This window comes from Henckelia pumila, chromosome 4, assembly GCF_033568475.1.
Source record: "Henckelia pumila isolate YLH828 chromosome 4, ASM3356847v2, whole genome shotgun sequence".
NCBI lineage: Eukaryota > Viridiplantae > Streptophyta > Magnoliopsida > Lamiales > Gesneriaceae > Henckelia > Henckelia pumila.
Window position 1 is genome coordinate 29,716,832 of NC_133123.1, and position 71,488 is coordinate 29,788,319.

Consider the following 71,488-nt stretch of genomic DNA (forward strand, 5'->3'; position numbering starts at 1 on the left):
AGAAATAATTTACCCATATTATGTAATGTGATCATAGGAAATAATATATTTCTAAATTTGCAATTTTAGTTTTATTTGTTATCGAATTTCATTTTGATTCCGCTATTTTGTTTTGGAAATTTTAGTCAAAATTTTTCGATTGACACGGACAGAAACCAAGTGATTATATGACACTAATGTGTTTTAGTGTCACAACAAAACTACAATAAAAAATGACTAAAATTTTTAAAAATAAAAATTACAAGACTACATTTGAAATGTGATAACATAGATGACCAAATTCAAAGTGATAAAATTATAAACCAAAGGCTGTGATTTTATTTTTAATAGAAAATTTCAAATTAAATATTACATATTTAAATAAAATTTTGCATTCTTCGAGTTACGTGTAAAAAATTTGAGACAGTACAATTGTACAAATGTTTATCACGTTTCCCCTTTCCACAGCCGACACACAAAAAAAGAAAAAAAAAAAAAAAAGAAGAAGAAGAAGAAGAAGAAGAAAAAGTAGATAAAGGAAAATTATTGGACCTGATGAATCCTGGGTAAAGTCCAGCCAAAGCAATTCCCTGACTTGCGTTTCAATGCCCCCACCATGTGGATATTAAATCAATCGCTTCAATTGTAATTAATATGCTCCATCACTTTGTTTCATTTTATTTGCAAATTTGTTACTTTAATTTGTGCTATTTCCACTAATACATGATTGTCTTAATTTGAACGTAAGGATTTGAAATGTATGTGTGAATTTCAAATGATCAGCTAGCTAAGTTGAAGACTGGATTTGAAATTGAAGCAAACAATATATATCTTTGGTAAAACGGGATTTCAATTTATTCGTTCTAATTTTGAGTCAAATTGAGATAATAAATTCGAGACGTGAATTTGAAAACAAAACGTTAATCAATCTAAAATGCAACTAAGGTTGTGCTTAGATGAAGAATTTCAAATCTATTGATTTTAAATATAGTAAAATTTAGTTTTGTTGTTTAAAGAAGTAACACCATACATTTTAAATTTATTTCTTTTATATTTATATAGTATTTTATGTTAAATAAGATGCATTTCAAATCTACTTTGTGTCATTTGAAATTCATTCTACTTTATATACCTAATGTGTAAATAAGTAATACTTGGATGAGTAAAATTGTTCGCAATTTCACACCATTTTATGTGAGAGTGTTGGTGATCGAGATGCTAATATAGTAATATGTTTGGAGTCAGGTTGACATGCACTATCCTAAAAAATATGAACAAAATAGCAAAACAATGGACTAATATTGCAATATATATATATATATATATATATATATATATATATATATATATATATTGCAGTGTAGATTATAGCTAGAATACCAAATTACAAACATTTAATGCTGAATGTTGGAATTTTGAGTTTGTTTTTTTCTTTAATCATTATTTTATAAAAAAAAAATAGAAAATGTTGTATCAAATTCCACATTTTTATGAAACTTTCGAGGTTCCGTTATACCTTCGAAGGGAAAAAAAATGTAGTATATTTCTGTCATTCAATATAATATTAAAATTTAACTTTAGAATAATAAATTATAGGTAAAATATTTTTTTTTTGTTCCACTAAATTTGTAAAGTTTGGAATGCGTACATTAGTTTTAAATTTTTGACTATTTTGATTTAATTACTTATGTGATACTGAAAAATATTAACATGATATAAAAAAATACTGACATAACATTAAAATTATTGACATATCAGATTTCACATCATTGAGTGACACAAAATGGGGAAAAATTCAAAGTACTTAATGTACCAAAAACAAAAATTTTAAAATTTAATCGACTAAAACACAAAAAAATGACTAAGTTAATGGATAGAAAAAATCAATTTTCTTAAATTATACCCCACAATCAATAAAGTTTAACCACATTCTACATGACTACATGCTTATGCCAATTGCCACCCACCTGCACAACTTCTTCGATATATGTAAATAGATACGTTAGTCGAACAATATAATTAAATCAAATATACACATTCGCACACATGATCAACATCAATCATAGTAATAATGATGATGATATAAAAAGAAAATGTTGTATATACAATGAGTGTTACAACTTGGATTACAAAATGTATTTGAAAATTATCATTATATATTCTTCATAATAAACTTACAATGAAGATGATGAAAGCTACATTACTCCTTGTTTTGGCGTTACGTAATCGTCGCCCCCAAAGCCGCCAACGCCATCGGCAGGTCAGTGCATGCATGGGAGACCTGTTGCCGACGATTCATGATGGAGTCAGAAATAAGCTGAAGGTTCTCGAACCAACCACTCTCAAAGTATCGTGGGAGTGAGTGAATTAATTAATTAATGCATGTGCGGCCATAAATTTCATTTGCTGCAAGAAAACGAATAGATTCATCTTTGAAGCAGGTACCATGTACATGAGCAGACTTAATCATTTTAATTGACACGCAATGACTGCATATTTTTCACCAACAAATTTTTTTTAAAGCAAATACTAATTAATATTTTACAAAATTTGGTGAATTTTCTGACAATTATAAAGTAGTTTTGATTAAAACTTAACATATAAGACCAAAATGACAAACAGATAAATATATAAGTAAAAAAAAACAAAATCGAGTTTGGTTGTAAGGGTTTTAATCGGCCAATTCGGTTTGATTTTCGGTTTTTACTTCGGTTTTTCTGGTTTTCGGTTTCAGAATTATATAATCCGATATTTCAACCGTTTTTTTGTGTTCGGTTTTCTACTAAATTGGTCCGGTTATTTCGGTTGGTTAATTCGATTTTGATATAATTATTTTAATTAATATTATAAATATATTTTAAAATATAATATGTTATCTTTTAAATATTTTCTTTGTAAAACTTTTAAATTCAAAGTTTAAATGACTTAAATAAACAACAATAAACTAAAAATTATTCTTTAATTATTTACTAGATATCATCTCATAAAATATATAATCTATATTTATACCTAATTACCTATACCTATATAAAAAAGTGAATAAAAGGTCAAAGTTTTACCATTGTGAAATAACAACCTTGTCCTTTATTTACACTATAAGTAAAATCATATAATATCTATATAAAAGAGTGAATAAAATGTCAAAGTTTTACCATTGTAAAATAACAACCTTATCCTTTATTTACACTATAAGTAAAATCATATAAAAATATATAAGGTTATAAAAGTAAAAACAACACTTTAGTTATAGGACATAAACGTAAATCAATATTATATTATATGTAAAATAGATTATTATGATAAGGTCAAAATTGACAAATTGTGTGCATATTAGATAAGGATTCAGTTTTTAAAAAGATTGAAATACTTAAATACTTTGTTTATTTATTTTTTTGTAGATAAAGTGATCAATATTTATATGTAAAATCGATTATCATGATAAGATCAAAATTGAAAAAATGTGTGCATATTATATAAAAATTCAGTTTTCAAAAAAATTGAAATATCAAAATACTTTGTTTTTAATTTTATTGTAGATAAAGTGAATATATTTTTTCCACAAATATTTTTTAAAAAAATTCACAAAAATCTTAATTAAATACTATTCAGTTTCTTAAAATATTGAAATACCAAATTCTTGATTTTTATTTGTTTGTATACTGAATAAACATATATTTTTTTAAAAAAATCTTATATATTTTAATTCGTGTAAGGACCTATTGAAGTAAAAAATTATATCATGAGTTCATATTTAAATATATACAAATATTAGATTTGGAAAAGTTATTAATATATATATATATATATATATATGTTAATTAAATAATATAAAGATGTTGAAATAAATCAATTCAAATATAGTCAAGTTTTAATATAAAATAATAAATAAAAAAAATACATCAACACACCCATATCACATATATAAAAGTTGAAATTAAAAATTTAATTAATTTTCCTTCACAGAAAAACTAAAACCATTTAAAAAAATTATGAGATGATCTTGCAATTAAAAATATCATATTTCTAATCTTTTATAAAGTCACGTGAAATACCAAAATATTTTGAAGTACTTGAAATACTTATTAGTTGCAATGTTAAAGATTATATTGATTATTATGATAAGATCAAAATTGACAAAGTGTGTGCAAATTAAATAAGGATTCAGTTTCCAAAAAGATTAAAATACTTATATACTTTGTTTTTTTTATTTTTCTTGTAGATAAAGTGATCAATATTTATATTATATGTAAAATCGATTATTATGATAAGTTCAAAATTGAAAAAGTATGTGCATATTACATAAAATTCAGTTTTCAAAAAAATTGAAATATCAAAAAAATTTGTTTTTTATTTTTTCGTAGATAAAGTGATTATATTTTTTCCAAAAATATTTTTAAAAAAAATTCACAAAATCTTAATTAATTACTATTCAGTTTATTAAAATATTGAAACGATAATTCTTGATTTGTATTTGTTTGTATACTGAATAAACATATTTTTTTTTAAAAAATCTTATTTATTTTAATTCGTGTAAGGACCTATTGAGATAAAGCAGGAAAAATAAATTTTTTGGTCCATTAACTTGTCCATGTTTTGGTTTTGGTCCATTAACTTTTTTGATGCGAGTTTTGGTACACTAACTTTGCATTTTCAGTGTTTTTTGGTCCAACTGCATACGTGTCAACTTCTGATTGGTCCACAATGATGACGTGGACTAATAAGAAGCTGACACATATGTAGTTGGACCAAAAAACATTGAAATGCAAAATTAGTGTACCAAAACCCACATCGTAAGAGTTAATGGACCAAAACCCAAATGAGGTAAAGTTACTAAACTAAAAAAACTTATTTTCCCGATAAAGAATTATATCATAAGTTCATATTTAAATATATACAAATATTAGGTTTGGAAAAGTTATTAATATATATATATATATATATATATATATATATATATATATATATATATTATATATATATATATATATGTGTGTGTGTGTGTTAATTAAATAATATACAGATGTTGAAATAAATCAATTCAAATATAGTCAAATTTTAATATAAAATAATAAATAAAAAAATACATCAACACACACATATCACATATATAAAAGTTGAAATTAAAATTTTAACTAATTTTCCTTCACATAAAAGCTAAAACCATTTAAAAAAAAGGGAAAATTGCTTTTTTGGTCCTGTATGTTTGTCACTTTGCGATTTTGGTCCTTTATATTTTCAGATTGCAGTTTTAGTCCGCTATCTTTATTTTTTTGGCAATTTTAGTCCTTTTTCCGATGTGGCGCTGACGTGGCACCAATTCAATGCTGATGTGGAGCTGACGTGTACAGTGCCACGTCAGCATTTTCAAAGAAAAAGGACCGAAATTGCCAAAAATCGAAACATACAGGACTAAAACTGAAATGTTATGGTGACTTGGATATAGGACATAAACGTAAATCAATATTATATTATATGTAAAATAGATTATTATGATAAGGTCAAAATTGACAAATTGTGTGCATATTAGATAAGGATTCAGTTTTTAAAAAGATTGAAATACTTAAATACTTTGTTTATTTATTTTTTTGTAGATAAAGTGATCAATATTTATATGTAAAATCGATTATCATGATAAGATCAAAATTGAAAAAATGTGTGCATATTATATAAAAATTCAGTTTTCAAAAAAATTGAAATATCAAAATACTTTGTTTTTAATTTTATTGTAGATAAAGTGAATATATTTTTTCCACAAATATTTTTTAAAAAAATTCACAAAAATCTTAATTAAATACTATTCAGTTTCTTAAAATATTGAAATACCAAATTCTTGATTTTTATTTGTTTGTATACTGAATAAACATATATTTTTTTAAAAAAATCTTATATATTTTAATTCGTGTAAGGACCTATTGAAGTAAAAAATTATATCATGAGTTCATATTTAAATATATACAAATATTAGATTTGGAAAAGTTATTAATATATATATATATAATATATATATATATGTTAATTAAATAATATAAAGATGTTGAAATAAATCAATTCAAATATAGTCAAGTTTTAATATAAAATAATAAATAAAAAAAATACATCAACACACCCATATCACATATATAAAAGTTGAAATTAAAAATTTAATTAATTTTCCTTCACAGAAAAACTAAAACCATTTAAAAAAATTATGAGATGATCTTGCAATTAAAAATATCATATTTCTAATCTTTTATAAAGTCACGTGAAATACCAAAATATTTTGAAGTACTTGAAATACTTATTAGTTGCAATGTTAAAGATTATATTGATTATTATGATAAGATCAAAATTGACAAAGTGTGTGCAAATTAAATAAGGATTCAGTTTCCAAAAAGATTAAAATACTTATATACTTTGTTTTTTTTATTTTTCTTGTAGATAAAGTGATCAATATTTATATTATATGTAAAATCGATTATTATGATAAGTTCAAAATTGAAAAAGTATGTGCATATTACATAAAATTCAGTTTTCAAAAAAATTGAAATATCAAAAAAATTTGTTTTTTATTTTTTCGTAGATAAAGTGATTATATTTTTTCCAAAAATATTTTTAAAAAAAATTCACAAAATCTTAATTAATTACTATTCAGTTTATTAAAATATTGAAACGATAATTCTTGATTTGTATTTGTTTGTATACTGAATAAACATATTTTTTTTTAAAAAATCTTATTTATTTTAATTCGTGTAAGGACCTATTGAGATAAAGCAGGAAAAATAAATTTTTTGGTCCATTAACTTGTCCATGTTTTGGTTTTGGTCCATTAACTTTTTTGATGCGAGTTTTGGTACACTAACTTTGCATTTTCAGTGTTTTTTGGTCCAACTGCATACGTGTCAACTTCTGATTGGTCCACAATGATGACGTGGACTAATAAGAAGCTGACACATATGTAGTTGGACCAAAAAACATTGAAATGCAAAATTAGTGTACCAAAACCCACATCGTAAGAGTTAATGGACCAAAACCCAAATGAGGTAAAGTTACTAAACTAAAAAAACTTATTTTCCCGATAAAGAATTATATCATAAGTTCATATTTAAATATATACAAATATTAGGTTTGGAAAAGTTATTAATATATATATATATATATATATATGTGTGTGTGTGTTAATTAAATAATATACAGATGTTGAAATAAATCAATTCAAATATAGTCAAATTTTAATATAAAATAATAAATAAAAAAATACATCAACACACACATATCACATATATAAAAGTTGAAATTAAAATTTTAACTAATTTTCCTTCACATAAAAGCTAAAACCATTTAAAAAAAAGGGAAAATTGCTTTTTTGGTCCTGTATGTTTGTCACTTTGCGATTTTGGTCCTTTATATTTTCAGATTGCAGTTTTAGTCCGCTATCTTTATTTTTTTGGCAATTTTAGTCCTTTTTCCGATGTGGCGCTGACGTGGCACCAATTCAATGCTGATGTGGAGCTGACGTGTACAGTGCCACGTCAGCATTTTCAAAGAAAAAGGACCGAAATTGCCAAAAATCGAAACATACAGGACTAAAACTGAAATGTGAAAACATAAAGGACCAAAATCGCAAAGTGACAAACATACAGGACTAAATTTGCAATTTTCCCTAAAAAAAATTCTAATCTGATCTTGCAATTAAAAATATCATATTTCTAATATTTTATAAAGTATTATTTATAAAGTCCCGTGAAATACCAACATATTTTTTTATGTATTTGAAATACATATTAGTTGCAATGTTAAAGATTATATTGATTCCATAACTAAACATGTAATAGTTTTCTTTCAAATAATATATATATTACCAATTACTATAAAATATACTTTATTTAAAGAACGATAACACTTCAATAAAGTGATGATAATGGATCGGATCTAAACTTAGCCTTGTATTAAACTCGTCCCGGAGAAACGAGTTTAGACTCGCCCAAACGTGTTCACCAACAAGTCCAAATGAGTCTTCGCGTTTGGCCAGACCCATCATATAAATTATTGTTAATAAAGATGATAAGAATATTGATTTTTTCATAGAGAAAAAAATAATGCATGATAAATGAAAAAAATTGTGAAATAGATAAAAATTCATTATATAGAGGAAAATATTTATTAATAATTTAAATTAAGGTTTAGAATGCATTATATATGTTATTATTTTTATTACATAAATTAATATTTGTAAAACAAGTAATTAACACATAAATTAGAACATTATAAAATGAATATTTTATTTAAGTTGATTAACATATCTTACTTATTAGTAAATACATAATAAATCGATTCAGAGCAACATAGAAAGAAAATAAAACAAATGCATGGTACCAAAAATATCATACTTGCTCAATATTAATCAACCAAATAATTAAAATTCGAGTTAATAATTGCATAAGAATCAATATCAATATCGTGCCAAAATAAAACTATATTAAAATTTAAACATTATATCTGTATGCTAATATGAGTTATTGATAATGTATTATTTTAAAATGTTATAATGATGACTGTAAATTGAAACTGTAAACTTTTGGTAAAGTGACAAGCGATCGGTCATACAATTATATCAAAGCTAAGAATCAAACCATGACGCTTGATTGATGTGCGGTTTAAAAGATTTGAGTTGCATTATTACCGCAAGTGATAACTTTTGGTAAAACAGCAAACTCTCGGTCCTCTATATTATTACAAAACTATTAATAAAATATTCTTTATTTATAGGACAACATCACTTCAAAATAATACAAAATTTTAAAGGCACTAAATTAAAAAAGAATATACATTTATTCTCAAAATAGATAAGACGGTTGAAATACAAGATGAAATGTTAACATTTTTAATCAAAAACATTCAAAATTCGAATAAAAATTTAGCAAAAAAAATATTGCAATAGTGGATTTCGAACAACTTAACATTAAGTTTAAAATTAAAAAAAAACGTCCAATAACACATTGATTATTAACGATATTGACTTACAAGTAATAGAAGATAATAACACAAGAATGGAGGTTGGAAACAATGAAATTATTTATACTTTGCAAAGAATTTTTTTAGCATAATCCAACAAAAGAATCAAAGAATAAAAATATAAATATAAAAATAATTGATAGAGAAAACATCACAAAAGTTATTATCGAAGATGATGAGAAAATTAATTTTTTTATAAATGGACTGCAAACGAAAAATCGTGAAAGAAGAAAAAATTGTTATGTAAACAAGAAAAGACGTTGTAATTTAATTTAAAATTTAGAATGCATTATTTGTATTATTATTATTTTCTCAAAACCAGTAGTTGTAAAATAATTTTTCAAAACTATGTATTATTTGATATATTTTTTTCTTAAATTTTATTTATTAAATATGTCACGACATCAAATTATATATTTTTCTCTTTTTAAAAAAAATATATTTTTTTCTTAATGTCTAATTTATACAAAATTATAGTATTTGTTACAACTATTATTTGCAACAAAGTCTATAAATTCAATTAGACTTGTAACATATGAAATCTTTCAACAAAGATTCTTCTCACCCATTTTATAATACATGTTGTAAATATCATATTACATTGAATTATATCATGAAAATTATTAATTAACTGCATATTTATCTCTTCTAATCTCAACTCATTTATTTAATAACGTTTATACACGCGTTGTGTGTACGTATGTCTTAATGTTTTATCGCTTGTTTTTATATATACTAGTATTCTTATACACGTGTTGTGTGTTTTTACAGTTGAAATGATTATTTAAACATGATAATTTTTTGATATAATTTTCAATTAATAAATTTTTAACATTATTATTTTTATTAAAAGTGATATAGTCATTTAAAATCTAGAATATATAGATATATTTTTTTAAAAAAATTAAATAATTTAAAAGATTTTGAAAAGTGAATAATGTAATTACATCAAGTATTTTATTATTAGACATGGAACTAAAATTTAACTATTCAAACATATATATAGGGTTGGGATACCGAACAAAAATACCGACTTTTCGGCTTACCGTACCGAAATTTTTTCGACATATAGATATTTTTTTGGTATATCGAATTTGTTTTTGGTATCTGCACGGTATTAATATGAATTTTTTTCATATCAAAATTCTGAAATTTTGATATCGGTGCTAGTATGAATTATCACAACCAAGACCAGATATTAACCAATTAGAAGATTTATAAAACTTATGTAAATCAATTTACGGTACATTTTTACCGTTTTCTCGATATAAAATTCTCAAATAATAAAATAAAAAATTTGGCCCCTAACGGGGTCCAAAATCTTGTTATAACTTGCAATAGGCTCGGATCACGTTAACAAATTAAACGACCATCAAAACTTTCCAATATTTTGAAAACCTGGAAACTCACCACCAGAACACCATGAGATACAAAACTACACAAGAAACTACAAATTTAGGGAAGAAAACATGCTTTGAGTCATCAGAATTCGGCAAGAAGGGGTAAGAATCCGGCGGGGGTAAGGTGCACTCGTCGCCGTTGAAGTACACTTTCCGGGGAAACCCCCACCCCTGCTTCAAGGTAAAACTTTCCTTATCCTTCTGAAGAAGTACTTCTGACTGCACATTTCCAAATGGCCCAGCTTCCATCAGCAACTCATTGAAGAATTTCATGCCATAGAACATCCCTGTATCATCTGCATGCATATGATCATCAAATTAATTATAGCACCACATATCATTATATATGAAGTTTGTTTGCCTTACAAATCAAGAAACTTACTGATGGAGCCATAGGGGACAAGGGGCTTGTAATCGAAGCTAAAAACTTGAGTGACGTTATTGAGATTCGGGTGCTGGACGACTAGAGTCCACTGCGTGTAGTTCATCCGGTAGTTAAAATTAGTTATCGCGACCTTTGCACGCCAGTAGTCTTTGTAGTTGGCCTTAACGTGCCAATGAACCCGAATCGGGCACATGTGGTGCGTGCATTGGAGCAGAGGCGTGTTGTCTTTTCTTGGAGTGTTTATCCCCACAACACTCAGAAGTTTCGAATCACTCCTGTTACAAATACCAGAACGTTGAAAATATGATACTTGGATGATTAATTTTAGAAGTTTTGGCCCAAAAAAGTGACAATATATATCTTATTCTTACTTGACACATTTGTTTTTGTTTTCGCAGCCACAAGCACAAGAAGGGCAGGAAGTGATTGTCTCATTGTAGAAAGACGAGAATGAGACACAGCAGCTGGGGTGCTTCCGCGCCAGAAACTGAGAATACGTGCATGTTACATTCCATGTCACTGCCCACAGAAAGCGTTGGATCAAAACACGAAATTATATCAGTCGAGAAAACAGGGCATTTAGACTTACTGAGGGCCTGAGTTTTTCTTCGACGATCCGGGGTGAGAAATGTCGTCGGAGGCACATTCTTGGCAGGGCCACAAGTATATCCAGGTAAAGGGCCTAGCAGAGTGAAGTTTTTAGGAAGTTTAACCGTCTTGTTTGAAGTTCCGGCTTGGCCAACACTGACTTGAAACGCCGAAACTGCAGCCTGTGGATCTTGGCCCCAGGCAGCCAGGACTCCACCCTTGCAGCAGTTGCTGAATTGCTGGTTGTAAGGCGCGGCAGGAAGCAAGTCTACGGCGGTCGGGGTTCTCTTGCAGCAATGAGGGATATTGCCTTTGAACTTGGAGCAGTCCCCTTGTTCGGTAGCTTGTGCACCCTTCATATCCCATATTACTTCTTTCTTTGCCCAAGTCCACCCAATGGTCCACCCAGGGCTCATAATGTGCCGATACATTTGGAAATTGTTCACCGTTACGGCGGCCTGAGAAGCACCCAAAATGTAGTCCATTTTACATTTCATATCATTAAGTCTATAATATTTGGCTGGGGTGATGTAAGGTAACTGGAAATCCAAAAGATTTTTTCAAATGAAGGGGAAAAACTTTATCTTTACTACATCTTTGGTAGAAACATGTTGCTATATCATGATTCAATCATTGCAACTAGAGTTGATGGATGTTGTTACTTATATGTTGGGACAAAAGTGCTTACCACATAGCCATCTGATGTCCAAGACATTACATCCCATTTGATTGTTATGTTCCCATTTGGATCCAAAGGATCATAGGCATCTGCAAGAACATAAAAACTTCCAAATGATCATTGAGCAAACATAGTTAGATTCGAACTTCATTTGGAGAGATTGACAGAACACTTACCTATGTAAGAAAACAGCAAACCAAAGAGCAGAGCTACGATAAGGAGTCTCATGTTCTCTTCTATGTTAAAAGGCCTAAATTTCTAATCTGATAGCTCTATGTTTCCCATAAATGTAAGAAACAAGTGTGTGAACTTGAAGGTTTTTGGAGTATTTTGATGTTCAACGACTGGCAGTTGGGCGCACAGTCCCTTTTTCAAACTGCCTAAATAACTAATGCAACGGAATTCCTGTATCTTGAAGCAAGGATTTAACCTAAAAACCAGCAATATTTTTTAAAAAAGGATTCAAAAAAGTCTAAAATTTGTTGAATTACTAATTTTTCATTTTCTGGTTATTTAAATGTTGAGGAAACATTAATAAGTAAATTAATTATAATAGCGCCTTCTAATTCATTTTTAACGTGGTTTTATAACTTTATGTCCGTGATTCTTGATCTTACAGTCCAATATTAGTTGATTGATTTTTGAACCACTAATTGCCTAATTGGTGCAACAAGAGGGTGTTTAATTGGTGCATAAATCAAAATGTGTTGCACTGTTTAAAATGTTTCAATTTTATCATCCACATTTATTATATTTCTCGTTGAAGTAATATGCATTTATCAATTCTATGAAATTTAAATTTTGTTTCATAGTTTTGCATCCTTTCACCTTTTAGGTTTCATTGTCAAGCGATTTTTTTTAAAATTCAGTTGTCTGTCAATATAATATAATGAAAAACATTAATATTTTTTTTTTTAATAAAAAAACATTAAGTTTAAAATCCAAACGATCATACATTAAAAGCTTTACATTATCATCTTTGTAAACTCTTGGGTGAGGGACATTTGTGCACACGGAGACGCCAATGTTCATGAGTTAAAGCTAAGCAAAAATATGAAAATGTTTTCTTCTATTTCGATTTTGAGTAAAGAGTAAATGTTGGTATTTTGTTTCCTGAACGACCAAGTAAAACTGTTTTTGGTAAAACTTCAACATCAGCACTCATGGCGACATCATAAGTCTCCTTTTTCTATAATTTCATGTGTTGATGGTGGCAAAATACATGCCAAATCATGATATATATATATATATATATATATATATACACTAGTAAACAGCACGTGCGATGCACGTGGTGACATTTTGTTTATATAATATATTTATTTATTATTTTTTATAATTATTGAGATTTTCACAGCCTCATAATAAAAATCAAAAAAACTTTAATTATTAATTATGAAAATCAACTGAAATGATCATTTTTTTTTTCACTTTTAGTCATGTTAATGGCGAATTTTTATTTTCAATCCTGTAACTTGAATGTTTTCATTTTTAGTCATATTACGATGCATTTTCATTTTTAATCATGTCACTTGTATATTATTTTTATTCTGATCATTTAACTCGCATGTTTTTTTTATTCTGTTGTGGTATATATATTTTTATTTATAGTCATGTAACTTGTATATTATTTTTATTTTTTGTCATTTAACTTGTATTATATCCCTATATATTTTTATATGACCTTACTTATAGCATAAATAAAATGACAAATTTTTTATTTTACAATGATAAAACTTTACACTTTTATTCACACTTTTAGATAGGTAATAGATAATAGATAGATAGATTTCACAATGATAAAATTTTATCTTTTTTATTCATATTTCTAGGTAATAGATTTAATTTATATATACTCCTACATTAATTTCGTAAATATATGTTTTTAACTCTAACTTTTAATATTATTACCGTAAATTTTAGTTTTGTTCTTTTCAAGATTTATATTCTTATATTTTTTTAATTCTAACTTTTTATATTAATACCGTAAATTTTAGTTTTTTCTTTGTTCTTTTCAAAATTTATATATCTATTTGATTAACTGACACTCAATTAAGACACAAACTAAAATTTAAGTTATTTTTACATATTTTTATATTGCCTAATATTACATAAGGTGTAAAATAAATAAAAACAAATTATGAAAAATTAAAAAATGGTTATTTTCAGAAAATAATAATTAAAAAATAAATTATGTAATAATATTAATGGACGCATTAGTTGCAATTTAATAAATGTGTATAATGTATTTATGGATATTAATATTTACATATAATATAATATAATATAAATATTTATTTATTTTTATTTCTTAACTAAAATGTTGTTTTTACTTTTATATCTCTATATATTTTTATATGACCTTACTTATAATGTAAATAAAATTGCAAAGTTGTTATTTCACAATGGTAAAACTTTATCGTTTAATTATTTTAGATTGAAATAATACACAATCTAATAAAATAAATATTTATTATCTTTAATAATTTTAATAAATATAAATTTTTATTTCCAACATCTAATCATTTTTATGTTAATCGAAATAATACACAATCTAATAAAATAAATATTTATAATATTTAATTATTTTAATGAAAAATACATAGATGAAATGAAAAAAAAATCCTATAATACCACATGAAATTTATGTATAACAATTTTTGTGATAATATGACACAATTAATAGTAGAAAGAGAGTAAAGTAGAAGTTATAGACTAATGAAAAAATTAAAAATGTGGAAAAAAAATTAAAAGAAAATAGGCTAATGAAAAAATTAATTAAAAAACTCTTAATTATTCTCATTATTAATTTAAATAAAATAATTTATATTTAATTTTTAATAGTATTGCTGCTCAAATTTCATATAATAATATATGAAATTTATGTATAACAATTTTTTTGATAATTTGACACAATTAATAGTAGAAAGAGAGTAAATTGGAAGTTATAAAATTAAATAGACTCCATTTAAATGGAAGTTATATGTGATAAATTATTACACATAATTGTTTTGTGTATTTTTTCATCTTTGTCCCTTTTTTTTTGTCATTTTACTTATATTACCCTCATTATTATCTAATTTATATAGAACAAAAAGGTAAACATGCATATAGACAATGAAAAAACTTTACTTCTACATTCATACTTTTATAGTAAAATAATTTTTTTGAAAATACAATATAATTTTTACTATAATCATTTTAAATGAAAGTTATATGTGAGAAATTATTACATGACCTAGTTGTTTTGTGTATTTTTCCATCTTTGTCCTTTTTTTTTTGTCATTTTACTTATATAACTTCATTATTATTTAATTTATACAGAACAAAAGGGTAAACATGTATATAGACAATGAACAAATTTTACCCCAACATTCATACTTTTATAGTAAAATAAATTTTTTGAAAATACTATATAATTTTTACTTTAATTATTTATTTATTTTGCAAAACTTTTTATTAATATATATACTATTTGAAACAAATTTGGATTTTTGAATTTTTTTTTCTATTTATTTAAAATATTTTAGTCTAACTATTACACAACATAAGAAATTTGAGCAGCAATACTGTTAAAAATTAAATATAAATTATATTGTTGGGTTGTGAAACACAAGCAATCTTGATTTTGATGATAACAAAACTTGTTATTGTGTTTCTAACATATTTAATCAAGTGTTGTAGTTAGTAGATCAAAGTTGGAAAGTTTGAGCTGGAACTAAAAGTTATTCAAGCTAGCGATGTTCAGTAAATTGATCATATCTCATAGCTCGGTGATCCAAAAGACTTGTGGCCAAAACGGTTGGAAAGCTTACTCAAATATCCGCAAGTCATATCTCAGGCCAGATGAGTTAATTCGGACGTTATCAAGGCGAAATGGTGGTCGCAACATCGAGCTGGATGCAAAGCAGATCGAAGTTACAGCAACCAGATCAAACAGACCAGTCCTGATATTTTGGCCATAACTTACAGCTCGCTTATCTAAACGGGATGATTAAGTATGCGTTACGAAGCTAAGACAATGATCTATAAATCATATTTAATAAGATCAATCTGAATCGGAGCTTAAGAATCAGATAAAGCACGATGAAGTTTCGAGATCTGCACAGAAATTCTGCAGAACAGAATTTTTGACATAGCTTAGTATTTCGAGTATATCTCTCACATACGAACTCAAAATCGAGCGATTCTTGATTCCGTGGAAAGCCAAGATAAAGAGCTACAACTGTTATGTTCATCACCTTGCCCATAAATCAGTGAATCAAGAGCTATAAGCAAGTGAAAAGATCAGATCGAATCATGAACGAAGCAGATCAATTGGAATGATGCAGATCAACTAAGAGACTAGATCAACTATGAACCAGAAAAGATCAAAGCTCAACCAGATCAAAGTCGGACCAGACCAGATCAAAGCATGACCAGACCAGATGAGTTTGACCAGATCGATTCGGTCAGACCTGTCCGATGAACAGTAAAATCAGCTCAACTTCAAAAAATGGACAGCAACTCAAATATGACCGTTGCAACTTCAAAAAGTGTCCAAAAACATCCCAAACGGTCATATTATTGAATCTAACGTTCAAATCATTCTTGGAGCTTGTAAATACAACACTTTGAAGATTAAACACAAGCTTGGGCATGAGATTCAAAGCGTGGGCAGTCTACATGAAGAAAACAAGCTAGAATGAGAGCAAGCCCAAGGTGTGAGGAACTAGAAGAAGAGATGAGTTTTTCCAACGTTAAATCCTCTACACCAAACCCACTTTATAGAACACTATTCCATGTTCAATATCTTTTTATGTGAGTTGAAGAGAGCTCACTCACACACATACGAGAGACATGCTTTGCAAGATTAGTTGAGTGAGAGTCTTATCACAAAGACGTTAAAGATTGTGTTTGTAGTCTTGGCATAAAGACGTAAAACATTATGTGGATTGTGAGGTTGAGGCCTACGATCGAGAGTAGCTAGGAGTTCTCGTTTAGGCATTGGATAAGTCCTAAATTGGATTGGGTTTGTACAAATGAGTTTGTATAAATCAAAGTCTTCTAGTGGATCCTTCCGAGGTGGAAGAAGGGGTGACGTAGGAGATTGATCTTCGAACATCCACAAACAAATTCGTGTCTATTTGTTTATCGCATTTACATTATTATTGCCACTGTTTTAAGATGCATTGTTGAAGCATTTTATGTGTTCTTCATACACCAAAATATTGCATACAAAGTGTTTAATAAAATGTTTCAACCAAACTGTTTTTATTATTTGAACTTGCTTTATTTCAAATGATTTATAAAATATTTATTGGGTTTCTACGAAGGATTATTTCGAGTGTATTCCGCTTGGTTTGAAAACCAAACTCGATATAATTCATCGGTGCTCGGTTTATTTTTGAACATTTCAAGAACGAGCTATTGTAGCTCTAAAATATTTTTAAGTGTGTATTCACCCCCCTCTACACACGTATTTTCGATCCTAACATATTTTTATTTAATTTAATAGTGAGATTAATTAAGTGTTTTTTTAATTAATTTGTTCATTAGCCTATTTTATTTATTTTTTCTCATTTTAAATTTGTTCATTAACCTATAACTTTCACTTTACTCATTATTATATAATTCATGTAGAACAAAAAGGTAAATATGTATATAGACAATGAAAAAATGTTACTCCTACATTCATACTTTTATAGTAAAAAATGAATTTTTTGAAAATACTATATAATTTTTACTATAATCATTTATTTATTTTATCCGATTTTTTATTAATATACTATTTGAAACAAATTTGGATTTTTGGATTTTTTTCTATTTGTTTAAAATATTTTATCAGAATTTGTTAAAATGCTATATAATTTTTACCATAAATATTTATTTATTTTTCAAAACATTTTAATATAATTTTTCGGTTACAATAATCTATTCTTTGATCGAATATTATTACAAAATTTTATATTGAAATATTGAAAATACATGGATGCAATGGAAAAAAAATCATATAATAACATATGAAATTTATGTATAACAAATTTTGTGACAATTTGACACAATTAATAGTAGAAAGTGAGTAAAGTGGATGTTATAGGCTAATGAATAAATTTAAAATTAATGTGAAAAAAATTAAAAGAAAATATTACAATGATTTTATTTGTAAGAAAACTGAAGGGAATGATCGATATCTTCAGCTTCCTCAAATGTTTGTATTTATAACTGAAGTTCTACTTGTTTTACCGATAAACTTCAGGGAATCTTACAGCTGTCTTGAATTCTTTATGTCATTATTAATGACATCTTTTGCTAGTTGGAGAGTCACATGCCCGATGACATCTTTTGCTAGTGGAGGAGTCACATGCTTGACTTTTTCTTTTGGATTTATTCTCCTCACATGCCTTTTTTTATTGTTTTCGGTGCATCTTTTGTTTTTGCAGTTGGCCCCTAGGAAAACGCATTTTTGGTGGTACCTGTCCACCTTTGCTTGTCTCGGAAAAATCTTTTCGATCCGTTCGGGGTCTGAAGGTTTTTTCGAATTCTGGCTCCTTCTGGTTTGGACATTCTGGGCAGATATTCTCTGACCATCTTCCGATATGATGTTACAAATTTTCGACGAGTTTCTTTACTCCCCGCAAGCTTGTTGTTCCACAAAAAGTTCCTCTTCTTTTCGAAGAGTTCTTCCGCAAAAGCCGTAGTTTTTCCTGTCATTGTGTTTAACAAGAATGATCCGTTCACAAAATTCTGATAAAATTTGAACGGAAACTTGACCTTGTCCATCTCGGTGAGACAAACCCAAATACCCCATGCCCTTCTGGTTGAGATTTCATTTTCTCCAAAAGTGGACACCAATGTTATTTCTTCAGATATATGATCCTTGATAAATCTTTGATTATTCATGTCAAGTCTCCTTAGCTTGATGAAATGAAAGGGCTCGTGTGATCCTTTTCCTGTTGGTTCTGGAGCTGCACTAAAAAAGTATAACTCGAGCACATCTCCTCTGGACAAATGATCATTATTTGCCCATGTTTTTTGGACTGCTTTCTGAATCCATTTTGGTAGTTGTGATATTTCCTGAAAGCCTGGTGAAGTTGTATAAACTGAGGCTAAAACCCCAAATTCATACCATAGCTTTACATCCTTATGATTGACATTGTTTTTTTTAGCCAAATCCTTGTATATATTCCTGCAACACCAACTCTGCATGTGATCGGGTTGATTTCGCTTCTTGTACTTAATTTCTCCCATCTTTGTTGATAAACCTGAAATGGAGAAATGACAGCTGGATTAGTATCAATCTTAGATTTTCCCTTGTCTGTGTTGGGCCTAAGATTTTTTTCTTTCTCTTTTACCCCAGAGGCGGATGGTTGACTTGATGAGTTATCCTCATCAATTGTTGCTTTATCTAGATCATCAAAAACTGATGATAGATTAGCGCTGGTTTCTTGAGTATTAGAATCCTCAACATATTGTTTTACAATCGGTGGTTGTATTTCTTGTTTTTGTAAAACTAATGATTTTAACATTTCTTGTTTGTGAGAAACCAGTGGTTTTTCTATGACACACATAATTGGCCCTTGAATAGCAGCTCATAATTGAGTTTGAGCTTGCATACATCCTGTGATTCCATTGGATACTTTGATCCAATCAGCTTGTTGTAACCTGTCCGTCATATCAGCACTTATGACGAAGCTGGTTGAACTCGGTTTGAAGCAACTCAAGGTGTTCCCTGAGATGCCTCTGTATTTTCATGATGGAATCTACGTTAAGCATTAATGTTTGCATGTCAATAAATTTCATGGAGTTATTAAAAGTCACATTTTGAATAATACTAAACTTTTGTAGAGTTTTTAAAAATCAAAATTAAATACCACTTGATTTTTTAAAATTCTATAAAAGTTTATTTTGAATACCACTAAATTTAAAATCTTGATTGTCCACATGGTGGCCGGTGGGGCATTGCAAAGCAAGTAATTGGTACTCGATGATTATTCATCGATAGGGAAACAACACTAGAAAGCCAAATTAAATCCAATTTTTATTTTTTATTATTTTTTTTTGTGTCGGTAGGGGAAACTCATTTGTTAGTGCTAAATTTAATTCTATACGTTTTACTTTAATAACTTTTATTTGTTAATTCTTTCCATTTTAAATCATTCTACAAATTTGTTGATTCATTGCACATTTTTATTTCATTTCAAATTCTAATCTTATTAATTAAAAAATATTTCATAATAGGATTTAAATTTTTTAAAATTTATAAGAAAATAATTTTAAAAAATGATAAAGAAGAATAATCAAATAAACTCACCAGTTATTTCATTTATTTATAAAGAACATTAATTTTACTAACGTGAATTATAAAAGTTGGCCATTAAAAATGTATTAATTTTCTTATTAGGAAATTACTTATTTATGCAAATTTGTGAATTACATTATTAGTTTATATAATGACTACTGAATAACTCTTGGGTTACAAATAAATTTTAATAAAAAATTATAGCAAATTCAGAAGTTTGACAAACCCCAACTGCCCAACAAAAGAATCAATGATACAAGTAAGAAATTTGAAAAATTCAAATTGTAAAATGTCATATATTAGTTTGTTTATCGTAAGTGAAACATTAATTATTTTATTTTATTTAAGTATAGTGTAAGACTGTTTCAAATATTTTAAGGCTCTTTTTAGCTCTCAGTTTTGTTTTTGGAAGATTCATTCCAATTTCCAATAGGCCAGCTTCCGTTAAATATAATCTTTGGTGCAATTCATAATATACAATTAATACTCTAACATATGTTTTTTTTTTTTGAAACTATACGCCAACATATGTTAAAGAATTATGACCATGAATTTTTATTGATAGTAATTATTTATGGTAGATTGAAAGTAATTAACTCACATGCATGTCCCTTATTAGTTTTGGATCAAAAACAATATAAATAGCTAGGCTTCTACATGCCGGGAGATGCTATGATGCACCGGGTGATCTTCACCCGGTGCAGCATCTGCCCTTGATTGGGCACCCGGGCCCACTTGCACCGGGTGAAGATCACCCGGTGTAGCATAGCCCGAGCCCTGCATGCCACTGAATTAACTACATCAATAAAAGAAAACAGGAGCATATACAAAGTATCAAGTACTGATCTCGCTAGCTATATACCTCTCCATTGTGATATCATAATCAAGTGAATCGTTGGGGATCCAATCCATCTCGTCTCCTATGGCTCATGATCATCTCGTTCTTGTCGCAAAAGCGAATCCACCTCTTGCCAGTCCAAGTATTCCTCTCCTTCCAAGAGCTTAATCGCACGATGCATCGTTGGTCGGACATCAGGTTTCCTTAGTGTGCATAACAACCCAACTTTGATGCATCTAAGAACCTCTTCTTCTACCATAGAACTTAACACATGGCCTCCAAGTGAGTCATCCACCACTTCCAATGCTCTGTCTTCTCTCCAGAGCATCCTAGTCTGAACACGAATAATCACCATACATTTGTCGATATACGTACAGCCATAAACAAACGTTTGAATTCATTGCACACACCTGAGATACAATGGGAACAATATGCTTGACGTAATCGAAGCATCTCTTGCCACTCACAATATCTAGAACCACAACTCCGAAGCTATACACATCCGTCTTCATCGAAAACTTGCCGAGTGTATGGCACTCCGGGGCGATATAACATCTGTTGAAATGTTATAAAAATGAGAAATTATTTATAAATAAAAAGGGACCGAACAGGAAAATGGATCTCTCGCTTATACCTTGTCCCAACTGTAGTTATGGTTTTGGACTCATTGCGATATTCTTCCAAAGTTTTTGCAAAACCAAAACCTGATATTTTAGGATTCATATTGATGTCCAGTAAAATATTTGTTCCTGTCAGATCTCCGTGTATTATACTCATTCCTGAATCTTGATGAAGATAAGCAACTCCTCTGGCAATCCCCATTATAATTTTGAAACGTTGTGGCCATTGAACGCAGTGAAATTTCCCATCTTTAACGTGTAAGATCAGTTGGTAAATCTCAGTGCTGATTACGAATAAAAGTGCAAAAAAAAACGAAAGAGAAGGGCACTGACCGAATATCATGCCACCTACACTGTTGTTTTCCATGAATTCATGTACAAGTAACATACTTTCTTCGTCAATGCAGTACCCCAGAAGTTTAATGATGTTTCGGTGGTGCCGAAGTCTATGATCCATAAAAATCTCATTAATGAACAGCCTGGCATCAGAAACTCTTCTAACAGCCACTGTATGTTTCGTAAACGCAGCCTATGCAAAAACAGAGTTTAGGTAGATGTGTGGAGATATTTTTAGTCCATCTTCAAGTCATTTCTTTTTTTAAGTTTGGTGAAAATCAATAAAATGCATGGTCAATCTCAAGAAACTCACCTTATAAACAGCGGTATGCTTTGCACTTCGTCCAACCTTATGTGAATATGAGTAAACATCGATTGCTAATGTAAACATTCCCCAGTCAAATTCGGGCAAGTTTATGCCTAAACTATAAATTTCTGCAAGATAATATAGTTCAATGTAAGCACATTATGAAAATGTGTCAAGTTTGACGTTCATAACTGATTGAGTGTTCTTGAGCTTGAACGCATTCGGGCTCAGGTACGTGGTGTGTGTTTTTATTTCATTGTTAGTACCTGATAATACTCTGTCTTCATTTCTCCTCAAATTTGTTTTCCATAAGCCATCCCAAGGCCGAATCCTTGACAGCTTGTTAGATGGGGCTTTCCTTCCTTCTTTTATCCAACATGGAGGAATCTCATAATCACTTCCCCTGTAAGTTTGTTCTGTTGGGGGAGATGTAGAAGGTTCCAAGATGGAGGGAGCCAATATTGCTTGCTCACCAACAGATAAGTTAATTTCATCATAACACGAACACGGAGCATCAATCGTTATATCCTTCAGTAGGGGCGGTTCTAGGATATCTTGCTGCTCAAGGGCATGCTCAAGTTGTAGCACAACTTGAGTCATCGTTGGCCTTTTCTTTGGTTCTTCATCTACGCATCTCTCAGCAATCTCTACAAACGCTTTCAGGCTATTTGGTGAAATTTCTTTTCTCAGATTAGAATCCACAATCAGTTCAACTTCTCCTTCTCTAATTTTGCCTCGAGCCCAGTTGGTCAGAATTTGCTCATCCTCAGGAACCTGTTGATCAATTACTGGTCTTCCACACAATACTTCCAGCAACACCACACCAAAGGCGTATGTGTCACTTTTCCTAGTTAGTTTACCCGTGCTAGTATAGTTTGGATCGAGGTACCCAAACGTTCCCTTTACTTTAGTGCTTACATGGCTTTGTGAGTTTCTTAAGTTTTCATGTTTTACCAAGCCGAAATCTGAAACCTTAGCCGTAAAATTTTCATCCAGCATGATGTTTGAAACCTTGAAATCGCGATGTATGATTCCGTGCCCTGTGTGAAGATAGTCGAGTCCTCGACCAGCCCCAATGCAGATGTTAAGACGTTGCTTCCATGTAAGAGAACCACAGCTAATACCTTTTTTGACAAGTTTGTAAAGGTGATCCCCCAGTGTTCCACGGGCCAAGTACTCATAAACCAGAATCATTTCCCTTTGCTCGGTGCAATAACCAATCAAAGAGACTATATTATTATGTCGCAGCTCCGAAAGTGTTTCAATCTCGGCCAAAAACTCGTGTGCCCCTTGCCTCGAATCAAACTTTAGCCGCTTAACTGCAACAATCTCTTTCCCATTATCAATGAGGCCTTTAAAGACATTACCAAAACCACCTTTACCCACCACAAGATTATGACTAAATTTTTTGGTGGCTAATTGTATCTCAGATAGTGTAAAACGACGACAGAAACGTTGAGCCCTGGCCGATGGTTTGATTTCCTCCTCTGTGCATCTGTCTTCCCAAATTTCTCGAAGCTTGTAAACAATTACGTCTGCTAGAACAATAATACTCATTAAAAAAGTGACAACGGCATATTTTTTACCAAGAACTCGGCTTAAAATTTGGACAGTGCTGGATGGTGAATCCAATGCAAGAGGCGACGGATTTGGACTGGCAAGACTATTGTCATGGTTGCTCAGCTTTAGCATTTCAAATCCAGTGAAAGGACCATATCCATCTACGGACTCACCGTACGACTGCAAAGAAACTAAAATATTGTGTTTGCGCTCCTTCAACATGACTATGTAGTCTTTGCACACGATGGCATTATCGGTATCTTTTTCACTAGCCAAGTCTATATTATTGTAAGCAGTCACCTCATCAATCAGGACTTGGAAACTCTCAGAGCCTGTAACTTGCACGAACTTAAGCCCTAAATTTGAGAAATAAAGCCTAATCAAATATCTAAATCCCACATCCACTGGTATTTCCCAGGTAATATTGTTGATCTGGTTGGCTTTTACTCTATGAACAGTTCCCCACAGCCCAAAAATATCAGCAATATCATCACCCGATGAAACAGAACCAGACCGTTTGAGGTTCACTCGACGGACCATTTCAAGGGCGGTGCTATTATCTACATAGATATGTTGAGACTTACGTCCGATCACTTGGGCACCAATAATATCTCCATAAGCATGAAAATAAGAATGGCCTGAAGGTACTGTGAAAATCTCAATACCATTCAAGAAAGCATAAGTATCATCCCCGGAGAGACTAGTTGCAGGAGTAAAAACTATATGCAATGGTTGATTTTCTTCCACATTTATACAAAACTCTTTAATTACAGAAGTCAAGCCAAAAGTTAGGGAAGCACTAAAGTTGGTGAGCAGGGTGAAAGGGGCAGCCTCCACAGTAAACAAGTCCTTGTACTTTTGAAAACCTTTATATGGAGCCGGATTGAAATGAAGGCGGATAAATTTCTCACCTGGGCTGACAAGAAATACGTAGGAGAATCCTGAAGGAGATACTCTAGCAGAAACAGAAACAGAGCCCCGCTTAACACTTGAGATGGTAGACTTGCCCTTGATTTGTACAGAGGAAGCAAGCATTGGGTCTGTATCTTCCAGCCATTGCCTGCCACTGTGTGCCGCCCAAGTCCCGACAAGCCCGCAAGCAATTGAAACGTCGTCGGGGAGGTAAGCTGGATCATGGAAACAAACAGCGAATTTGATGAAATAGTATACATAAAGCATGAAGGAGATTGAAGAAAGTGGGAAAAAATGGTGTTTCATTTTGAATTGAATTGAATTGTAATTCAGAATCAAAGAATAATCTTGGAATGAAGTATCAACTTTGCGCCTCTTTCTCCACAAAAAAAAAAAATTAAAAATTAAGCGGTGGACTTCCGCGTTATTTCCCGTCAATGATTAATGTAAGGTTACCTTACTATTTGACTTTCTTTTTTTTTTTTTGAAACCATACTATTTGACTTTTGAAAACTAGTTTTAATAGTAAATTATTAGGTATGAAGAATATCATATTATTAATTATATCTTTCTCAGTGAAGGAATTTTCCGACAGATTCAAGTTTCATCCGACGGTGGTGCATCATCTCTGCCGTAAGTGTGCGGATTGTCGTTCTCTACAAGTTTGTTCAAGGTGGACACAATTAAGGACGGATTCATTTGTTGCTCCACCCGAGTGGTAGCTCGGGTAAGCCAGTTTTTTTTTTCCTTTTTTTATACATTAAATTCAGTCCAAATTTTTTATAGTCCCGTGAACAATTTTAAAAATAAAAAGATACAATCTCAACATATAAAAAATTGAGAGCTTATAAAATTTTTGTTTGGAGAGAAATAAAAATATGGCTCTGTTATTGGACACAATTCATGTAAAATCACAAATGTATAATTTATATGACCTAAAAAACAAGCAAAAAAGTTAAAACATTATTATAAATTCATAATAATACACTTATTTTATAAGTTGTTAATCATATTTTTCTCCAATATATAACAGCAATGTGAGTTACAATTACATGTACTATATTTTAATTAATTAAATAAATAATATAAGCATTTAATAATACTTTATATAAAAAAATTTTTTGAGGGGAACTCATGTTGCCTTGACTATATATACGGGGTTCACTCTGTGTATTGAATTGGGCCTCCACTTTTGAGCATAAAAATAGGCCTACGTCAGAAAATATATATAAAAAAAAACACATCAAATTTTTTATTTTGGATAAAAGATGGATACATGTAACATCAATGTAAATAAAGAGCGATTACATTTGAAAAAAGCGCAGTAGCGAGCTAACCCAACCTATTAATCGACCACACATAGAAGCAGTGTGTACATACGCTATCAAGTCGCTGATCTTTCTTAAATTTAGATAAATTTATACAATCTAAATTTTCAATAAAATTTTTAATCTACAACGAATATTTTTTGAATAATTCAAGTAATTACTTGCGTGTTCATCCGTTTACGTATCTCTCACAGGATCTCGATCCGGCCGCCTGCAGAAAAAAAAATAGAAATATATAAGAAAACAATAACGAAGAAGAAGACTTCGCTTAATTACTCTAGAATGGTTTAAAATGACCATAAAATAAACAAGATATAAAAGGAAAACAACAAGCAAGGCACCTTGTATTGGTTTTGTTCAAGTCAAAACAGCCCATAGTAACTGTAACACTTGCCCATACTATATTTCATAATATTTAGAATAGTCTAGTCCATATTTTGTAGCCAATTTTCGATACTCCGCAAGTATAAATATCGGGAAATTAAATGTGTAGCCACACTGTTCTAAAACAAATTGATTCCAATCTTACAAGACAAATAATTTTACTTATTATACACACGACACGACACGTTTAGGAGATATCGAATGGGGCGTTGGATGAAACCCGAGGTATATTTATGAATTTTGTGTGTGTATATATGTAATATGTGTGTGCATCGATTTTTATGTTATCTATATATTACGGTATGTTAAGCGAGATTGTGTTATAAAAACCATTTCGGTACACAAAATATGTTATATGAATTATAAGTTATTGAATAGATACGTGCAACAGATATATAGTTTAATCATAAATTATACTATATTTGGATTACAAAAAAAAAACATTAGTTTTACTCATATGTACGTAATATTTTACCTTCAAATTTAGGATACAAAATTTTATCTTTTAATAACACCTATTAAAATGATTATGTAAATTTTTTTTTTTATGAATTATATGTTATTCAAGAATATTTACAGTAACTATTGTGAAAAAATCAATATTAAAGGTTTACCCTCTGATGGCTGCCATGGCCTTTGTTACTGGGATGTGCTATCTCAACTTACAAGAAATTTACTCCTTAATCCCGATGTCAGGTACAAATTAAATTTTTTGTTCATTTTATTATTATTATTATTATTATTATTATTATTATTATTATTATTATTATTGCTGATTCAAATATTAAATATTTCCGACCCAAAAAATAGTAAGTGGAATATTACATGCATCCTAAAATGACCAAAATCAAAACACCCACATTGTTGGCAGAATAAACAAAGTTGATCGCAAAACACCCACATAAGTTCCTCCGTACACGGCCGCCTGAGGTCATGCCGACTATCAACCGCTTCTTCTCCGATGGGAACTGAATGAACTTGTAAAAATCATCAACTTTTTCAATTCCCAGCTTATATTTACAACTTTTAAAATAAAACCCAGCTTGCTCGTGGTTAGTCATGTTTCGAAAGTCGAAAAAGTTGCTATTTTTACTTCCAATGTAACCATGTTCATTTTCTAGGACAAAGTAAAGATCTTGGTTTACCTAGTGTATTTTAGCTTATATAAGTGAAAAATAAATATATACGAGTCATAAATACAATAAACAGTAAAATGAGTACTCTATTATTCTTCTTTATATATAATCTATCACATTTAAATTTAGACATTATTTTATTTAATTTAGCATTCTACTGCATACGTTGATAATTAATTATGTATATTATGAAAAATTAGAATAATATAATAAAATTTAATATTGCAAAATAAACATATTAAATATATATTAATTATTATCTGCCATTTAGACACATATATTCTATAATATGTGAATGACTGTCACAATTTCGAGAAATTTTGGACCCTTATTTATAGTGATTTTGTGTACTTTAGTAAGGCCCAATTAGATTGTTGGACTTTCTATAATACATTATATATATGTGTGGACAATTATAATTTTAGTCTTATGCTTGCTTTATTATATTATTATTCGGTTTCTGCGTTGTGAAATTTCGGTTTAACTCATATATTTTTCAATCTCTGATAATATAATTAGTCATTTTTTTAGAGGAGTACACATCAAATGTCGTCATGTCATCACCACATTGTTGTATCTCATCAAAGCTATGTCAGGAAATGACAAATTACTTAGCAAAAGAATAATAAATAATAAATTAAAATTAAAATTTGACAACATAAAGAATTAAAATAATAATGAATTTCCTGAATAAATTTGGAGGGTATAATTGTATAAATGAAGTTCTGTTGTATAGTTTTTAAGATCTCCGATCTTGAGTAATTAAACCTCTAATCTCTTAACATATTAATTCCAACATGACTCCTTTAATGATCGTGGATGGGTCCAAAGATGGAACTTTATCATCAATTATTAATTACTATTATTTAGTTGTGCCTTTTAGTTTGTACTAAAGTGGCATCATTTAACTAACTTTATAATGTAAACGTTTCAACTAAAAGCGTACGGTGAGGCTTTCACATTATAAATCAATGACAATAATAATTATATGCAGATTTAACCTGCACATTTCGAAGTAATAACGACAGTCAACAAGCCTGATTTGTAGGGTATAAATTCAATTAAATAAGTAATTGAAATGACCAATCATTTTCTTATAAATTTGGAAATTTTTGTAAGCCAATATTTATTGGCAACACAGCATATACAAAAAAGAAATTAGGTGTTATTACTACAGTAATAATAATATATAATAATTAATAAGCGCGCCAAAATAAATAGTTGATCAAAATTTTATATATTTTTAATTATATTTGTGGGAAGCATGTGATTAGGTGAATTTTGTGGCATCTAACACATGCTTTCAGATCCTGAATTAATGTAATAAAAGAACCATAAAGAATTGTAAAATAAATTCTCAAAGAAATCCAAACAACTCTTTTCTTTAGTTTATTATATTGTAGTATATATATATAATACAAATAAAATTGTATATGGGTTTATGTTTAGTTAAAATAAAGAATAAGAGGATCATCATGATCTTTCCCTATCTTTGCATGCATGATTTCTTTATGACCAATGTGCAATGATGTGTTGAAGAAAAATTAATACCAATTAGTGTTTAATTAAAAGAATGTTATTGATTGGAAAAGTATGATGCAAATGCCAACAAATCAATTTAATGTCCTTTATAATGTCATATCCTTTGTCTTACGATTGTATTGCATCTAATATTTCTTGAATTAAATACATTGCTTAATGATAATTAAATGTCTAATAGTTTGTTTCAAACCATAATAATTTTGAAATGATAGAAGTTTCTTTTCATTTTCTTCGGATCTTAAGAATGAAATCGTTTGTTACGATTAAACTTTCGATTTCCTATGATTGTTTTATATATTTTTATAGACAGAAGTTTTATGGAGGCAGACAATGAGCAAATTAAAGCTGTCATGAGGGTTTTATTAAATATATTGAGGAAAAGATAAGGTCTTTTGTATGTTTTTTTTTTATTTTGGTTATTACGGTTATCGAATTTCAGTTTTAATAAATTGTTTTTGTTTTTGTAATTTTAGTCTTTTTTCTATGTGGTGTTGATCAGTTGATGTGTTCAATGTCTCATAAATCATAAGCAAACATTTTTATGAAAAAATAATTAAAATTACAAAACAGGTGACCAAAATTACCAAACAGACAAAAGAAATACATGACTAAAACTCATTAATTATGATAATATAGCGAACAAAAATCACAAAACGTAACATACAGACAACAAAAAACAATTTTCCCTTGAATAATACATATATATAAGCTACAACTTCTTGCTTCCGTCTCCGAACCAAGCCACAAATCAAAGAATATCTTTTAGCCAACAAGAGAACGCAATGCAAGATACCAAATAGAAAATAATGCATACCCAAAACTGAGATAAATTCAGAAGTAATCAAAAGAGGAAATATGCATCGATTCCTTTCTCTCTCTCTCTCTCTCTCTCTCTTTCTTTCCTTTCTTTTTTTTTTTTTTTTTAAAAAGGAAATTAAGTAAAATATCGTAGGGCTAGGGATAATGAGAGGTTGGTATTCAAGGACGATTACGATAGTCCCACGAGGGGTAACATGCAATTGGAAAATTTTCCATGGACCCCTTTATTTAACATAAGGAAAAAAATGAATCCATGGAAGGGGCTAAATTTCTTGCTCATTGTGGCCAAGCAATCACCGGATCACATGTAGTTGCATAGACCTTTTATCTTTTGACAAATCTTAGCTTCTATATACATATTCAAGATTTTAAGTAGAATTTCCCTAAAGATAATAATAGTTTAAATTCGATAATTTAGTCGATTTTATATAACATAATAAAAATTTATAAAGTATTTGAGTTAAGTTATTCGTTCGCAAGTTATGGTCTTCCTCATTTTTTTAATTTTAGCTAACTTTCGATCTCATTCTAGACCAAGATTTTTAATATTTCGTCAAAATAACAAGTCAGTGTCGAAGTTTTGATGAGATGGCTGAAGAGTTTGGCTTACATAATATATATATCGGTTTTGCTAATCGCGATCATGAACGTGCGATGGCTAGCTAGTATATAATATAGATATGTGGGCTATATGGAATGCAATAGGAGAATATAAAGTTGATATATGGATTGCAACAGAGCAATGTGTGCCAATGGTGAAATATGGGAAGAAACAAAAGCAAGGACAAAGAAATTGAAAGGGTCATCAAATAAAGATTGAAAAGGGGGACCTTACTAACACATGGTGTGGGGTTTCGTATGGCTTTTTGAGTAATTTTTGCAATGGTGCCAACCAAAAGCTAAGATTCTTTCGCCATATGTTGGTTGGAAGAGCACATACATATTTGTGGGCATGGCTGTGAAAATATATACTTCGAATTTAAAACCCTAAATTTCATTTTTTAAAAAAAAAAAAAATCGAAATATATGTGAATTATATATATATACAAATGATACAATTGCGTATCGAATGAGAATATATAAAGATCTACGTACATGAAGGGATATGTTATATGTAGCTCCTAATGATACTATATTAGTATTTAAGATCTAGTGAAACTTTTATCTTGTTTAGAAATGGTTCTTTAAAATATGTGAAAGTCTTGTGGTATATATGTTAGTTATAATGCATTATAGTAATTAATATGTCATATAAATGGGTAAAAGGGATGGATAGGATATTTATTTGTACCAAGTCAGTGTCTAATTGTCTGTCACATGTGCATGCATGAAGATGAGATTTAGATACTTCATTTACCTACATCCACATATATCAAACGTTGGATAAAATCCAGACCAAACCAATTGCGAGGAAAGCGATTTTGTTTATTTATCGCGTAAATTAATTAACTTGGAAAATAAGGGGCAAATTGAAGGAGTGATCGATATATCGTAAGTTTTTAGAATACGAAAGTTTTACTCCGAAAATATATTATAACATTATAACTCATTTTTTGAACTCGTCGTTCGTACTCATCCTGTATTTATATATGTATGAATTTTAATTTTAATTTTTTGTAAAAATAATAATTTATTTATTTGGGTACCATGCAAATCTTTTGATAATCCTACAAAACGAATTGGTACGGCATAATCCATTTAATGTTTAGTACGTACTTGAGACCAGAAAGCGATCAATTTCACATCAAAGCATGCGTGTGAAAATTTGCAGCAAGGAATCTCCATACATTAATTGTGGATATCGTATTATATGTATTTATTTATTTTATTGTTGCACCGTGGTGGAATAAAGACCTGGAATTTTTGGTTTATTGGTTCAAGATTCAGGACCATGTAATAAATGCATATCTAAATGCTTCATTACAATTAGCATGGTCCATACTCCATACTTATCAAGGAACCGAAACCAAGATGCATTAAGAACATAATCGATCGAGAGTGTGATAAGATCTCCATTTACTGTTAACAAAATCGCCCTTAGAAATTATTGACATTTGCAGTTAAAAATATTCATCGCCCCATTGCCTATATGATGAGACGTCCTACGACGACGTTTTTTTTTTTTTTTTTTTAGCAACGATTATCTCCGATCTAGGACTTGAGCTAATAGTATGAGTTCAAAATTTTTGAATTACATTAATGACATCAATTATAGTTTTTCGTAGAAATAATTATTATTTAGTTGTATGATTTGTAATGGAAAAATTGTTTTTTTGGTCTTGTATGTTTGTCACTTTGCGATTTCAGTCCATTATATTTTCAAATTTTTGTTTTAGTCCGCTATCTTTATTTTTTTTTGGCAATTTTAGTCATTTTTTCGACGTAGCGCTGACGTGGCACCAATTCAGTGCTGATGTGGAGCTGATGTTTACAGTGCCATGTAAGGATTTTCGAATAAAAAAGACCGAAATTGCCAAAAATCGGAACATGCAGGACTAAATTAAACTGAAATATGAAAACATAGAGGACCAAAATCGCAAAATAACAAACATACATGACCAAATTTACGGTTTTCCAGATTGGTAATTGGTATCAATGTCAGGGTGCATGACATATATTTGATACATGAGTTTCAAACAGAACCGAATTGAAGCAATTGGTTTTGTCTAAGGTTTAGATTTTAAAAATCCAAATAAAATCCAACTAAACCAATTTTATATATATATATATATATATATGATATTTAGTTTACGTTACACTATTATTATTATTATTATTATTATTATTATTATTATTATTATTATTATTATTATTATTATTATTATTATTATTATTATTATGATAAAATGATGATGGATGTATTGTGTATAAAGTTTAGACTTACAATTAATATTTCAGTTGACCTATTTAATTTTATGTGAAAATATATTTTCTCCAATATAATTTTAGGTTGACATACACACACACACATATAAACTTAGAAAAGTTGTATTTCAGAATTTAATTTTTTTTGTGCGGATATTTTTAATGCCATTATCATGTATATACTGATATACATTGTTAATGGTTTATTAATATCTTTATGCATATTTAATTTATTGATTAAAAATGAAACTAATTATTATATATATCCATATAATATATATAATGTTATCCTTTTGGTATGCTGCGGTTGGGGAATGCACGAGTGATTGATGCCACCCGCTGAGCGGCAGCAGTAAATAAAGTGAAAAACTATACAAGAAAGGCAGCAGCTTTCTTTCCCCGTGGATATAATTTTTTTTTTCAAAATAATAAATAAATAAATAAAATATTCAACTCATGCAGTAATTAAATTTCGTGCCATAAATAAATAAATAAATTGAATAATTTTAATTAAGCCTGCAGATTCAGAAGACCCGGATGCATGATGCAGCAGTGTCAGAGAGGACCATTAATAATTTATTTTACGAAAATGACATTTAACTATATTACACTTTATCTTTCTGTCCACGACGATTTTTACTGGACCGTACGTGCATGGTGAATTTGATTCCCTTTCATCTAGTCAACTATACCAAGAATATCGATTAGCAAAATCTAATCTAAATAAGTAAAAATAGTCAAACATATGTCGTTGGATATATAGTTAACGTAAAACTTTACTGTTACGATTGAATTAAACAAAATTTCATACGAATTAGTATATATAGCAGGTTTCCTTTAATTTTATCTCCGGATCGTTTTATGCGTTCTCATGACATTCACGTGACCTAACGATGTTAAAAGAGATGGAGTCTTCACCAAGAATAGCGAAGAACGAGCGGAGCCAAAGTTTAAACCGGCGTATATATTGAGCCATGTATGATATTGATCCTCTTTTAAGCTTATAATTCAGAAGGCTACTTCGTAAATGTTAATTAATATATGTGTAATAGAGAAAAATGAACCGCTAATAACTTAATTCCACAAACTAAATTATCTTCATGTTGATGGAGAACAATAATTTCTTATGTTTAAGAGAGTAATAGAAAAGTAACGCTTGATCTGTGTTACATAATTAAAAATAGGGAAAATTGTTTTTTTTGTCCTGTATTTTTGTCACTTTGCGATTTCGGTCCTCTATATTTTCAGATTTTAGTTTTAGTTTGGTATCTTTATTTTTTTGGCAATTTTAGTCTTTTTTCGATGTGGCGCTGATGTGGAGCTGACGTGTACAGTGTCACGTCAGCATTTTCAAAAAAAAAAGACCCAAATTGCCAAAAATCAGAACATGCTGGACTAAAACTGAAATATGAAAACATAGAGGACCAAAATCGCAAAGTAACAAATTATACAGGACCAAAATTGCAGTTTTTCCTTAAAAATATTTGAATAATAATGTTACCACTACGGACATGTTTTTGCAATCCATATGAGATACACGGATTTTTTGGATTTGAATACACATGCATTATTACAAATCAGGCCATTTCGGATCGACATGAAGATAAACGTTTCAACTTGTCCCTTTCCATGAATTAGACTCCATTATAAAGCTGACCCCGTCGAACAATATTAATATATAGTAATAACTTAAAATCAAGATTTTTTTTTTAAAAAAAATGTTATGACGATTTCGGATGCTCAATATGAAAAAAAATGTCAAAAAAATCTATATCTTAAATCCAAAGTTTTTAGACAACAATTTTTGGATTTGTGAACACACACGCACGCACAAAAGCACTGGGCAACATAGGATGAAATGAGAAAAGTCCTAAATCAGGCGAAACCAACTTCGTGTACAGAAGCGTGTTTCGATGGAATGACAATTATAGTGTAATAAAGAGACAAAAACCAATCAATTTCAGCTTCCACTGGATAAAAACGAGCGCACGTGGATGTATCCCCACACGTGCGGTCAATCATGGGTGGCCCAACCCCACCCCTCCACCCCCCACTCGGGTTGGGGGTGTGGGGTGGGGGAGGGGGGTCCCTCTCCTTAAACAGGATACACACACACGTATGCGATTTCAGGTATTAATAACAAAACCACGACTTTGATTATGGATCACAAAAGTACTTGTCTCCTATACACAAATTCGCTATGTGAGAATGGATAGATAAGCACGACATCGTTATGGCGAAACCCGATATCTCATTTCAAATTTTGGATCATCTGCGAAATTCATAAAAATTTTGATAACAATATGATTCTTGTTACATAATTTTTTGCTTGCAAGAAGGTTACGAATTTAGGAGTTTTTAGTGATAAGCTTTGATTTCCAACCTCTCCTTAAACCTATAGGGGTGTGAGTTACCTAGATACAAGTATATATCATAAATAAAAATATTATCTTTCGAAAATTTTATGTTCAAATTTTCCAATATATATATATATATATATAATATATGGCAATTTAGAAATTTATAGAGTTGTTTAAATCATTTCCCAATCATCTCCGAAGCATTGAATAAAATGGATATGATAACCAATGAGATGAGGATGCTTCGTACCAAAAAAAAAACATTAAGTCGACTAAACGACGAATAAAATTAATATCACTTGACCCATTAATTAGAAACACCAATCCAAACAACATTTCGATCATACATTTCACATTACAACAATTACATCTTTGGACACAACAAATTGATTAATTTGGTCAACCTAACATTCTTATTGCAATCTCACATTATTCACCTCTTACATTCAATTATAACATACATAAATCGTAAAATCCAAGATCAATTAACCATAGAAATTAATTAAGTAGCTAGCTAGGGAGATCGAACAAGAAAAAAATACTCACCTAACACACATTTGTCCGTACAAAATTCCTACAATCGAACGCGATACCATACACATGTATATCACAAAACCGAATAAATCCTCGTGTGAAATTCCTAGGTTTAATTAATTTAATTTAATTGAATCGAGTCGACATACATAATTTTGTACATATCTGAAAATAGCTAGCATTTTATCGTTATATAGAAGGAGAAAAATCTTTTCAATAATTCAATGGAAGGAGAAAATTAAAAAATAATAATTGTAGGGAGAGAAAAGGAGGAGGATGGGTACTAGCATGACCAAACTTTATGAAAAAGCATAAGAAAACAAAAGGGAGGCCCTCGTGCAAGTCTGGAGCTTTGATTGTGTATCACACATTTATTGCAGCAAACACTCCTACAGTTCATCTCTATGCCAACCCTACATTCCATATACATTTTTTTTTTAAAAAAAAATGATCATATATATATTTTTCCTTCTTATTTTCATATTTTTCTTTCTCCGTCTTCTTGATCGAGTCAAATTGGATATATGCTTAATTATATAACTAACCTAAATGAGTCAAGTCAGGTCGAGTCGAATTAGAATGTTTTTTATACGCTTTATTCGCATATATGATCTGATTTTACAACTCATGACTCAAACGAATCCAACATATATCATGATCAACGGATATGGATTCGGTAGGCTTTTAAGTATTTAATTTATCAACATGTTGTTGAATAAAATATAAATTATACATATATGAATATTTAATTAAATGTGTATGATTGAAAAATAAATATTTGGGTAAAATAAAGAAGAGGGGATAGTACATGCATGCTGCGTACGTGCGGGTGGACAAGACATTAGACATCCTAGCTTGCATATAATTCTCTCTCAAAATTATTAATTAGAATTATTATGTAAGCAACTTTTTGCAGCCAATTAATTGTATGTATCCTTTCTGTAGTCTCCACGCACTTGTTCTTAGCTTACCAATCATATTTCCCAATCGTTTTCATTAACCCCACGATTTATTGCAATTTTATTTTTTTAAAAAAAATAAATAAATGAATAATTTTTTTGGGTTTTTATTTTAATTTCCCTAATTTTTAATCAGTTGTCGGCAGCATTTCTTCTCCTGTTCATGTTATCATCAATCGTCACTAATGTCACAAGTCATCGAGATATAAATGTATAATATAAAGATTTATTCAAAAAATAATGAGCAAAAATATATTAACTTTACAAACGTAAAAATTAAATACAGAGTAAATCTTAAAAAGAAAAATCTAATGGGAGATGTGTTCCATCTTTTTCTTGGTCCAATCTTGCCAATAGTTGTCAAATTGTCCTTTACAATTCAAAAGGAAAATAGATAATGAAATTAATGGTCAAATCAACTATAAGCCAAATATATGTAAGATTGATAATTGTACTAGAATACGGAATTGAATGTTTCGCTCAAAGTAATAGTTCAAGACTACTATATATTTTTGTTTTCTCGATCGTGGATATGTGTTTATATATATATATAATATGTGTATAGTATGATATATTATTTTTTATTTTTTAGTATATAATTATACTAAGAATTCAACTAAAGTTTCACATGAAAATACATGAAAAATATAATGAGTTAAGTCTTGGGTAAAATTAAAAAAAAAAAAAATCCATGTGGGCTTACATCTAAAATAGACGTACAATATCCTATATTGAGTCACGTGGGTGAATTTCTTGGGTACTTAAACTAAACATAGCATTAGCACTCAATAAAAAAAATCAAATTTACCAAAAATCAGAGATACGGAAGAAAAACTGTAATTTAATAATTAAAAAACCGAAATCACGAAAAGACAAATACAAAATCAAAAATGTAGTTTTATATAAATATATTAATATATATATTGAGTTAATTAGTGGATGAAATTAATGATTTTTTATTAACAAATTAACATGTATATCCAAAAGTGTGAAAGTTAGGGATATTAAACATTAATTCTGATGCTCTGACATAGTGTGATAATAGTATGTCAGTAATTGCTGTCATAATAATATGATAATAATGCAATCGATAATATACGTATAACAGTATGTCATTAATTGCTGTCAAATAGAATAAAAACTGAAACAATTGCAATAATTAAATTTGTATTATTCTTATAAAATAAATGTAATATTGTGCGAATATCAAATTTAAATCTTCATTTCATTCAAATAATTAAAAAAGAATAATTCATATGTTTAATTGATGCACACACGAAAGATATCAAGCTTTCAGTATTGTATACTGTAATTTTATGTGTAGCAAATTTGCACCAAGAGACTATGTTGGAACCTTTTTTTTCTATCTAATTCTGTTTAGCCTTTTCTTTTCTATATTTTCTCATAAATTAAAAATTGTGTGGCAATGACAATTTTGGGGAAATTGATGTTTTTCGGAACTCAAAATTAATCTCTTACTCAATAATTTATGAGACTCGTATTTATTAAATAGTGTGTATTTTTGTAGTTTCAAATATATTTGAATGAAAATGTGATATAAGGGCTGGTATACCGTACCAAAATACCGAATTATCGGCATATCGTATTGAAAATTTTTCGATATATAAATATTTTTTCGGAATATGTATACCGAATTGATACGGTATAAATATAAATTTTTTTCATACCAATTTTTGAAATTTCGATATCAATATAAATTTTTTTCATACCAATATTTTTGGTACCATATACCGAAAAACCACCTTTTCACATGCAAAATGAATTTTTTTAGGAAGGCTGGCGTACTAAATTATTTTGAAATTGAAGATGTGAAACATTTCAAGCAAATGACACGTACATGCCTACATCATACATGAAAAATGTCAATTTTAATCATTAATGTAATGCGCCGTTACTTTTGTTAGTTCTATATATTTTTTAAAATCGATCATGATCTTGTAACTATGTTTTTATTAATGATCAATTTTATCCATTTTCATCAAAATTATGTAATTAAATATATAAATTATTATTAAGTGTTTATAATTATATTGATAATATATATTTACATGCCATGAAAGATTTTTTGACCCTTTAATTAAAATAATTTAACAATGACGTCATTACTAATTTAATTACATTATTTTGAAAAAAAAATGACTAAAATTGATCACCAAAACATAATTATAATAATTGCGTCAGCAAAATATATTAGACTTAAAAATTTTGTAACTCCATACATATAATATACGCAACTAATTAAATTAACATTTTACACATACACTCTCACATGCACACACATATTATTCATGGGCGAACCTTGGATTTTTTTCGAAGGGGCTCAATTTGTTTTCCATATAATTAATCATTAAAATATAATTATAAACTTATCACATTTATTAAAAAATAATATTTATTATATCGGTGTATATTAAAAAATGTTATAGAAAAATCTTAATTAATTAATTAATAGAATATTGTAACTTTTTAAAAAATCAGAAACTATTGATTAAAATCAATCATACATACAAGCTACCAGAAGAAATTAGAATACTAAACTTTTCAATAGTTCATCTTCCAAAAACCAATGTCATCTCCATAACATTATTTGTTGAAAAGAATAAATTATCAGGATAAATTAATATTGAAAATATTTTTAATTTTTTTTTTTTTTTTTGGAAAAGAAATAAAATATAAAGAATAGTAATATATTTCTTTGATATGAAAAAAGAGGGACTGTGTCAAGTTGTGTCAAATCCCTTTCGAAGGATCTGCCTAAGGATCCACACTTCTCTTCAAGTCATTTTCCAGCCTCCCTTTTTGTGCCACATTATGACAATACTTCATTATCTCTACAAACACTATTATATTATATATATTACATTATGCTGATCATTAATTACCACACAAATTCAATTATAACATCATAAGGACTTACGATGCATGGATGTACTTAAATTTTCGCCTGATGAATCGATCGAAGCATGCAATTATCTTAAGTTGGATCATAATTTGCATCAAACAAATTATTATTTCGTCGTCTGATTTTGAAAATACAAGGTTTTAGGTGCAAATAATTTTATACAAAGTTTTTCAATTTTTGAATTTTTATCGAAGGTGTTGATGTAATTTGTCTCATCAAACAATTTAACAGATCGACTATCAGATTATCATAGAAGAAAAGATTCTTTCAAAGCTTTGAAATACGTACGTATACCCCTTAAGCAAAATGTCCATGATTCTTACCATATATTATCACTAAACTTTTTTATATATAAGATAAGATTGGATACTTGCCAATTTATCAAAATCATACAATAGTTAATTATAACCTCGCGTTTCGATCGGTCATCTAATAAGATCTACAACAATTCATATATTGAATATCTTTCATCAAAATGCCATGGGCAAGAGCCTGATTGTCAATATTTCATTAATTAATTAATGAGGTACGTATAATTAAGAAATATTTATCCCGATATTACTACATAATGCGACAAAATATAAAATAAAGTTGAGTCAAAGATTGAAATATTTAATTTGTTCTGGCTTGATTATTTTATATTATTTTAGCACACTAGCTCAGCATATCTTAAATCAAGCCGATACAATCACTTTAGTTTGAAAAGATAAATGATTTGACCAGAAAAAAATTAATTCGTTCTTAAGAAACATTATTTCACGAAGAAAAATAGAAACCAAGAAATTTGTGACACGATAAATATTATTGTCGCATGCATGTGTATATCAGTATATGTATAATCCTCTTTATTTCTTACCAACCGAAAAGACTAGTCAAGCATGTAAGCCCGTAGTGATCCTTTGTACGGTATCACCACATCACATTTTCTTTTCTTTTCCTTTTTTAAAAAAAATATATATATGATAACCTAAATATGTGGAACAATTCCAAATTTATAAAACCAAATTTTTTCATTCAAAAAATGTGAAATAATACAAAAATAATCGAATACCAACGAATATTTAAATTTTGATGGATAAAATAATATTTTTAAATAAATTTAAAACATTTAAAAATTTGATTTTATATTAAAAAAAATACTCGAAATTCAAAAAACTAATTGTCTCAGTTCATGCTAACGACTTTGTCTATGCTAGCACATGGGCAGTGCCCATGTGCTGCATCCAAGGGTCCATGTTTTTTGAAATTTAATATAATCTAATTTAAAATGAGATCATATCAAATTTCAAAAAATATGGGTCGTTGGATCTCCATTCGGGCACTGCCCAAATGAGGTAACATAGACAAAACTCATGCTAACATAGAAAATTAGGGATGAGTCGATGCTGGCATCAGGGTAATACCCCAAATCAACGGCCCAAATATTGTTTGCAGGTCAAATCATTTGACCTGCAACAACATTCGGGCCGTTGCTACCCCACCCGGACACTACCGGGGGGTAGCATCTACTCTTCCAAAGATTAGAATCAACGGTTCAACTCTCTTCTATAGGCCCCCATAATTGAATTAGCAGTATATGATTGGAACACGCGTGAATAGTCTCTCTCCACATTGAATGGTACATTCAATAAATATATAGAACTGTTATCATCGACTTATAAATTATATTTCCTTATTTTTTTCAATTTATGTGTGTGTGTGTATGTAGGTTTCTACAATGATTGAGGAAAGATAATGGGTATTTGCTACGTATTAGAATTTATCTAATTAAAAGGATGTTGACTGCATCAAATCTTGACTATCGTGTTAGTTTATGCATGTATGTATGTGTGTGTGAAAGGGAATCCATAGCATTTACTCTTTCATATATATTAGTAAAACTCTTGAACTTTTAAATAATGTTAATAAGGTAAATGGCATTAGACAAATCCAAAGCGATGAGCTCATGATCTCAATTGAAATAGTATAGGTGAAAAAAATTGAACTCGTAATTATTTAGACACACACATTCTTACTCCACTAACTCACACAATTACTTGTACTCATTGCCTCAAACATATCTAATTTCTAATTATATCTCATAATACATTAGGGAGTGTTTTTAAAAAAATTATTCTTTTGTAGAAGTGATTAAGAGAATATTTGTAATCACTAAAACAAAGTGATTGTTAGATTTTGGCTTAAAAAATCACTTTTGTTTGATTCTTAAACCCAAATTATGTGTTAGTTTATGCTTAACTTAATTAAAATTCAAAAGCTAGTCATATGGTGATTATGATTCTCCAAAAGTGATTCTAATAAAAAAAAATTCAATGTTAAAATCACTCTAATCACTTATTTATCAAAAACTACCCAACTTTGATGTTTAGATTTTCACATTTGTTTCAAACACTACCAATTTTTTATTTTTTTAACTTTTTTATAATTTATAAATTTAATCACTTCTACAAAAGCATAATCTTTAGCAAATACTCCCTAACATTGATCTTTCTATATATTAAAATTACTTTTGGAGAATCATAATCACCATATGACTAGCTTTTGAATTTTAATTAAGTTAAACATAAGCTAACAAATAATATTTGGATTTAAGAAACACACAAAAGTGTTTTTTAAGCCAAAATCTAACGATCACTTTTTTTTAGTGATTGTAAACACTCCCTAAGTGTGGTTTCCAAATCCATAAATGAAGAAATGTGACATGAAATTAGGTATGACGCACTAGAAACCTAATAGGTTTAATTCCGGTTACGCTCATTGGACCCAGTAAAAATTTATTACTTTTAAAATTTAGTCATTACACAATTGAAAACTTTTAAAAATTAATAAAATAATAAATTTATTTATATTAATATTATTTAAGAAATTTAAAATTTATTAATTTTTATTTAATCATTATTAAATAAGAATTATAAATATATATTTTCATTTTAAACAAATCGTTATAGAATAATTTTTTTTAAATTTTAAACTATTATAATCTAAAATTCGGGATTAAAATATACAATATGTAATAGATAAAAATATAAATAAATTCTTAATCTTATATGTATATGTGTGTGCATATTTATATGTGTAAGGATCGAAAATATAATTTTTGGTAAAACGACAAGCGTTTGGTTTCACAATTAGTATCAGAGTCAATTTCATGTATTCGTTTCTCATTGATTGCATGGAGTCTAATTATTGGGAGGAAAATTGTTGGGATGCAATAATTGTTCATGTTAGGTAGAACGATCAAACCATGGTGTTTGGACTGCTATGTGTTTAAAAGATTTAAGTTGCATCATTACCACTAACTATAATTTTTGATAAAACGACAAGCGCTTGGTCCTACAATATTTATACTAAAAATTATTGCACACGCGAGGCATGTCCACAAAATATAAAAATAAATTAATAAAATTTTGTAAAACTCCAAAGCAATAAAATCTATTGTGATCTTGGAATTGTTCTGTGTTGGATGATATCGTGACAAGAAACAAGTTAAACGCCACAAACAAGTTAAAACATGATTGCACAACAAATATAAAATTGAGTGTGAAAAAAAAAAACCAAATTAAGGGTAATTTCTAAATATTGAAAATGATTTCACCAAAAATTAAGGGTAATTTCTAAATATTGAAAATGATTTCACCAAAAATTTGTTATATTAGAGACTCTTACTTTGTTAATACTTACGGAGTTACGGTACCGTTTGGTAGGTATGATGTGATAAATAATACATGGATAAATAATATAATGTAATAAAAAATAAATAAGAAATGATAATGAATATAGTATTTGATTTAATTGATAAATTATAGTTTATTTGATTTTATTGATTAAATTTTATATAAAAATGATAAATTACAATTTTGTCATTTTAACAATAAATAAAATATGAATAATATTATTTATAAGAAATAATATATTAATTTAATTTAAATTTAATGATTTGATTGATGTAAGATAAATAATTACCCATCAAATATCAATACTCACCACGGATTCGTTGGTGAACCCGTTTAACCATATTTAAATTTTAAACTCGTCTCACCGGAAAAAAGTTTAATGCGACGTTGAATTTAGACCCAACTTATCACAATCCGCACATGAAATCTAAAATGGGCGATAAAATCAAAGGTGGTCCGGGGAAGAAAGTGTAAAATACTCGAAATTTATTAGCAATTGTGTCTTTTTTTAATATATTAATAAAAAAAAAAGATCAGTAGCCTCTCATCGAAGGCAGTCAGTTGCCACTCACCAGTTTCTTGAAATGTGTAGAATTGGAATAAAAAAATGTCCTGCGGACAACTGGGAATGAAGAAAATTTGATTGCATCTCATCAAATCTGACTCCTTTTTATTGCTCTACACGAATTTCTAATACCGCTGAATTACCACCAAATCGAAGTAAAAAAAAATTATAAGCTCGTATAGTCTCCTATGTACACAAGGCTCTATAAAGACGAGGAATTGTTTGAAATATGAAGAAGATTAGAACGTGAGGTGCATTGGGAAAGAGGAAAACATCCTCAGAAAGTCAAATTTCACAAGACAAATTGCTCATAATCACAAGCCTATATGCTATATAATCTTTCATTATTATATCCCATTATATATATAGGAGAGGGACCGACTCGATCACTAGTACAAACTTCATTGCAAGTATATAACACCTTGTCTCCAATTAAATAACAGGCACCATTTTCTACAAAAAGAACACTTGCTCTTTTGCTGATGATATAACGAATTCGAGTGAGATAATAAATTAAAAAAAAACATATAAAAATAAAGGTGCCCAAGAATTGAAATTTACGTTTAAATCAACTCTCACATTAATTCAATTGGTAAAAGGGCTCGACCATGGATGAACATAATCCGCAAACAATATGCCTTTCAAGTGACTTTTGTACTTTATTTTATGTACAAATCTATGTGATAGACATGTGAACTACTCGATGCCGAGGTTTTAATTTTCTTCTGCTAGAGTGGCATCCATGTGCTCCTCCTACCCCGCTAATTTTTTGATTAATCACTAATATGAAAGCTCTTTAAGAAATCTCATGATAATTAAACTAAACTATAGTTCTAGTCTGAAAACTCCCCCACCGCCTATGTATATATCAAGAAAAAAAAAATATTTGGCTGATCGATTTTTCTAAGTCAGAAGCATGAAAAAATGTGGCCTGAATCAAACTTCTGATATATGTTATCTTGCTAAAACTTTGAGAAAAAAAAAACAATAATAAAATGGATGTGTTGGAAACTTACACTTTAGATTTAACAATCTCCAAAATGGCTTTTTCTTTTTTCTTTTATTTTTTTCACCATAAGTTGTAAGAAGAAGTCCCTACCATAGCAGTGTGCATGATTTTGACGTATTCTGCCTCTTTCTACCTCTGTCTCTCTGTCATCCATACGCCTACTGGTTTCATTATGTCTATATAAGCACCCGCACGAACTCATGATCAGGCAGTATTAAGTAAGAGCAAATCACATCTCTTCTTCTCTCTCCATCTCTCTCTTTCTCACTATTGGAGCTTTTCTGAAGAAACAATGGCAGGCTTGCTGGTACTTGCGGGGGTATTCTGGGGACTCTGCATCTTGAGTGCTGCTTTATTGAGATGGAATGAGGTCAAATACAGGAAGAAGGGATTGCCTCCAGGCACCATGGGGTGGCCTGTTTTCGGAGAGACCACTGAGTTTCTCAAACAAGGTCCTGGATTCATGAAAAACCAGAGATCAAGGTAGATTTCACCGTTCTTGTTGCAAGATTCAATTTTTCATTTTTTTTTGGTAAAAATATAGTTCAGATTATGGTCATTCTTTGACAAAAATTTTGCTGCTATGACAGATTTGGGAATTTCTTCAAGTCCCACATCTTGGGATGTCCCACTGTTGTTTCAATGGATCCAGAGCTAAACAGATACATTCTAGTGAATGAAGCAAAAGGGCTAGTACCTGGATATCCTCAGTCCATGTTAGACATATTGGGGAAATGCAATATTGCAGCAGTCCACGGCTCTGCTCACAAGTACATGAGAGGGGCATTGCTTGCTCTAATCTCCCCCACCATGATCAAAGAGCAACTCCTGCCGAAAATCGACGATTTTATGAGATCCCATCTTTGTGATTGGGATAGGAAGATCATAGACATTCAAGAGAAAACAAAAGAGGTGTGTTTCAGAAACTCAAGATCCAATGAAAGACTCGGTTTTTTGCCACTCTCCATTGTTTTTAGTTCTGACGCTAGAATATCCATGTTTATTTCAGATGGCGTTTCTATCATCACTGCGGCAAATAGCAAGCAATGAAGCTAACTCAATAGCTCACGATTTCATGCCTGAGTTCTTCAAGCTTGTATTGGGAACTCTTTCACTGCCTATTAACCTTCCCAATACAAACTATCATCGTGGATTCCAGGCAAGGCGTATCATTACAAGCTTGTTGAGAAAACTAGTAGAAGCGAGACGGGCCAGTGGAGAAACTCAGTATGATATGCTTGGTTACCTTCTTCACAAAGAGAATAAATATAAGTTAAGTGATGAGGAAATGATTGATTTAATCATCACAATCTTGTATTCTGGATATGAGACCATTTCGACTACTTCTATGATGGCTGTCAAGTACCTTCATGATCATCCAAAAGTACTTGAAGAATTAAGGGTTAGTGTAAAACGTTTGAGCTCAAAGTGTGTGCTTTATGTTTAGTTTGATAATTCCCAATTATCTTAACTCGATTTCAAATTTTCAGAAAGAACATATGGCAATCAGGGAAAAGAAAAAACCAGAGGACCCTATTGATTACAATGACTACAAATCAATGCGTTTCACACGTGCGGTAAGTAATGTGAAGTCTCACATGAATTAGCGGGCTAAAATTTCAGGGAGCTGATCCGTTTTTTCCTGATATTCTTGATGCAGGTTATATATGAGACATCAAGATTGGCTACAATAGTCAATGGAGTTTTGAGGAAAACAACTACAGATATGGAAATAAATGGTACGTAAAATACTCCTTTTACTGTATAGTTAAAGCCCTTTTGTGTTCTTTGTGATTTTTTATCATTATAACATGTTTTAACCTAGACTGACATTCTAAAAAAGAAAATGTTTTCACAGTAGACAGGAATTCAAGATTTACTGTATTTAAATATTTTATAAAAGTAGCAGTTGCATACCTAAGCAATGATAGAATAAGAGATCATCTTTCTTAATGGACCCTACCCTATCAAGATCCACATGGAAAACCTACCATTCCAACCCAAGACATTCCATTGGTGTCCCCTCTTCTGTCCAAATGAATTATTTTGTTCATAATTGTGGATAAGAAAGAAGGAATCTCAAATCTCCAACTGCACTTTCTAACTTCAGCCAGAAACTCAAGATTGGCACCTGCTGTCTCTTTAGAACAAACTATTATTGTGATTTGATCTTGTTTACAGAAAAATATGCTAGAATTCAAGATAACAGAAGTAACACTAGCTTAACTCCCAAAGAATAGTTTTACGCCATCAATATATACCACATAGTCGTGCGTTCATCAGGATAGCTGATCCGCCCTGATCTGGCTGTATTTTGAAATCAAATGTTGCCACAAATGCTTACCACTTGCTTGATCCCATTTCAGGATACATCATCCCCAAAGGATGGAGAATATATGTCTACACAAGAGAGGTCAACTACGATCCACGGTTCTATCCAGATCCATTGACTTTCAATCCATGGAGATGGATGGTTAGTGTGCACAACTCCTAGATTCAATTATTTCAAAGACTATACAACTAAAAATTAATCATTTCAAGAAAAATAAAAATAAACCCAAAGAAAGTCGCTAACTTGAGACTGTATCGTTCGTTGCAGGAGAAAGGCCTTGAAAACCAACACCATTTCTTGATTTTCGGAGGAGGCACGAGGCAGTGCCCTGGGAAAGAACTGGGATTGGCTGAAATATCAACATTTCTTCATTATTTTGTGACAAAATATAAATGGGAAGAAGTTGGGGGAGACAAGTTGATGAAGTTCCCAAGAGTTGAAGCGCCTAATGGACTTCACATTAAGATTTCCACTAAATAAATCCATCTACAATAGCAGTGTACAGAGGGAAGAATAGCACAGTAGATTAGAGATGTACATTATTATTATTTTTTTTCAGCTAACACATCCAATTAGAGAATTGAAATCCATTTTTCCAGATCGATAATTCATCGAATGATCCATCCATCCACCAATTTGTCTTCACTTTAAGCTAACGCTACATAAAAATCACATCAATATAAATACCATATCGTTAACCATAGACTCGGTTGAAAGAAATGAAGTTGTTCCGGTGGCGAGGACCACCGCGTCCCACGAATAACGTCTCCGGTGCTAGCAGCACCACCATCTAGTAATCGAATGCGATTATCTCCGGTGCATCGCGTTTCGTCGTTATACCAAATTTGGATAAACTAAGCTTTGAATTCCTATTTATCAATGGATCTAGGGTAAGTTTAGGGTTTAATCAAAGCCCAACGGAATTGGGATCATGTTTGTGTTATTATTAGTATTACCACCTCGGTCTCTCAATTTTACTGTCTTTATTTCCTCTCCTTCCATTGAGCTCATTTTTTACATTTAATTACAATACTAGTAAACAGCACGTGTTGGTGACACTTTGTTTATATATAATATATCTATTTATTATTTTTTATAATTATTGAGATTTTCACGGCATCATAATAAAAATCATATAAACTTTAATTATTAATTATGAGAATTAACTGAAATAATACAATGATCATTTTTTCACTTTTAGTCATGTTAATGGTGAATTTGTATTTTCAATCCTGTAACTTAAATGTTTTCATTTTTAGTAATATTATGATGCATTTTTATTTTTAATCATGTCACTTGTATATTGCTTTTATTTTGATCATGTAACTCCCATGTTTTTTTGGGTTATGTACTTAGGTTGTGGTATATATATTTTTATTTATAATCATGTAACTTTTATATTAATTTTTTTTGTCATTTAACTTGTAATATATCCCTATATATTTTTATATGACTTTACTTATAGTGTAAATAAAATGGCAAATTTTTATTTCACAATGATAAAACTTTACTTTTTTATTCAAACTTTTAGATAGGTAATAGATAATAGATAGATAGATTTCACAATTATAAAATTTTACCATTTTTATTCACATTTTTATGTAGGTAATAGATTTAATTTATACTCCTACATTAATTTTTTAAATATATGTTTTTGCCTTTAACTTTTAATATTATTAGAGAAAATTTTAGTTTTTAGTTTTGTTCTTTTCAATATTTATATTTTTATATTTTTTTTAATTTTAACTATTTATATTAATACCGTAAGTTTTGATTTTTTTCTTTTTTTTTTCAAAATTTATTTATCTATTTGATTAACTGCAACTCGATTAAGTCACAAACTAAAATTTAGCTTAATCTTATATATTTTTAAATTGCCTAACATTACATAAGTTGTAATATAAATAAAGACAAATTGTGAGAAATTAAAAAATGGTTCTTTCAAAAAATAATAATTCAAAAATGAATTATTTAATGACATTAATGGTCGCATTAATTGCAATTTAATGAAAGTGTATAATTTATTTATGGATATTAATATTTACATATAATATAATAAAAATATTTATTTACTTTTATGTTCTAACTAAAATGTTGTTTTACTTTTATATCTTTTTATATTTTTATATGACCTTACTAATAGTGTAAATAAAATGACAAAGTTGTTATTTCACAATTGCAAAACGTTATCCTTTTATTCAAACTTTTAGAGAGGTAAAGTAATAATTATTAAATATACATGATTTTCTTTTAATAATTTCAGTAAAAAAAAATTTATTTGTCAATAATTTCAGTAAAAAAAAAAATTATTTGTCAAACATATATATATATATATATATATATATATATATATATTTAGAGTGAATATTTATTATGTTATTTGTTTTGAATTGAAATAATACACAATCTAATAAAATAAATATTTATTATCTTTAATAATTTTAATAAATAGATATTTTTATTTTTCAAAATCTAATCATTTTTATGTTAATCAAAATAAGACATAATTTAATAAAATAAATATTTATTATCTTTAATAATTTTAATGAATATAAATTTTTTCCAACATCTAATCAAATTTTTTTAATTGTTTTAGATTTTCTTAAGAAATATGTACGATAAAATATTATTTCTCAAATTTATTTTTGTTATCAAATTTTTATTCAATTTTGGCGTATCGTTTTTTTTCAAATTTTCTTATAAGTATGTCGTAACCAAATTTTATTTTTCTATTATATATATATATATATATATATATATATATATATATATATATATTAGAAAAAACCACTTTGATGCTCACGTATTTTAAATTTTGTTTTCTTAAATTCATAGAAAATAATTCAAACAAATTCACTAAAGGTGAAATTTTATAATTAAATAAGATGCGAGTTAACACAATGTATTTTTAATACCAAAAAATTATATGAAAATAATTTATTCATTGATTGCATTTATATTGTAATAGTATATTATTAAATTTATAAATATAATATGATATTTAGAAAATCATTAACACGTGTCTCATGGGTTAGACACGTGAAAATATATTAGATATAACATAAGACAAATAATAAATTTAAATTTATTCACCTTTAAAATAAAAATAAAAAAAGTAATAATTAAAATTTCAAATAATATTCATTTGTTTTATTGTTTCTAAGATATAGTGAATTTTTAATATTTGATAATGTCTTATATTTGAGTCTTAAATTTATTTAGATTAAATGTGGATTACATTTTGACATTTATTTTTAGAAAAATTACTTTTTTGATTCTATAAAATTCTTTATTTATAATTTCGATACTCTGTGTTATCAGATTTCAAAGTATGCTATATTTGTTTTTTTTTTTTACGATTTTAGAGTTTTTTTATGTGATATTTTTGTAGCGTAGACGTTTATAGTATTACATCAGCATTTTTTAGAAACAATAAGTAAAATTGCCAAAAATCGAAACACGCAAGACTAAACTGAAGTTGAAATTTTGATATAGCTAAAAGCCCTTTATATCTGTTAAGTCCTTGTATTTCAAATTTTGGACATAAAACGCCTACAAAAATACGTATGGATAAGGAGATACGCTCAAACTGAAAACGTAAGGATATATGTGCTCAAGATTTGAAAACACAAGGAGTTAATAGATAATTCATTTTTCATAATGGATTTTTAAAAATTTTGAGATTTCACAGGGGTATGTATGTAATTATTTCATATGAAAATATAGACCCAAAATCATAATTATCAAATATTAGCGGACTAAAATTACAATTTTTTCTTTATTTTTCCATCATTATCTTTGATTTATTTATATTTATGAATGAAATTTATAATATTTAATTTTATTTAAATTCCAAATTATACATAAATTTTATATTATGTATTTTTTTCTTATTTTTTTACGTTCATTTTTCACCAAGTTTTCATGAAATTATTTATCGGCAAATTCTTTAATGAATTTTTTTTATTTCTATTCACACTTTTAAAGATAAAATTATTAAATATACATAATTTTTTAAAAATAATTAATATAAAATATATATTAATTTTCAAATATATATTCACTTTATATAACAATTTTTATATTTTTAAAACACTATGTAGAAAATCTCATCTCAATACAATTAATCGAATGAATATACAATCCAAAGGCAAAATAAAAAATTCATACTGAAAAACTTAGTCATTCTATTTATACTTTTATATTCATAATAAAATAAATATATATTATCTTTAATAGTTTTAAAGAATACATGATATTTTTATTTTCCAAAATCTGAATCATTTTTATATGTTAATAGTTTTATATTTTCCTAAGAATTGTTTTTTGATAAAATTTTATTTCTCGAATTTATGTTTATAATCAAATATCTATTGAATTATGACGTATCATTATTTCCAAATTTTCTTATAAATATGTCGTAACTAAATTTTATTTATTATTATTATTATTTTTTTAAAAAATGTGTTTTAATTTTTTTTTCTTAAATTGATAGAAAATAATTCAAACCAATTTATTGAAAGTAAATTTCTATAAATAAATAAGAGGTGAATTGACACAATGTATTTGTAATAACAAAGAAACTATATGAAAATAATTTAATTTTTTATTTCACTTATATTGCTATAGTGTATAATTAATTTTACAAATGCAATATGATATTTAATAAACCAATTAAAATGTTGTGTTTAAAGAGTTCAAAAAAATTTATATTATTTTTTATTTTTTTCTAATATAGCAAGTTTTTATTAATATATTATTGCATTATGAAACTTATTCTTCATAAAATTTATGGTGATGTTATATTTCTATATATTATATTAAACGCAAATTTCGTAGAAGTGTAAATATTGCTTAAGTATTTTAAATGATCAGTTATTTTATTGTCATAGTACAAAAAGTATGTGAATTATTCTATTGCTATATTTGTTAGTGTAATTAATTATATTAATTCATCATTTTTATTAGCATCTTACTATTATATTATCATAAGCATAAAAGTTTTTTCCTCTTAATTTACCTCATAATTCTATATTTTTCAAGACAACAAATCATTATTATCCATAAATATTAATATTAAAAATAAAAATAAAAATGATTCACTTAGAACATAATCCACAAGAGATTTTTTTTTGCTTATTAATTATTAATTTACCCCATACTTTTACATTTTTTAAGACAAAAAATAATAATGAAATGCATTATTTTATAATTTTCTTCTAATTATTATTTTTTAGAATGAATTAGAAATATGATGACAAGCATTAAAATGTATTCAATGGATAAAATAATAATAATAATAAATGCATCAATTAAATGAATGAACAACACATTGTTTTGTATAAATTGCACATCCCAAATTTGACCATAAATTTTACACCATTTTTCCACTTATGCCCATGCAATTAATACCAATCATTCGTATCTTTTGGGAAATGTAGTAAATACACAATGCAGAACTTTGCCCTTTATTCATACTTTTATAAATGCATCAATTAAATGAATGAACAACACATTGTTTTGTATAAATTGCACATCCCAAATTTGACCCTAAATTTTACACCATTTTTCCACTTATGCCCATGCAATTAATACCAATTATTCATATCTTTTGGGCAATGTAGTAAATAAACAATGCAAAACTTTGCCCTGTATTCATACTTTTATAGTAGAAATAGATTTTTAGGTTTATTAACTAAGTTTTAAAAAACATCAAATCACTTTTTTCCTAAATGAAATGGAGATTAAATATAAAGTTTGTACAAAATTTTAACTTTTTAATAATTTATGCGTCGAAAAACAAATAAATCTATATATTTAGAATAAGATAATATTTTTTTTTTGATATCAAGATAATATTTTTTTTAATAACATTTTTCGCATATTCGATACTAATTACCTTTTACTTTCATGCTCATATATTAACATTTATATATATTTATAAAAAAAAACTTTTTTTTTTTTTTAAAACAAAAACAAAAACTAGCAATAGAAATACTAGCGTGTTCAATCAGCCGAATAAATTTGCTTACACTCGAATGAAAGAATTTGACGGCTGCATGTGAGAGAGTATTTTATAATTATCCTTATATCTACATAAATTCATTCAAACAATTAAAAAAAAAAAAAAAAACTCTTGTAATATCGTTGCATGGTTAATTTTGTGATACAAATCTCTTATTCGATCTGACATAAAAATAAAAAAAAGGTCTTAATATATCTGGTCGAACCATGATCACTTATTTGATCTGACATAAAAATAAAAATAAAACGATCTTAATGTATTTGATCGAACCATCTTACATGAGATCTGACCAACAATCAAACACATTATTTCAAATACGTCAATTCAAACGCAATGTTAAGTTGCATTTGAATTGAATTATTTAAGTGGATTTGATTGAAAATTGGCATATCAAATCCATTGTATTCATTCGATTCAAAATTAATTAGAATGCATTATTTGAAATTCCTCATATTACCGGATTTTTTTTTATTTCAAATATACTCTATGCATTTCAAATCTTTTAATTTGAAAATCTTATCACAAATCGTATGATTGTACGTACGACTATTATGCTGACATTTCATCAACTTCAAATTGGTATCATTTGTAGGTTGCCATGAAACATATTTGCGAGGATACTAGCTCTCTTTTAACAAAATTCAAAAGGATATATATTTAATTAATTCATATATTTATTGTCCAAATATTTTTGGCAAGGCTTTGTACTTTTTGTTATACATTTTACATTTATCATCGGACTACCCTAATTTCTATTCATATACATATACATATACATATGAATACAAACATCCCTTTCCTAATTCCACCACATAAATGCAGATAAATAAATATGAAAATAATATTTAAAAAAAATAGACAAGAGGAAGAAAAATGAATACTTGAGGTCTCCCAAAAACATAGGTCAACAACCTCTTTGAACAATTCCCCTGCCATACAAATTAATCACCAAATTAGACACCCTCCACACGTGCCTATCCCACCGCTATCGCACGTGCAAACACGTCCCCCATAATCCATATAATAACGTAGCCTCTTTGGACAAAAACATTGTCATCACATTACACTTAGTAACGCCTATCACCACCACCATCTACTTCAATTTCTCTATCCCCTCCACCGTCCGCCGCCATGACCGCCACCGCACCTCCGCCACTTAAGGATGAGCTCGACATCGTGATACCGACGATCCGAAACCTTGATTTCTTGGAGATGTGGAGGCCATTCTTTCAGCCGTACCACTTGATCATAGTCCAAGATGGAGACCCTTCAAAGACAATCAAGGTCCCTGATGGCTTCGATTACGAACTCTACAATCGGAACGACATTAACAAGATCCTTGGCCCCAAAGCCTCCTGCATTTCCTTCAAGGATTCTGCTTGCCGTTGCTTCGGATACATGGTCTCCAAGAAGAAGTATATATACACCATTGATGATGACTGCTTTGTAAGTGAACATGCATTGGATGCACTCGTTATCATTTTCCAGCAAATATGACAATCATTTCGTCTATAAAGAGGCCATAATTAATTACCTCATACGATTATTTCACTGAGTGATATGCAAGAACTGGTATTTTGACCTTCTCTGTGTGGCCTTTTTTGTATAATGTTTCATGGTGCGCATTAGATGTAGGTGGCAAAAGATCTGTAAATCATGCCTTGTAGAACATGTGTTATAAGTACGCAGATCATTTCTTGTAAACTAAGCATCTGACTTTATGCAACCACATAATCTAGCAAAATCTATCTGCACCAGCATTTTTACTTATTTTTTATGGTGAATTGCGAGTAGGTTGCGAAAGATCCGTCTGGTAAAGACATCAACGCCCTCGAACAACACATCAAGAATTTGCTTTCCCCGTCAACTCCGCATTTCTTCAACACACTGTACGATCCTTTCCGCGAGGGGGCGGATTTTGTGCGCGGATACCCTTTCAGTCTCAGAGAAGGTGTTCCAACAGCTGTTTCTCATGGCCTCTGGTTGAACATCCCTGATTATGATGCTCCTACACAGCTTGTCAAGCCTCTCGAGAGAAACACTAGGTATGAAGCCACTCAGTCGCATTCGTTTACTTACATGAAACAAGATATGCAATAGTATGTATGATAGAAAAAGCTAGGCTGTACTAGTATCCTTGATGTGTCTTGTGGGATGTGTGTATATAGGTATGTTGATGTAGTTTTGACGATACCAAAAGGCACCCTTTTCCCAATGTGTGGCATGAACCTGGGATTTGATCGAGACCTCATCGGCCCTGCAATGTACTTCGGACTCATGGGTGATGGTCAACCCATTGGGCGATACGACGACATGTGGGCAGGCTGGTGTATTAAGGTGCTATATTTTTTTGACAGTTTACAGCACGTAGTACCATTACCAAAACTTTTACTCGATTCAGGCCATCAAGTGTGCTAGATTATCCTGATTGATGTTTCCTTGTTCTTGATCATCGTGTAGGTTATCTGCGATCATTTGGGATTGGGAGTGAAAACAGGGCTCCCCTACATCTGGCACAGCAAAGCTAGCAACCCCTTTGTGAATCTTAAGAAGGAGTACAAGGGAATCTTTTGGCAAGAAGAGATAATCCCATTCTTCCAATCCGCCACCCTTTCCAAGGATTCAACCACCGTGCAGAAGTGTTACCTCGAACTTGCTAAACAGGTGAGGGAAAAGCTTGGAGAAGTAGACCCTTATTTTGTGAAGCTGGCAGATGCTATGGAGACATGGATCGAAGCTTGGGATGAACTCAACCCTGTGAAGGCCAAGTAAGCGAGGTTTCTTGAAGTGGGAAACTGGGAACATCATCGAATTAGACTTCTAATAATCTTTATATGTATGTTTTCTCTTAGTTACTGTTTTAGTTGAAAAGTGCGCAGTGTTGGAGTTTACCTTATTTACTTTTTTATCATTTGCAAACACAGCCATTGGTGTATGCAAGTTGAATTTTGACCGTTTCTTACAAACTGAGACGTTATCCTAGGCAATATCCAAATGAATATTTTTTCATGATTTTTTAACGTCTTTGTTTTCCCACTTCACTTATCTAATGTCCTGAAAGTGCCACGAACGTGATTCTTAAAGAACATAACCACTTTGGCAGAGAACCAAGGACCGGAAACAAAATAACCCTGACTTCTAATACAAGATGGGCAAAAACTTTTAGGACACAAAGCAATGAAAATGCAGCTGGGGAAAGATGACAAGTGACTATAAAGTTAATAATTCGCACCGGAGTTAATATCGGCAAGGAAATGATAAATAAGTCTTTTTAAATCATGAATTAGGTGTAGAGCCTTCAGTCTTGATGCGCTTGCTTGGGTTCTCGTCTTCTTCATTATTTATTCCATTGACTGCTTCTGCACCAAGAAGAGAGACGTGCTTGCTGGTAATCTTACGACCGGCCCTGAGCTTAGGACCCCAATGACGCTCAGGATTTGGAAGAAATCTGGCAACTTTGTTCACCTGAGACTTGCTAAGGGAAGCAACAGCTCGTGCAAAATTAGCCTGCAGGAAGGTACAATAAAGTTTTTAAGAAGCCTCTCACTATCGGGGAGTAATTTTTCCAGTTACTTTAAATGTTGTTTCATGCTTATTATAGTGTAAACATTGAGGGGACGTATATATACATTCGAAATAGTGGGAGGGTGGTGTTGATTACCTGCAAAACAGGTTCCTTGGCAAGGATTACACTTCCTGCCTGATCGGGTGGCTGAGCTTTAACAGGATGCTTCTTGACCTAAATAGAAGGATAACATCAAATTAGGCACAAACCGTCGAGCATTTAAAATCTTGAAACCATCTTTTCCGAAGATAATATGTGTAGGGTATTTGCATGAATATGGAAATATCCTATGCCTACCCAGCAGCGCATGATGTCCCAAATCACATTCATGGGGGCATCTGTTTTTAATCCCAAGGGATTGGCATGACTTCCAGATATACGATACCCTGCATTGATCACTGCGGAACGAAATATGACTGCTGAAGGAGATGTGCATTTTAATGTTGCACCCAGATTGTGCAAACTCAGAAACAGAGGGACATCAGGCAATTCCTGTAAAATGGATCAGAACCAAGTAAGAACACGACTACAGAGCACTGGTATATATTTGCTGCAAATTCTTCGTTCTCTTCACAATATTTGGAAATATTTAAAAATAATGAATGGAAATGAATGCAGCAATGTATTTCACTCAAATCTCTCAAAACCTTAAATCTTCTCCATGAAGAGATCACAAACCAAATGTAAATTTGAAATAAACTACGATTCTTCCTTTTGGAATGTTTTTGGGACTTCTGAAAAACAACTCACTAAAGGGTTCGACTAAAAAGATTCTTATTTAAGCTCGGGATTTCAAGCAACATATCCAACATTAATGCATAATAACAATTCCACGCAAACAAGAGAACAGAACAGATTCTATAATAATTAATAAATATGAAATATGCCACTTTGTTCAAAGTATCAAACATAAGCAGCGACCAATTGTTTTACAGCCAAATGTCAATGAATGTTCCCATAATGGTAATAGATTACAATTTTAGTGTTTAATAAAATGAAGTCACTATTTGAAAAGTATTCTTACAATCTTTCAATAATCAGCCAATGAATATTAACAGCACCTTGTTTCATTATTAATATCTAAACCTCAAGCAACTAGGGCCAAACAAAATGTTTGCCAAGAAAGGTTGCATACCTCTGAAATAGTAGTCAATACAGCTGAAATCTTATCATAAGCAGGATAATTATCTTGCGCAGAAATAACATCCGCCAAAATTGAAGTTACCCATTCCTGATCATGGATTGGAGCAGACCATATAGGCCCACCCATGTTGTATTTCTTGCCGCAGTCGCTACACGCTTGGGGAACGACGGGACCAAATCCAGGATGGTATTTAACATTGTTATTCTAGAGGAATAAATAAGGGGAAAAACATCATTTCATGCACATTATTCAAGATGTGAATTGGATAGCATCATGTCATGATGAGTTACGTCGAAAAATAATAGGCAAGATTTGTATACCTTAGACACAGTCCTTCCAATTGGCTGGAGATGAAAAGAATCACAGCCAGTGCACTGATAAACATATGAGAGCTTCAAAGGAGTGTTCTTCATCGCACTTGCTGAACTGTAAGCAATAATTCAATAGACAATACTACACAGATTGCTACCAGCAGGCAATACTGATCAACAATCTTGGGGAGAAACACTCACCTGTATATTCGAACAAAAACTCGAACATAAAAATCCATTTGAACAGATAATATGGGAACAATGCATCTCTTGTGACGGTTTGCATGGCTCTGTATTCCAAAAGAATATTCATGCGTCATAAGACCAGAAAGAACAGCATAAAGGAAGAAATATAAAACCAGCTGTATCAACAATCTAAAAGAGAACTTAAAGTAAAAATAACTGCTTAAATATTTTTATGGAATATAAGCCCATGAGGAAATAAATAAAATTTATAATCCAAAAAAAAATAGTGTTTCGCATGGACCCCGTGAAGCCTTCTGCCTTAGTTCCTTGAGATAAAGTTGCCCATGTGTACAATCAGCAAATTGAACACGATCTTCATCTTTAATAAAATTGTACTTTGACAGACACTACACGACTGAGGTAATAAAGGAGCAGTTTAACGAAATTTAATCAAACATAACTATTTCCACTTTATTGTTAATCAAGTGATAATCGAGCCAACCAACTAAAATCAGCAACTGAGTTAAATGAAAACCAATAATATTAAGCACGGAAAGTAGGCAAAAATGGAGCTGATACAAAAAAAAAATTCAGAAATACTCTTGGTCCTAAATATTGAATGTGAAATTTCATTTGAAAAACAAACCTCAATACTTGCAAGAAGGATCCTCAAAGCCATCTCATGGCAGTATTTTCCTCTCAGCGGGTAAGAGCCATATCTACATCACACAAGTTGAGTAATTAGCCATGGTTACTTTTTGCGGTCACCTAGATTCGAGTTCAATGATTGAAAATTCTTACTTGGAGTAGCATGCCTCACCATTGCTCCCACACAGCACAGCCATATCAGTTGCGGTGCACATCAATATCCCTCCATCTGCAACCGATTGGACAGCTGAGTCTAGGAAGACAGATGGTGAACCATAAGGGTCAAGATCAACCTGTAATATTGACAAAGTGAGCAGAAAGTATATCTCACCAAAATTTAATAAACAAACAAATACAGAAATTCAAACGATTTTTTACAGCTACGAAATACCAAAACCCGGACCAGAGATAAAAGCAAGCCTGAAGTGATGTACTTTGTAAAGATGTTGCAGAATGTGGAGAAAACATCATAAATGTGGTGCTCGAGTACTGATTAAATTGTCAATATTAATCGATCAAAATATATCCGCGGTCAATATTATGGGATTGCTGGAGTATCTTGAAAAAATCCATACGATATCCCTACGTCATTTCAAATGTAATCAGTGATCACTTTTTACTGAAAACTGTTGCATATCTTGCTTGTGATACCAGAATAAGCATTTCTTTCATGTATCTGTATCCTCTCGCAGTATATGGCTGGGCAAGTACTATCCTTATCGTGTGAATGACAAATGAATTTTAGCAAATTTCCTGTTTCTAAATCATTGGGTACATGCAACAAAAGAATTTCTGTCGATGAAATTATTAAGCATACCACATCAAATTCTTTTGTATGTGTAAGCATGTAAACTCGAGCGTCAGCAAGCTGGGATTCCACCTTCGAGCGTGCTACTGAGCCATTAAAGTTTATATTTCTCCTGCAAGCTTCCACGGATGCTGCAAAAGGAGTAGTATCAGCATTTGACTGGATCCATCATGATACAGAAATAATCTATGAAACAAGGGTGAAATTCATTCCATATGGTGTAGCTAAATCATAGTCACTGGATCCTAAAAAATAATGTTGGTCCCGAATAATTTTTATGAGGGGCGCACAAAATCAATGGTGCCGAAGTGACTGAAGCTTTTATCCAGGAGTAGTATAGACTCTCCCAGCAGTAAACCGTGCACGGTTGTAAGAGGACTCGGAGAACACATATGGCTATGTAAAATGAGAAAAATATCCTCATTTGCGAAAATTAATATCCTTTCACAAACTTTCAATGGCCAACGATACTTCCACCTTCGCTTGCTTTCCCTTTCTATACATAATGAATGAACTTGCCTTTATCATTGTCCAAGGCCACAACTTGACCAATTCCATCAACTTCAAGAGCATATCTCAAAGCTCTGAGTCCAGAGGCCGACAATGCCTGTGAATTCAAAATCGCAGCACTCATGTAAAATCTATAGAACAAAAATGACTGAACGATCACACCATATGTAATTTCTTGAAAGAAACTCAGCGAAATGATAAAAAAAAACCTCGAGAACTCGTGGTGGCGTCAATTCCTTCCGAATGTTAGCTAGGTGATTAGAAGCCGGATTTTCAGAGATGCTGCAAGGTCCCTGTTGTGATATCACTTCAGAGACTTCACACTTTACATTATCTTTCCCATTATGAGCAATGGAATCTGTAATACCTTCCGGCTCAACGGAAGACTCCTCTGCAACCTTGGGCTTAGTTTTCATTCTTTTGGAAAGCATCGCCTCGTGCTCTTGTCTGCGTTTCGATATAAATGTTCTCAAAACCGCAATAGACATGTCTCTGTTATTAACCTGTCATAGTTATAATTATGAATGCAAGCCTCAGATTATATAAATAAGGTAAGGTAATTAAAGCAATTGAGTAAGCTTCAAGCTACTCACGAAAGCAAGAGTAAAAAATTCAGACTTTTCAGAAGTTATTATAACTTCAGCCTGAAAGGAAACCGCTAGGTAATTCAAATAAATAATCAAGGGGCATAGAATATTAAATTCATTAACAGTAATCTGATACTGAATCAATGTAGCAAACAATTAGCTTCCCGTCCACCGAAAATAGATTAATAACCAAGAAAAACATAATCTTTAAGCAAAAAAAGCGACACGAGATTTAACAAGGCACCTGGGCTTTATTGAAAAAAACTTGATTTTTGGTGTGCATTAAGATTTCAGCCTTCCCTTCTTTAATCACGGTGAAATCATTGAGATCAAACGGCTCCTCCGCAGGGGCACCGTTGTGCACTTCCCGCTCATCCACGATTACTTCACCAGCGCCGCCCATCTCCTCGGCGGACAACAGCTTATTGGACTGGACTTTTGGCGGCGAGGGAGGAGAGCAAAAGCCGGGGACTTTAGGAGGGTTCTTCTTCTTCCTGCAGTTGTTTGGCATAAAAACGAAAGATTTGATTTATTACAAGTACATGGGTTTATATGGAAAGTGGAAAAACCCTACCTGTATTTGTATTTGTGTGTGGCAACAGGATTGGAGTTAGTGCTCAGATTCTGTGCTGACAAAAAAACGGCCAAAATCACAACGTGGTTTAATGATATTTTTACCCCGTTCTTCGTTTGTTCGAATTAAACCCTTTCATAATTCATAAAATTTTAAAGTTTTTAAACCATCAAATAGTTAAAGATTTCGAACAGTTTGATTCAAGTTTTACGATATTAGAATAAAAAAATAGATATATTATTATTAATTTTATTTTATCGTTATATCTTTCGTCGTCTCATCCGACCGACGAATTATTCGTTATCTCGATCACAGTGTTGTTCCAGTTTCATCGACTTTCTGTTGTAAGTTTCATCGACTTTCTGTTGTAGGGTGCCGTGATTTTTTTACACTTCTTTACTAATATACCCTTATTAACTACACCTTGAAAATTATGCAATCATTTTTTAATACATTAAATAGAGATAAAATAAAAAGTTTATATAAAATTTATTTTTCCAATAAATTTTTCTTAATCTGTGTGAAAAACAAAATACGATAATGTATTTGGGACGGAGAACGTAATAGTTACAAATATTGGAATATCTTTAATGCAAAAAAAAAAATTTAAAAAAAATCCGCAACGACCACGGTAGTCGAGAATTCACTGTCTCCTTAGTCGTTCCACAATGGCCACGGTGGCTGAAAATTTATCACCATGGTGGTTGTTTCCTATTTTTAAATGCTTAGACAATCATACATAATAGTACACTGAGAATATGCGTTGTATGTGCATAAAATATATATTATTTGAAATTAAATATTATTTTATAAACTTGAATTTAATTATATTTTTTTGTTTAAATGTTAGGATAATATGATAATGGCTAGGATAATGGGGATAGTGGAACAAAATGTGGAAAATTTTTGAATAAAAAATTTATTTTTTTGAACCTTCGATATTAGAAGAATGATAAAGGTTAAATTTAAAAATACATTAAAATTACCAAATATATGTTTTTTTATAAAATTTATGTATTATAATATAATAAAGATAGTAAAAATGATTCATCCGAAAATATTAAATTAAGTTTGTTTTCAATCATATGGCCTATTGGTTCATGATTTGTAAAGTTTGATTTACATGATTACATCACTACATTTATTTGTGTGCATTGTCGTGATTTTCATGAAAAGTGTATACTGTTAGGAAATCAAAAGAACTTGACACTATAAATCTCACTAGCTAATTGACTCACCTTTTCTCATAATTGACTCACCTTTTCTCAAGATTACTAGAAATTAGAATGGTTACAACTCCCCTAGCTCACCCATTGGAATAGTAATCAATTTGTATAAACCAAATTCAATAAGAATCCTGATGCACTCAACTTAAACAAACGCAATCAACAATCAAGAATCATAAATGAAGATGAACACCAAATGCACTAGATTTACGTGGTTCGGCTTGATTGCCTACATCTACAGGAAGGGGTCAAACTCTTTATTAATGAATCGTCTTCATTGACACTTGATCCAACCGCACGAAATTTTCTGCTACACAGCCTACACTTGGTGCTACACATCGTGCTACACTTTGCTCAAAAAAATCTCATTTGCACAAATTATTGAAAATTAAATCCACTAAACATTATGGATAAACAAAATATAATTAATCTGTGATAAAACATTTCATAACTTTTTTTTTCTCTTTCTTCTTCTTTTTTTTTACTTTGAAGATGTTAGTTGAGCCAGACTTCGAATCTTCTGCACCATCGTTAATAATCTCATGTTGTCTTTTTTGGCTTCGAATCATTTTGTGCATCCATTGACATTATTTTTTGGCGATTATCAAGATCTTTTAGTATGATAAATTTAATTTATTAGATGTTGATAATAGGGATCTTGAACGTATTTTGAATCCTATCAGGCTATTACCATCTCATCGAGCATAAACAGTCAATATAAACAAGTTAATTTTTTCTTCAAAAAAAAAACAAACAAGTTAAATTTTTCCCACTTCGATTTGAAATATAACTTTTTCAATTTTTTTCTTTTGTTTTGTTTTTGCATTTACCTTGTATTTGAAAGTAATTTTACAAATTTTTGTAAAGAAAAGTTATAAATCAAAAAATTTGGTTGCTGAAGGTAAAGAAGCCTGGCGGTTGACTTTCAGGTAGAACCATGGTTGGTTCTGCAGATCCGTTTTTCAAAAATACTGTAGAACTTGGTGATTGTGATTGTGTCCAATAAAGCCTAATGAAATTTTTTTAAATACTCTGTACCATAAATAAGAAGTAACACAAAAAAAAATAAAAATTGGAAGAAGATCTATACCAAAGATGATCGGATGTGAAAATGGAAGAGAGGGGAGGAAAAGGGAGGATGAATCGGAAGCCTTTGGTATGGGTGGAATCGGAAGGGGATTTGATTTTCTAGAAATCCTTTCCGATGACACCCAACCAGATGTTTCCGACGGCTCAACGATCCATTTTCGCCGTCCCCTCAGCCAATCGCCGCCACAGATTTCCCATTTAGGCAGCTGAGCTACTGATGATTTTTAGGGTTGACGAGTGAGTGAGGTATTTTTATTGTGGATCGAATATGACTTTGGGCCTTATCCTTGAAGAGATATGGGCCTGTAACCCATTTTCAACTAAAGCATGAAATGTACGGTATCAAACTTCACGGGGTTGTCTAATTTGGTTAGTCGGGAATCCAATAATGATAATAATATAATTGTTATATGGTTATATATTTATATTGTATTCATAGATTTATCGAAATTATCAATAATAATATGTTGTGTTACTTTAAAAACGCCAACATAAAATTCGTATTAATTCTTCTTCAGAGCATAATATGAACATAAAGTTTGTGATACTTTGAAAGCATCAATATTAAATTTAAATATTGTGTTATTACTGAAGCATTAACATAATACCAAAACCATTGAGTTTGTGTTATTTCGAGAGCATCAATATGAAAATTACATATTGTCCTTTATCGAGAGCATTCACACAAACACTACAAAAGAAAATTATTTATGAGTTTTACCTTGAAACTAGAGCACTCGTGCTGATAACGTGTTATAAATTTAGTGAAGAAAGATAAGAGAATCAAAGAAAAGAAAAAATATAATAAAAAAAGATAAGTGTATAATATAAATAGAGGGATGAGTTCATATATTGTACACTCATCTTTCTCTATTATATTTTATCTTGTCTTTTGTTCTCTCCTCTTTCTCGACTAAATTTATAAACAATAATAAATTTATAAAAGTATTAATTGACTCCCAAGTCTAGATCCCGCCACGTTAGTTTCCCGAAAAAGTCTTGGAACATAACAAAAAAGTCAAATTAATCAAACTCTGTGACTGAGAATAAATGGCCAGAAAATCAAGCAAGAAGATTCAGAGGTACCCTCCTCAAACTCAATAATTTTCATGGAGGAATCCAAAGTAACTCTCCATGGATTCTGGGCATGCAAGCCCTTATGTGTTGCAAAGTGATATGGGCGCTGAAGCTCAAAGGTGTGCCGTTCGACTACATCGAAGAAGATATCTCCAACAAGAGTGCTGCCCTTTTGGAGCACAACCCCGTCCACAAGAAAGTTCCGGTGCTCGTTCACGGCGGCAAAGTCACGGCGGAGTCCGCCGTGATCCTCGAATACGTAGAAGAAACATGGCCCGATAGCGATAACCCCTTGTTGCCTGCAGATCCTTATGACAGAGCCCTCGCTCGCTTTTGGATCGACTTTGGCCAGCAGAAGGTAACGAGATTAATTCTCGTTGGAATTAATAAGAATTATTTCGAAGATTTTTTTTTTTTTAAAAAAAATAAAATAAAAACTTTCTTGATCATTTACGGGGCCTTACTTTTTTCGCCTTCTTGCTATCATCTGAAGAGGATAAAGAAAAGAGTTGAAAACAAGTGTTGGAAGCTCTGAGAATCATCCAAGACGAGGCTCTGGCGGACAAGAAATAATTCTTCGGCGGGGATAGGATTGGGTTGGTGGACTTGTCATATGGTTGGCTTGTCCAAATGTTCGAATGCGTCCAGGAAATTGTGGGGCTGCAGATTATGGAGCCACAGAGCCTGCCTATATTGTGCGAATGGAGTCATCAAGGAAAATCTTCTGGACAAGGTGGAATTGACTGCACATTTGAAACGTGTGAAGGAAGGATTTACCAGCTCCAAGAACAAGTAGCTTGAATTCTTGGGATTTTTCTGCTCAAGAAGCAGAGCATAGATTGATCATCCGAGTCCTAGCTAGTGGTGTTGTATCCAACGTTGTATCTTTTGGGTAACGGATTGTGTTTCTTGTTTATGGGTTTTCTAGCTTGTTTTTCTGTTTTTTTTTGTATAATTTTGAATTGACAAAAACTACTATTAGACGGTTTCAAGAGTCATTTTTTTATACGCGTCTTTTATATGGGTTATCCATTAAAAAATATTATATTTTATGCCAAAAGTATTATTTATTAATATACATACGAGTAGAGTTGACCCGTCTTACGGATGAGATCGTCCCACAGAAATATTACTCTCGATGATTGTCCCGCATTTTCGGAAGTGTTTGCACTTCCTTGACAAGGCCGTCGTGTTGGAAGCTTTGTAAACTTGATTATATTTCTTGCACGGAGAATTTCTGCCCTTTTGAGTTGGTGGATCTGATTCAAGGAAAGATGTGATGAATAAATTAATTTATTTATGAGATACAATTGTTGGTGAAAATTGTTTAATTTGATGTATGTATATATAGTAGATTTATAACTCACACTGTTTTTCGCAGCACAATATCAACAACGCACATTAAAAGCGCGCCGTTAATGTTGTTATTAACAGCACTAATATCATATAAAAATAGCAGCATGCAATAATTGCATGCTGTTAATAATAATTTCAATGGTGTGCAAATAAAAGCATGCTGCGAAAAAAATCATCAACAGTGTGCAATATATGTGCGGTAAACAGTGTCAAATAAAAATTGTTTTTCAAACATTGGGTAGCTGTGCTTAATTTGCGGAAAGTTGACATTTTCAAATCACTACTACTTGAACAACTGTACATTGATGACTTTTTTGGAATCATAGTGTGGTGAATGAGTTGTGTAGAGAAAATAGTGAGAATTCACATTATCATATGTTTCTATCCATTTACAAAGAATATCTTATTTTTTTGTAACGATTTCTTACTCGAAATGTCTGGTATTCTTTTGTGTATTGTGTGTTTTTGTACTTTCGCAATTTTTCTTTTTTATTTTTGTTTTTCTGAATCAGAGTGTTATCTCAAGAAATCCCTACAATGTTATTGTTGAGGTTGGGGAAACCAACTTTTCACTTTACAAAGTATGGAAATTTCATTTTGTATTGTGTCTTTTGGTACTTTTGTTGTTTTTCTTTTCTTTTTTTTTTTTTTCTGGATTCAGGGTGTTATCTCAAGAAATCCTTACAATATTATTGTTGATATTGGAGGAGTCAACTTTTCTCTTTAAAAGGTACATAAATTTCTTTTTTTTTTTCCACATGTTTTTTCCCTTCATTCTTCTTTTTTTGTTAGTTAATTTTATGTAATTGTTTTGTTTCTTGGAAACTTTGTTTGTATGAAGATCTTGGATTTGATATTGATAGTCTAGACACTACAAGAAAAACGGGAAAGACAATGGATATATCCGTTGTCGTAGGGGTCTAAAAACCGTTGTACTTTAAGGTGTTGTCAAAAGTATAACATACAACAACGGTTTATATCCGTTGTGGATTCCAACATACGACAACGGATATGCAACAGTAAATATCTGTTGTCGTACACAGTATTTGACAGTGGTTTATAACCGTTATCTTAAGTTACCTTTAACGTCAGTTATAAACCGTTGTCTATGTTGACATACGACAACAGATTTGCAACAGTTTATATCTGTTGTCGTAGACATTATTCAACCATATTTTAAAACCGATGTCTTATGTAGGTGTTTGCTTATTATTCAACCATGTTTCAAAACTGTTGTCGTATGTTGTTTTTTACAACAATTTTTAACTGTTGTCTTAAGTTGATTTTCACAACAGTTAGTATTCGTTGTCCTCAACATTTTAAAAATGTTGTCATTATTTAATTTTCACTCTGAATTCAAAACCGTTGTCTAATTTAATTAGTGCTATATACCCATACAAAATAAAATATTTACTACATGCATTAAATCCGTGGAAATATTATATATCTTCAAGTCTCAAAAACTGTTACATGGATCTAAACACTTTTGAAAAAATTGTAGCTCTAGTAATTTTGAACCCAACATGTCATGAAAGTTGTACAAAAATAGATGTACTTATCTGACCGAGTTTACTAGTATGAAACCATACATCACATATTTTCGATCACGATTTCCAAAAACAGCTTCTCCTCAATAGTTAAAGGTCGATCTTGAAACAAATCTCTTCTCCTCAATTTCCAAAAACAGCTTCATTCCACAGCTTCATGCCCATGCCCGGCATGACTTCCAGTCTCCCGACAGCCAAAACTACTAGTAACAACAAATACCAAATAGTGTTACAAGCCAATTATAAAAATCAACCACACACCAGTCCATGTATTATAGTTTCCAAGCATTGTATGCCATTCTGTGAATCCTACTGAAACAGGACTTTGTACCACAGTCCATGCATGACTCTAGTTTTCATTTCAGTGGACTTCCTATTTCTAGTACATTTATTTTTTCATGTCTGTTATGGTAATTCCAAGAGTAATTGATGTGCTCATTTTAAAAACAAAGAAACCCATGAAAAGAAATAAGAGGAGCAAAAGAAGATATCTCAAGGAAAAAATAACAATAATTTTTATTTCAGCTCATAAAATTCCCTAGATTAAAACTAACAGACCACGGGGAAAAATTAATTCTCATCAGTAGACAAAAGAAAACAACCAAAAGCATAAAAAAACTCACAGCAGATCTCCCTGGAAACTCAAAAAATCGATCGAAACCGATACTCCACTCAAAAAATCAACGGCCAAAAAACAATCGAAAGATCCACCTTTAATTGAAAATAGATAAACTGAGACAGTAAACTACAACCGAAAGATCACCTCTAATATATATTTTTCCCAAGGTATATTACAATTACAAAAAAATCCCACAAACTTTGAAAATTAAGTATACCTTCTCTCAAATTTATATAAAACTTACATCTACCCACATATAAACTTAAAAAATCACATATCCTAGTTTTTTAAATACCTTGAATTTTACAACATTTTGGTCATTAACTAATATTAAAAAATACCGAACAAATATGGCTAACTACTAAGATCTAACAAGCCTGCATTCGTACTTGATAGAATTTCTAACTGAAATTTCTGAACCACCAAGCCAAAATTTGTATAAATATTTATCACAACAACCAGTCAATTCTTCGACGAATCACGTACAAAATAATTCTCAATTATTTCCACACCAATTAATCTAATCCAAACAGATAAAAACATATAAATCTCAGACAAAATAGATAGAACATAATTACCAAAAGCGAAAGAGAACAGAGGTGCTAAAGGCATTAATAACCAGATACATAACCTGCGTAAATTTTTACATGCATGCATGTTCATTCAGAATAAATGCCTATTGGCCAATCAAATTCTCGAAAGACGCAAGTTGAGAAACAATTTCGAGATGAGAGTCATTAACAATTGATTAATTAATATATATATAGGAACGCAATTCAAAGAATATGCACAATGCCCAAACACAACAACTTGAACATGTGCACTTGCTGGATCAAGCAGCCCAATTTCTATCTTATTAATTTGTTTATCTGTTGAGATTTTAGACTGGTACATCATTAATTACACATAATAGATCAATATATAAGCTTAGCTAGTACACTGATATTTGAAAAAACAAACCGACCATTTTACGCAGGTTTGATAACCACTATGCATACCAACAACACGAAACATACACAGCTATAAATTTATCATCTCATCGATGATTCTAAAGAAAATACACAGGCAATTATGAAAACCAAAATCAGCACCCATCCTCCCTACCAGCACGAGCAATCAATTGCAAGAGATTTAAAACAAGCATCCGCAAACATATACAAAATAATCCACCCAAAGATTTTAAAAAATGGAGTCAAAGAAACGTAGGACGAAATGGGAGAGATGAACAATTGTCCATGCCATGCCCGGAGAACACCAGAAGACCGAGAGTACGACCAGCCATGAGAAGAATAATATGAGGATGTAGATGGTCCATACACCAGGATACATGAACCACTCCGTATTCCGATTCAGATCCATAAGGAAAAGTTTTAATTTCAATTAATACACAAATTTTTAGTATAATTAATATATATATATATATATATATATATATATATAACCTTCCCAACCACAATTTTTTCTTTTTTTTGTAGGTATTTTACTGCGAAATATGAAAGAAATAATCAATTTTCTTTTGCTAAGTGTCAAAAAAAATAGAATCAATAAAAAAAAAGAGATATAAATTAAATGGATTAAAGAAATAGTGGGTTCCATCGTTTCTATGGTTACTTCTTAAACGGTGAGGTCTTCTCTATACACCGGAGCCTTTAACTTCATTTAATCAATGTTATTGAGAACTTGTATGGTTCACACCACACTCTTTGGCTCTACCCCTGAATTATCCAGTAATAGGTCTTTCACAATCAGACCTGCCTATACAGTAACGGTATTTCATTATGAAAGTTAGCTGGGGTAGCTGACCCTCGTAGTCCGTTCTTGACCGAGTGGGAACTTCATTTTTATGTTTTTTTTCATTTAAATTAAATAAGATTTCTTCCGCTTAATGGATAACCATTTGCTACCAATGGAGAATTGCTATATATATATATATATCTCAAAGTTGAAATAGGAATTTTATCTCATAATTTTATGTCCCATGTTTCACATAAGAAGCCTCCAGTACAAACAACATGACAAGAAGTACGTACTTATATATATTGATGATCGATTTCTTGTAAGAAATCTTTGATTTGCTCATTTGGAAGGGTTATCATTGCAAGGTTAGTCGAAGCACATAAGAATCCCACCTTCAAAATAATTTGAGGACACATCAACTTAGATTTTATGTTAATTAATACATCATATTTCCTTCCCCCGAATCCTAGTTCGTAAAATGAAATAAAAAGACTTTCAAGAATAAATACCTTCAATAATGTTAGCGGCGAGATCGAGATAAGAAAGAGACCTTAAATTCCCCAAAGAATCAGGAATCCCACCATCCAGCTTGTTATCGTCGAGTTCCATAGAGGAAAGGGACACCAAATTTCCTAAAGAGTCGGGAATCCTGCCATCTAGCTTGTTGTAGGAGAGATGGAGCTCCAGAACAAATGCTAGATTTCCCAAAAAGTCTGGAATCGGACCTTCGAAATAATTGGAATACATCTCAAATCAACTAGAACAATTGCTACGGTATTCCAAAAAAACTTAAATTTAATTAAACCTAGTTTTTTCCTTTCATTAATTGAAATAGAAATTCCTTGTGGAACAAAATAAGATAACAATAATACCCTCAAGCATGTTCTCGGAGAGATCAAGATGAGAAAGAGACATCAAATTCCCGAAAGCACGAGGAATCCCGCCATACAGCTTGTTGTAGGAGAGATCAAGCTCCAGAAGGGCACTAGACTCCCGAAAGACTCAGGAATCCGACCTTAGAATTCAATCAATCAGTGATGAATTAATATCAACGGGATCGAGGAAAGTTATTACCTTGAAGATTGTTGTGAGAGAGAACAAGTTGTGTAGTGACCCAACCCGAATCCACTAACTAATCAGAGTTATAGTAAAAGCGCACACAATAAAAGCTTA

At 30.3% G+C, this 71,488-nt stretch overlaps 7 protein-coding genes and 2 long non-coding RNA genes across 24 annotated transcripts; 4 read left to right on the forward strand and 5 right to left on the reverse strand.

Annotated features, from left to right (window-relative positions):
* Positions 1–10,349: 10,349 nt before the first annotated feature.
* LOC140859940 (COBRA-like protein 4) lies at positions 10,350–21,264 on the reverse strand. Of its 2 annotated transcripts, none has more exons than XM_073262579.1 (6): positions 21,166–21,264; positions 12,032–12,111; positions 11,345–11,801; positions 11,127–11,274; positions 10,753–11,030; positions 10,350–10,666 (listed from the first exon to the last, which is right to left on the reverse strand). In XM_073262579.1, exons 1-6 carry the CDS (start codon positions 21,182–21,184, stop codon positions 10,377–10,379), a joined length of 1,272 nt encoding a protein of 423 aa, XP_073118680.1. In that variant the 5' UTR covers positions 21,185–21,264; the 3' UTR covers positions 10,350–10,376. The 2 variants fall into 2 exon arrangements, with proteins under 2 accessions (XP_073118680.1, XP_073118679.1); XM_073262578.1 differs by lacking the exon at positions 21,166–21,264 and adding an exon at positions 12,199–12,320.
* LOC140859938 (putative receptor-like protein kinase At5g39000) lies at positions 20,887–26,459 on the reverse strand. Of its 5 annotated transcripts, none has more exons than XM_073262574.1 (7): positions 26,366–26,459; positions 22,671–25,091; positions 22,411–22,532; positions 22,095–22,290; positions 21,776–22,010; positions 21,552–21,696; positions 20,887–21,475 (listed from the first exon to the last, which is right to left on the reverse strand). In XM_073262574.1, the coding sequence occupies exons 2-7, from the start codon at positions 24,997–24,999 to the stop codon at positions 21,224–21,226; spliced, it is 3,279 nt and encodes a 1,092-aa protein (XP_073118675.1). In that variant the 5' UTR covers positions 25,000–25,091; positions 26,366–26,459; the 3' UTR covers positions 20,887–21,223. The 5 variants fall into 5 exon arrangements, with proteins under 5 accessions (XP_073118675.1, XP_073118678.1, XP_073118677.1 ...); XM_073262577.1 differs by lacking the exon at positions 26,366–26,459 and having other exon boundaries at positions 22,671–24,524; positions 24,876–25,264; XM_073262576.1 differs by lacking the exon at positions 26,366–26,459 and having other exon boundaries at positions 22,671–24,602; positions 24,876–25,264.
* A 251-nt stretch (positions 26,460–26,710) lies between these two features.
* Positions 26,711–29,553, forward strand: LOC140866264 (uncharacterized). Its single transcript, XR_012144830.1, has 3 exons — positions 26,711–26,813; positions 27,197–27,284; positions 27,460–29,553. It is a non-coding gene; the product is annotated as an uncharacterized lncRNA (long non-coding RNA).
* A 15,304-nt stretch (positions 29,554–44,857) lies between these two features.
* Positions 44,858–47,847, forward strand: LOC140864307 (cytochrome P450 85A1-like). The gene is made up of 7 exons (XM_073268412.1): positions 44,858–45,457; positions 45,565–45,886; positions 45,984–46,376; positions 46,465–46,551; positions 46,635–46,713; positions 47,341–47,447; positions 47,574–47,847. The coding sequence occupies exons 1-7, from the start codon at positions 45,267–45,269 to the stop codon at positions 47,784–47,786; spliced, it is 1,392 nt and encodes a 463-aa protein (XP_073124513.1). The 5' UTR covers positions 44,858–45,266; the 3' UTR covers positions 47,787–47,847.
* On the reverse strand, positions 45,295–48,133 carry LOC140864309 (uncharacterized). Of its 7 annotated transcripts, none has more exons than XR_012144198.1 (5): positions 47,845–47,984; positions 47,550–47,655; positions 46,966–47,464; positions 45,672–45,802; positions 45,295–45,429 (listed from the first exon to the last, which is right to left on the reverse strand). It is a non-coding gene; the product is annotated as an uncharacterized lncRNA (long non-coding RNA). The 7 variants fall into 7 exon arrangements; XR_012144199.1 differs by adding an exon at positions 46,054–46,220 and having other exon boundaries at positions 46,966–47,655; XR_012144197.1 differs by adding an exon at positions 46,054–46,223 and having other exon boundaries at positions 46,966–47,655.
* A 6,329-nt stretch (positions 48,134–54,462) lies between these two features.
* LOC140864308 (probable UDP-arabinopyranose mutase 2) lies at positions 54,463–56,103 on the forward strand. Its single transcript, XM_073268413.1, has 4 exons — positions 54,463–54,777; positions 55,126–55,376; positions 55,500–55,668; positions 55,792–56,103. The coding sequence occupies exons 1-4, from the start codon at positions 54,463–54,465 to the stop codon at positions 56,101–56,103; spliced, it is 1,047 nt and encodes a 348-aa protein (XP_073124514.1).
* A 347-nt stretch (positions 56,104–56,450) lies between these two features.
* LOC140864306 (tRNA (guanine(26)-N(2))-dimethyltransferase 2-like) lies at positions 56,451–61,762 on the reverse strand. 2 transcript variants are annotated; one of them, XM_073268411.1, is made up of 13 exons: positions 61,665–61,762; positions 61,335–61,584; positions 60,713–61,006; positions 60,513–60,600; positions 60,003–60,124; positions 59,339–59,478; positions 59,184–59,256; positions 58,553–58,641; positions 58,361–58,466; positions 58,032–58,244; positions 57,194–57,388; positions 56,993–57,070; positions 56,451–56,838 (listed from the first exon to the last, which is right to left on the reverse strand). In XM_073268411.1, exons 2-13 carry the CDS (start codon positions 61,491–61,493, stop codon positions 56,608–56,610), a joined length of 1,788 nt encoding a protein of 595 aa, XP_073124512.1. In that variant the 5' UTR covers positions 61,494–61,584; positions 61,665–61,762; the 3' UTR covers positions 56,451–56,607. The 2 variants fall into 2 exon arrangements, with proteins under 2 accessions (XP_073124512.1, XP_073124511.1); XM_073268410.1 differs by lacking the exon at positions 61,665–61,762 and having other exon boundaries at positions 61,335–61,658.
* A 3,295-nt stretch (positions 61,763–65,057) lies between these two features.
* Positions 65,058–66,060, forward strand: LOC140860751 (glutathione transferase GST 23-like). The gene is made up of 2 exons (XM_073263755.1): positions 65,058–65,414; positions 65,630–66,060. Exons 1-2 carry the CDS (start codon positions 65,127–65,129, stop codon positions 65,855–65,857), a joined length of 516 nt encoding a protein of 171 aa, XP_073119856.1. The 5' UTR covers positions 65,058–65,126; the 3' UTR covers positions 65,858–66,060.
* Positions 66,061–67,848: 1,788 nt separating this feature from the next.
* Positions 67,849–71,362, reverse strand: LOC140866257 (uncharacterized). Of its 4 annotated transcripts, none has more exons than XM_073271211.1 (3): positions 71,188–71,362; positions 70,866–71,040; positions 67,849–68,159 (listed from the first exon to the last, which is right to left on the reverse strand). In XM_073271211.1, exons 1-3 carry the CDS (start codon positions 71,228–71,230, stop codon positions 68,102–68,104), a joined length of 276 nt encoding a protein of 91 aa, XP_073127312.1. In that variant the 5' UTR covers positions 71,231–71,362; the 3' UTR covers positions 67,849–68,101. The 4 variants fall into 4 exon arrangements, with proteins under 4 accessions (XP_073127312.1, XP_073127310.1, XP_073127309.1 ...); XM_073271209.1 differs by having other exon boundaries at positions 70,825–71,040; XM_073271208.1 differs by having other exon boundaries at positions 67,849–68,162; positions 70,825–71,040.
* Between the last annotated feature and the right edge of the window lie 126 nt (positions 71,363–71,488).

What these genes read in the sequence shown, in the direction of transcription:
- LOC140864307 (XM_073268412.1), top strand. Translation starts at nt 45,267, where the DNA reads ATGGCAGGCTTGCTGGTACTTGCGGGGGTATTCTGGGGACTCTGCATC. An exon ending in TTCAAGAGAAAACAAAAGAG is followed by an intron (nt 45,887 to 45,983) that starts GTGTGTTTCAGA and finishes TGTTTATTTCAG; the next exon opens with ATGGCGTTTCTATCATCACT. An exon ending in TCAATCCATGGAGATGGATG is followed by an intron (nt 47,448 to 47,573) that starts GTTAGTGTGCAC and finishes CGTTCGTTGCAG; the next exon opens with GAGAAAGGCCTTGAAAACCA.
- LOC140859940 (XM_073262578.1), bottom strand. Translation starts at nt 12,250, where the DNA reads ATGAGACTCCTTATCGTAGCTCTGCTCTTTGGTTTGCTGTTTTCTTAC. An exon ending in TTTGCTGTTTTCTTACATAG is followed by an intron (nt 12,112 to 12,198) that starts GTAAGTGTTCTG and finishes ATGTTCTTGCAG; the next exon opens with ATGCCTATGATCCTTTGGAT. An exon ending in AACAAAAACAAATGTGTCAA is followed by an intron (nt 11,031 to 11,126) that starts GTAAGAATAAGA and finishes TATTTGTAACAG; the next exon opens with GAGTGATTCGAAACTTCTGA.
- LOC140864308 (XM_073268413.1), top strand. Translation starts at nt 54,463, where the DNA reads ATGACCGCCACCGCACCTCCGCCACTTAAGGATGAGCTCGACATCGTG. An exon ending in CCTCTCGAGAGAAACACTAG is followed by an intron (nt 55,377 to 55,499) that starts GTATGAAGCCAC and finishes GTGTGTATATAG; the next exon opens with GTATGTTGATGTAGTTTTGA. An exon ending in GGGCAGGCTGGTGTATTAAG is followed by an intron (nt 55,669 to 55,791) that starts GTGCTATATTTT and finishes ATCATCGTGTAG; the next exon opens with GTTATCTGCGATCATTTGGG.
- LOC140866257 (XM_073271208.1), bottom strand. Translation starts at nt 71,230, where the DNA reads ATGTCTCTTTCTCATCTTGATCTCTCCGAGAACATGCTTGAGG. An exon ending in CTCCGAGAACATGCTTGAGG is followed by an intron (nt 71,041 to 71,187) that starts GTATTATTGTTA and finishes ATTATTTCGAAG; the next exon opens with GTCCGATTCCAGACTTTTTG. An exon ending in CGCCGCTAACATTATTGAAG is followed by an intron (nt 68,163 to 70,824) that starts GTATTTATTCTT and finishes TGTTGTTACTAG; the next exon opens with TAGTTTTGGCTGTCGGGAGA.
- LOC140864306 (XM_073268410.1), bottom strand. Translation starts at nt 61,601, where the DNA reads ATGCCAAACAACTGCAGGAAGAAGAAGAACCCTCCTAAAGTCCCCGGC. An exon ending in TATTGACTACTATTTCAGAG is followed by an intron (nt 57,389 to 58,031) that starts GTATGCAACCTT and finishes TCCATTTTACAG; the next exon opens with GAATTGCCTGATGTCCCTCT. An exon ending in CCAAGGAACCTGTTTTGCAG is followed by an intron (nt 56,839 to 56,992) that starts GTAATCAACACC and finishes ACCTTCCTGCAG; the next exon opens with GCTAATTTTGCACGAGCTGT.
- LOC140859938 (XM_073262573.1), bottom strand. Translation starts at nt 25,182, where the DNA reads ATGAAACACCATTTTTTCCCACTTTCTTCAATCTCCTTCATGCTTTAT. An exon ending in TGAAGACAGAGTATTATCAG is followed by an intron (nt 22,533 to 22,670) that starts GTACTAACAATG and finishes ATTATCTTGCAG; the next exon opens with AAATTTATAGTTTAGGCATA. An exon ending in ATAACTACAGTTGGGACAAG is followed by an intron (nt 21,697 to 21,775) that starts GTATAAGCGAGA and finishes ACATTTCAACAG; the next exon opens with ATGTTATATCGCCCCGGAGT.
- LOC140860751 (XM_073263755.1), top strand. Translation starts at nt 65,127, where the DNA reads ATGCAAGCCCTTATGTGTTGCAAAGTGATATGGGCGCTGAAGCTCAAA. An exon ending in TCGACTTTGGCCAGCAGAAG is followed by an intron (nt 65,415 to 65,629) that starts GTAACGAGATTA and finishes GACAAGAAATAA; the next exon opens with TTCTTCGGCGGGGATAGGAT.